The following is a 57,439-nucleotide window of genomic DNA, read 5'->3' as shown; positions in this document are numbered from 1 at the left end:
AAAAAAAAGGAAAGACAAAGCCCTGTGGAACTGGAGGAAGCTGATTTAACTATGTCTTTTGGTCGGGAAGGGCTGGTCTTGGATGTTTGCAGGAGTCAGCATGTGCCAAGGACCATACCAAGTTACTCAGGGCTCCAGAGCAGCACCATTCAGAGATGCTCGAGGCTGCGGGAAGCTCAGCCTCTCCCCCTGAACTGTTACAGCATCAGCACAGGGGGAGAGAGCCTCTTCTCCATGCAATTTCACATTAAAATGTAACAGCAGATCTTTTATCCACCCAGATGGGGGAGAAGAAGTGGGGGATTTATGTTATAAACTCATAAATAAAAGCTAACTCCTTAGCACTAGGACAAGCATTTTAAAAGTCATATAGGTTTAAAGGAAAAGTTTAAGAGSCAACAAATAAAATCTGCAAGTTCCTGACTGATGATTTTTAATTTTTTTAAACTTATGTGAAAAAATAACTTTAACCTTTTATTAGGCAAAGCCTAATAAATTTGGGACTAATTTTATTCCTGTACCTTGTGCRGCAGCAGAACACTGGCCAAAGTTAAACATTTCAGCCTGGACTGGGCTCTGTTTTGCAATAAATGGTGGTATGGAAACTTTAACTCTTATCTCTGGCTCGTTTGGTTCCATATAAGGCTGGAGTGGAGATGGCGTCCCTGGAATCAAATAGTCAAGTTCTTTCCCTTTCAGAAGGGGGATTTATGATGTTTGCTCTTGCGTTTGTGCTGTTTGAAAGACCAGCCACATAAAGAAATAGCTGGAATGCTTCAGGAAAGTGTTGAGCCCTTGGACTGAGGCARTAACTCCTTTTAGAAATGGTGCTTGGCTTGGTGCTGGCAGAGACTGAGCACACAGTGGGATGCAGAGTGAAATTTCCCAGTCTCATGCCCAAAAGCAAGCCGGGCGTTGTGTTACCCCTCCAGATCTATCAAGCTGGAGCTGGCAGGCAGGGAGTTCCCAAATAATAAATGAGTCTGGCAAAAGAGAGCTGCAGCTCCTCGCTGGGTGTCAGTGGGAACTGAACAAGGGACAGTGGAAAGGGGAACTGCTCGAAAGCAGTGAAAACCAGGTTATTTTTATTTTATTTTAACCTTCTAATTTTTTTTTTAATTTTCACCCAGTGTGAGGGTCAGCTGCTAAAAGATAAAATGCGTATGATGGAGGACCATTATGGGGGCAGAAGCATCCAAACCAAAGGCCTTTCCAGGTGATTTTGGCTGTCAGGCAGAGCTCAGCTGGGATGCCCCAGCCCTGGAAGGGTTCCAGGCCAGGTTGGAGGGGGCTTGGAACAACCTGGGATAGTGGAAAGTGTCCCTGCCCATGGGAAAAGGTGCCTTCAATGTCTCTTACAATGCAGAGTTTTCTGTGAGGTAATGACGGAGTGCAGGGAAACATTTTTAATTGACTGGGGAAAAAAAAGAAACCCAAAGAACAAACCACAGGAAAGCTCCATGCACCCCCCAGAACAGTATGAAAAGCAGCCAAGTCAGAGAATTCCAGCTAAATAATGTAACAACACTGGTAAAACGTGTGTGACCTGTGTTATGTGCCTATCACAGCTCAGTTGAGAACATGTTTAACTTGGGAGTTATATTGATTTCTTTTTTTGTGCTGTTAGCATTTCTTCTTTTTTTTTTCTTAGTCTTAACATGGTTTTAATATTGAAGTGACTTTTACCAAGTGCTCCAATAATTAAATGAGGCTGTAAGAGCTCTTCAATTCCCATCTGACTGCCTTTGTGGCTGTAATAACCAAGCTGGAAGATGTTCCTTTCCAAAAAGGGGCTTTATTGCTGACACATTGTACGGGGAGCAGCCGGCCAGGATGCTCAGGGCATTTTGGGGTGGGGTTATTTTTTCCCCCTCTTTCACTCACAATCCTTTCCAGTCCTTCCTTTAGCAATTCCCTCTCTGTGCTGGTGACTCCCAGCAAAGCAATCCCCATCCATCATGGGAACCCGGGCTGTGGCTCCTGTGACATTCTGGGTGGGTGACATCCCTGGGGAGAGGGTGAGATCTGTAGGGACAGATGACTTTCCACCCCCAGACACCAAACAAACCCTCTGATAATTAGCAAAAGCCTGGATCACATCACACTGGTAATTTCTAGAGGCAGCTGGGACTAAGTTTAGCAAGCTTTCCTCCCTGGTGCATTAATAACTAGACGTGATTAATGCTATGAGTCAGGAAGAGGGTTTTGAGGAATTCTCTTTCTACCCACAACAAAAAATAAAAAGCTCTGTGTGCTACATCCTTTCCAGGATGCAAAGGTGGCTTTGACGTCCTCGCACGCCCGGAATAAGGGTCCCAGCTTAAAAAAATCCTGTGAAACTGGCAGGGAGTGGTGACATTTTGCATTTCTTCTCTGATGTGCCTCAGTAGGGTTATTTCTACACTGACTTAAGAAACCTCTGTGGATTTCCCCCGTGTGATTCAGGCAAGCACAGGGTGGCTGGTTCTGAGTCCCCAACACGGTGACACCCAAGAGCACCCTGGCTCCATCCTTGAGCACCATCTGCTGGCTTTTCCTCCAGGGACTCCTCGGGCATCCATCAAACCCAAAGTCATCTTTTTCCCCCAAACTAAAAGCTGCTCCTGCAAGACAGGGATGCCTCTTGCTGTGAAATTTGGGAGTACCACCAAAATAAAGGGTTGCTCTGTTACTTTCCCATCACCAGCTGAGCATCTGCACAGCGGATCGGGGTGCAGGATCCCACCCCTCACGTCCTTATTTTAAAGAACAAACTCTTTTTCCTGCTTGCAAATCAAGGAAAAGAGCAGCTCTGCTGGGACAAGGGCAGGGCTGCAGATTGCATGTTAATTTTGCTTGCAATAGATGGTTTTCATTAGTACCAAAGGATTTGCTATTGCTTTTATCCAAATGCCTCCCCAGCAGCACAGTTAAGAAGTGGTCCAGGAAATAATTTCCTGAAGTTTTCTTGGTTCTGTTTTTCTCCTACACTTTCTGTTTGTCTGTCTGCCTCTGTGTGAATATTTCTTGATATTTTCTTGATTTTTGTCACATTCAATACCATCCTTGACTTTGAAACAGCCAGATGCAAGAGCATCTTAGATGGGCAGGTCAGAGGGGGAATTAAGAACAGATAAGAGCCCTTGGCTCTGCCCTTCCCATTCTGCAGCACTGGCCAAGAATTTAAAACATCTCTGTGAAATCTCCCTCCCATCCCTGGAAGTGTTCAAGGCTGGGTTAGATGGATCTTGGAGCAACCTGGTCCCGTGGAAGGTGTCCCTGCTCATGGCAGGTAGCTGGAACAGGATAAACTTTAAAGTCCCTCCCACTCAAATCATTCTGTTATTTTATGCTTCTATGATTTTTTCCCCCTCTCTTAAAAAATCTCAGCAACAAAAACAAGCCCGCACCAGGCTGTGTGCGTTATCTGAGTGTATATACACACTCTTAATCCATGGCCTGTAAAAGAGATCATAATTCAAAAGGTAAAACTTGGAGCTCTAACCAACCACATCCTGCAAAAGGCCCTTCTGCTTGAAGGGATTTTCAGCTTCTGTGACTACAGGGAASAAACTACTCTCAAATATGTAAATAATGCGGATATTTTCCCCTCTAACACAATGCACAGCCTGTAGGTCAGTAAACTGCCATGTGAATTGTAATGTTCAGCTTCTAGGAAACATAACTCAGCTCTTTTCCAGAAGTTAAGATAACTCAGGGAGCATGAGATGTGTTTTTGCCAACACAGACCTTGCCAGCCATTGCTTTGGGTTGCTCCATTTTTTTTTTCCTTTTGAGCCTTCCAGCTGATGCCTCATGCAAGGGGACAAAAAAATCTTTCCAAGTCTTGGCCTCCATGTCCTGTGGCCACTTGTGCTGCAAAAAAAAAAAAAAAAAAGCTGTTTGAAATGGACTGGATTTCAATAGTTCAACGAAACTTCCAGCTTTTGTGATGGAAAAGCTTGTTACTAATTACAGGAGAGAGGTGAGGTGGCTTGAAAAGAACTGGARTCAGAAGAATGGAGAAGTCAGAAATACTCACTGCTTACATGGACAGGATGATGTAACGGCAGAGGAGTTGAAGAGGAATTATAGGGAATTATTCGTCTTCAAAGAGGAACTGTAAGGAATTATTCATACCCATGAATAAGTGTTGTGTTAGTTGGGAAGATACAGAGGGGAAAAATAGACCTGGGGGTTTACTGCAGGCAGCTCCTTGGAAACCTGTGGTCATCGTGCACCAGTGCAGAAGAGAAAGAATTGTGTGTTATGGCAAAAGGGAGAGGAGAGCCCTGGAAACACAGAGCTCTGCCACACATCCCAAACCCCAGGGGGATTTTTTTTTAGGGTTCCCTTCTAAAGAGATAAGAAAACATTTTTTTTTACCTTGCCAGCGTGGGTTTTTACACGACAGAGTATTCCATGACTTTTCTTGCTTGTGAGCAGGGTGAGAAGGAAGTTGGGGAGCAGCAATGCTGGAGTCTGAAACGACCTGTGGGGATTGTGGCCCACACCCCAACCATGCCAGGGTTGTTGCTTCTCCCCTGGGGCACCAGATCCTGAATCAGTCCTGGCCATGATTTCCTGATGGGGGTTCTGTCCAAAGTGCTGCTGCTTTTTAATCCTTGGGGATAAATTGAACAGGCTTAATTCACCTGTGAAAACTGGGCCACTCTCCTGACTTGAGCTTTGAATTAAGGGGAGGAAAAATCCCTACATTGTKCTCAAGGTGAGCAGAGGGATTTGAGGAGGGTTGAGTCCACTCTGTCTCATTTCATAGAATAAAGGGTCTGGGTTGGAAGGGACCTCAAAGCTCAGCCAGTTCCACCCCCTGCCATGGGCAGGGACACCTTCCACCATCCCAGGTTGCTCCAAGCCCCATCCAACCTGGCCTTGGACACTTCCAGGGATGSGACAGCCACAGCTTCTYTGGGCACCCTGTGCCAGGGCCATCACTCACAGGGAAGAATTTCTTCCCATTTCCCATCTAACCCTCACCTCTCTCAGTGGAAATCCTGAGATATCCTCTCACCCTGACATTCCACGTGTCCCTCTCCAGCTCTCTTGGAGCTCCTTTAGGCACTGGAAGGTGCTCTAAGGTCTCCTTGAAGCTGTGGGAGTCCCCCTGGGTGGGCACAGGGATCCAGGCTGCATCATCTTCTCTCTCCTTTATAAACTTCCCGTCGGTTGATGGGGGAGCTTATATAAACATCATCTCCATGTTGTGGCTGTTTTGTTTGGAGTTAACGTCCAAAAAATCCCAGGAAACAGCACGTATGTGGTCGGTATGTATTTATTCCTGAGGGGCTTGTCCACAATTTACACCGAGCATATGGAACAACTTGTGCTTGAGATGTTTGCCTTGAGATGTTTGATACATCTGGAGATGCTGAGTTTCTAAAAAGGAGATTAAACTTTGGAAGCTAAAAAGAGTTTTTCCCGAGTCTGTCTAGAAACTCACTTGAAGCTGGTCTAGGTAATTTTAGGAGCAATGGGTTTCGCTGCATGAGAGCTCTGTTGGAGAATTTCTCTTAAAGCAAACATTAGCTCCTCACAACTGCCAGGTTATTCCCACGCAGTCAAATACAAAATAGTAAGAAAGTGAAAGACCTTAATTCAGTACTGAAGTTATTTTCAAATGTGAAAAACAAACCAAATTAATCTGATAAAGGTGCACGAGTGYCCAGATGTAAGCTCCTGCTTAAAATCAGGGTAAAAAAATAATTAGCAAATTATTTTCCTGGRGAAAATAATGTTTTGCTGAAGTTTGTTTGGCAAGTAAGTTTGTTGGTTTTTTGGTTTTTAGGTTTTTTGTTTGTTTTTTTTGTTTGTTTGTTTTGGTTTATTTTGCTAAGGAAGCCAGCCTGGTTTTACAGAGCTGAGTCTTTTGGTCCTGTAGCTCAGTTTTGGGGAGAAAATTTTGGTTGCAGAGATTCAGGAGGCCGTTATTGGGAAGTATCTCCGACTAATGGAAACCTCTAATGAACTTTTCCCCACATTCAGGCATCCCTTTGGGCAACCAGCACTGGCAGCTCTCACAGTGCCAGGATCCTGCTGCAGCCCCTGGGCTGGGGATGTCCCTGGATGTGAAAGATCAACCTGTGCTGGGACAGGAAGAGGTGGGGACAGCTTTGCATGGTTACAGTTGCTGTTTATCACCCTTTCCAACCACTCATGGCAGAATGAGTGGAAAAACAGCCTTCACAGCTCCATATAAAACCTGGAGCCAGTGGCCTTGCCAGCCTTACAAAGCATCCTCTGTCAAACGTCTCACTCATTCATTCTGCAGTGGGGACACGTGAAAATCACATCATTTCCCCAGGGCGGAACAGCAGCGCGCTTGACTCTAAAAAATCCCAGTGTGGCAGCAAGTTACCTGTCGCCTACAAGCAATCTGGAACAGGGATGGTCTGTATGGGACTGAGCACTTCTAGAAAGGAGTAAAGCTCAGGCAGAACGAGCCTGGGTGCCAGCAAAGCCTGGTGGAGATTTCTGGCTCCCTGAAGTCCGTAAATAACGTGGCCAGGCACACTGTCCCCTTGCTGGCACATTATGCCGAGGGAGGAGGTGCATGGAGAGGATGAGTTCACCGTGGATGATGGCCTGTCCTAATCCCTTGCTCCCAAACTGACCAGACACTCTGCACTGTCACGCCAAGGGTGTCCCTTTCCTCTGAACCTGCCCTGCAAAGCTCAGACACTGGAGTTTTTGGAGTATAGAGCTTGATCAGCTTTTGCAGGGAGTGTTTTACCCTCCTGTGAGCAAGCCCAGCTGAAGCCTGCCTAGTCCAACACCTTCAAATACATGTCACTGCCACATGCTGTCCCTTTGGCATGGCTGCTGCCCAGCTGTGTGCCAGGACAAGGCTCTTTATCCAAGATAACTGATGCTTCAGCTCACAGCCCAGATTTACCTCCATAAATGCAAGAAGACAGGAAGCAGTGTGCCCATGAGCTGCTCTTCCTYTCTAGGGATGGGTAACAAACCTTGGATTGTCTTGCCTAACTCTGTGTAGTTTTTCCTGTTTTGTCTAACACTCCAAGAAGCAAGGAAAGGGATGCTACGTGGCCCACAAGCACCATCCATAAACACCAGCATTTATTTCACACTTAATCTGCATTAGACTTYCTCTGCCTTCAGAGCAATCTAATTCTTCAGAAATGTGGGGTTTAGTCATCTGGCACAGCGGCTCTGATTTCTCAATCCATCAGAYGTATTGTCCTTGAATTAGAAGGACTTTCATCCAGCCTTGGACACTGGTGACATGCATTTTTGCRTTGTGAGGGTCTTGTGCCAGCAGCATCTTGCACAGAAGATGACTCTTCTCTTGTCACCTGCCATCAGCACAGCAGCAGCTTTGGCAGGGAGGTAGTGGTAGACACCATGGATGGATCTTCCCTGCTTTTGTTTTGTTTCCAAGGAAAAGGCAGAGATACCAGCAACAAGGAGAGGTGTTTGGTGAGCTACTAATTTGGTCAGGAAAGTGAAATGCTGGGTGGTTGTCAGCTGTCCCAAAATCACTCCTAAGTGAGTCAGATATGGATGTAGAAGCTAAACAAGTTCACTGCCCTCAAACACAAGGCTCCAGGGATGCATTACCCTACCTGAGATGGAAACCCAGAAACACAGGAAGAAAGGGCCTCTTACAGCAACACATCCTTGCCTGTGGCTCCAAGAGGTGCTCTGCCTATCCCAAACCTTCCTTGCTGTTCTGATTCCAGGCAAGGTTATCACCAGCCAGAAAATACTCCTGCAATTTATTGGGTGAACACAGTCCTTTTTTGATTCTTAGAAGCTTTATCCACCTTAATGCATCTTGGAAAAGCCTGTATCCTGCAGAGGTACAACCCAGGCTGCAGCACTGAGGCCCTGGGCAATCCCTCAGCTTTTCCAAATTGCCATTTCCCCCTGGATTTGGGCGCACACAGCAGAAGGTGAGCTCTGGCACAGCATTTAAATGATGCCCAGACCAAGAAGGGGACCTTGCTGTGTGSCAGCTCATGGTCCAGTCTTTGTGTYATGGTGAACCAAGGTGCCACAACAGCCTTRCAGAGCATTTCTCTTCACCTCCCACTTAACAGGCATGAAAATACCAGCCGGTGCCCCCAGTTGTAGGGAGAGATTTGGGGCAGAGAGCAACCCACTGTGGAGCTGACGCTGAAGGATTTTTGTGGATGCAAAGCCTGAGCTCAGTAATTTGACCTCGCACTGTGCGCACAGCGGAGAGGCTCTGGTGCAGCAGGAACGTGCAGTGACGTCCAGGGTACGGCATGCACGTTGCACGTGCTGACAGCAGCATGTTCTCACTCATTTCTGCCTGGATCTACATCCTTCTGCTCCCGACATCCTCCTCTCCGTGCCACAGAGGAGTGCAGGCCTCCTCAGAAAACATCTGGTCACAGAGTTCTGCCAGCTCCCTGCTCTGCAAGTCCCTGGATCAAATTAGATGCTCGTGGGCTGAATGAAAAGCCGTTGTACGAGAACAAATTCCCCACTGAGACTCGAATCTTGGAGCAGGCAGCAGGGATGTCAGCAGGTTTGATCTGCCTGACGCATCAACAGTGGGAGTGCAGGAATGGGATACCTGGCAGGGGAGTGGCTTTCCATATGGGATCATCCCAGCAGCTGGATAAATCCCTCATGGAAGGCAACAAGCTCAGGGCTGTTCAGGCACCATCACTATGTCCAGCATCTCCCAAGGCCTGCTGACTCTTGGGATGTTTTGGAGGTTTTGGGGTGCATTCCTTGGATTTAAATTGACCTGTGAAGCTAAAGGGATATGAGATGCTGTATGGAGGAGTGCCTCGAAGGGCAGTGGTTTCCTCCATTTGTGTTTCAGTGGAGCCCAGGAGCAGATCTGTGGCAAAAGGGGATCAAATCTTCTTTGGGGTTTTACAACAGGAGCTATTTTTACACAAATGACCTGTAACTCCTCATAGAAAAGTCAGTTTGGTATTCAGTTAGGATGAGGAATACCAGAGAGAGAGAGAAAGGGGAGGAGATTTGGGTTTTTTCCTCTGTTAGAGGCCAACCCTGGCTAGGCTCCACCAGTCATGGGATAGCAGTTGTGATTTTCCTTCTATATCAAGAGAAGGAACAGGAAAGAGAAAAAGGCAATTTTAAGCTTTTCACAGAGAGGCTGTGAGGGGCTATAAGTGCTCTGAGGTCTAAGGGGACTGTTGGGGCTATAGGGGCTGTGTAGGTTATTGAGATTGTGCAGGCTGTGGGGATTTTGGGGCTATGAGATCCATGGTGAMGATTTTAGGGCTTTTGAGTCCTGTTAGAACTACGGGGCCTGTGAAGGATAAGATAGCCATGAAGACAGCCAGGGCAATTACAGGTAGGAGTGATTGAACTAAGTGATTGACAGGGGGATCAGACTATCAGATTGATTGAATAAATGGGAATAAGTGATTGAGATACAGAGTCAGCCCCTCAGAGTGATGAGGGGCAGGGCAGCCTTGGGTGCGGCCAGTGAGGGTGACAAGGGAGCAGGGCAACTGCAGCATTTAAACTGCGGGGAAAGATGAGGGGAAAAGAGTGGGAAACTTGAGGGAAAAAGGGAGACAAAAAAGGGCAGGGAATATGATGGGGAAGGGGCAGGAAAAGGCAGGTAAAGGAAAGATGAGGGCGAAAGGGGTGAAAAATGAGAGGTGGAAAACAGCAGAGAATGTGAGAGAAGGAAGGGCAGGGAAAGGGGAGTAATAATGGCAGAAAAGGTGAGGGGGAAGGGGAAAAAAAAGTGGGGAGAATGAAAGAAAAAAGGGCAGGAAAATACGAGGATAAAAGGGCCAGAAACGGGAAAGAAAAAAGCCCAGCACGGTGAGGACGAACGGGCCCGAAGCCCAGCTGCCGTGCAGCACCCTCCAGGGAAGCTTGGTGTCGCTCCAGGCCTTGGGAACGCAGCAAACCGGGGCGGCTGGAAGGGAGAAAGATCGGGAAGGAGTCGTGGCGGACCCTGTGCGCTCTCTGTGCATTCCCAGGAGGGCCCAGATGRGGTGGGACACGTTCTCAGGAGGGCTGGAGCTGGGACAACATCAGCCCAGGGGCCACCGCGGCCGCTCCGCTCCCCCCGCCCGCGCCATCGCCGCGCCTTCGCCTTCCTTGCGCTTTGGAGAGGGATTCTTTCCCTTTATTTATTTTCTGCGCCAAAAAGAAATAAGTAGAAGAAACAGCTCAGCGCCCCCACAAGAGAACATCCCGATCAAACAAAACCACCCTGGAGACAGCCAAGTCCGGGGCGTTGGGAAGGGGAAGGGATGAGCGGTGTGGGACACCCGGCCGGCCCCACCGCACGGCCGTGAGGGGGAGATCTCCCACAGAGAGATTTAAAATCACTTCTCCCTCCACAGATCCCTTCAATGGGAGTCCATGGGGTTTTAATATAACATACTGCATTATTATTGGAAGGGAACTTCAAAAGCTCTTCTCATGCCACCCCSTGCCACAAGCAAGGACACCTTCCAYTCTCCCAGGKTGMTCCAAGCCCCGTCCMGCCTGGCCTTGGATGGGATGGGGCAGCCACAGCTTCTCTGGGCAATCAATTCAATATTATAAAACACTTTCCCCGCTCTCTATACCAACCTTTATCCTTCGATTTAAACCATCACCCTTTGTGCTGAGGGGTGGGGTAGCCCCAGGTGTGGCCTGTGAGGGTGATAAGTGGGACCGTGTGTGGGGGCACAGAAAGATCTTTTTCCATTCTCCTTTCGATTTCATCTTCTCCATCCCTCACCAGTGCATTCCAGTGTCCCTAGTGTCTCCCTAGTACATCACAATGACCCCAGGAGAAAAAAAAAAAAAAAAAAAAAAAAAAAAGTTGGGGGGAAAATTGGTTTAAATGGAAGGGAAAATCTCCTTTTCCATCTTTGTCTGTGTTTAAACTGAGGGAAAAACCCCTTCATCTGTGATTTTAAGGTTATCAATTGAAGAAAAACCCACTTTTCCTGTGTTCTTAGGGGTATTAATTAATTGACCAGAAATCCAAATTTTCCAGTTTAASTGGAAGGAAAATACCTTTGTGAATCATTTGATGTGTTTAAATTGAAGGCACCCCCCCCACCACCACCACCTCCCCTTTTCATCATCTTCAATTTTAAATTGAGAGGGAATCTCTATTGTCCCTCAATTTTTAGGGTTTAAATTGAGGGATATAACCCCCCTTTTACCCCATTTTTTTGGGTATGGCATCTGCGGGGTTGTGAGGGCTGTGGGGGTCTAAGGATTGTAGGGTCTCTGTAGGCTACAGGGTCTGTAAGGACTAGCAGTTATATGAGGGATGTTACAGCTTTAGGGTTTGCTAAGGGTTATGGGGTCTGTGAGGGGTTATGGGGTTTGTTAGGGATGTWAGGGCTGTAGGGGCTTTGAGGGTTTTGTCAGATTTGGGGGCTTCAAGGGGCAGTCAGTGCTCTGAGGCCTATGGGATTTTGAGGAATTTTGAGGGTGTGTGATGGCTGTGGGGCCTGTGAGGGTTGAGAGGGCTCCCTAATGTTCACACTGGTTAGAAAAAATGTCCTTACAGCTTCCACCCCATAAATGATACTCCACAAACCTTGTTTTCAAGTTCTCAGTGATAGTTTCCTAATTGCTACAGATGCCAGAGCATCGTTATCCATGATAATTAAAGTTGAATGGTTATTTTCTCTAAGTGAGGCTGTTGGGGTCATTCCAAATGAGATGTGGTCATGCCATAACATAATTTAATTGCTGTATTAATAGATGAAACCCATGGCAATCCCTCGTGAGTCACATACAGAAATAGCAGTGGCATTGTGCGCTCCTTCCCTGTCCTGTTTGTTCTTCTCCAGTGTGATGAGGGTGATAAGATGTCTTTATAAAGCTGCCAGGAAACTGAAAGGAGAAGGAATGCCATCCCAGAGAGGTCTCATGACTCGGAGATGATTGCAGGAGGATGAGGGGAGAGGCAGAGGCACCCAGGAAATTCCTGGGGTCAGCAGCGATGTGTGTTGTTTGAGCTCCTGTTTTTGTTTAGCTCCTGTGAATAAAGGTCCTGTGACCTCTCTGGCTGTGTCTTGGAAATGGCCTGGAGCTGCTGGTGGATGCTCCTGGTCTGACTCCATCTGGCTTTCGGAAACTCCTYTACCTTGGTCAGGTGCTTGGGACGACCCTGTGTGCATGGCAGCCAGAATGCCCAACAGTGTTGGTGGAGAAGCAAAGCTGGGGCTGATGCCACTGTAGATCAGCCCACCTCCCCAAATATCGTTTCAGCACCTTGTGCAGGCACATCTTCCCTCTGCAGCTGTTCGGAAAAATGRGTACTGGATAAATTATTGGGGTTTTGCCCCTTGGTTTGGCCGAACAGGGACCTCTTCACCAGGAAGAAAATGAGGATAGGGGAACGAGAGTGTTGGGTGGTTTCACTGAGATGGTGTTTGCTGTCTTTAGAAACAACTGAATACTGTCTTCACCCATCAGTTTTGTTGAACTCTGATTATGGATTTATTTCCAGTTATCAGTTAAAACATTGTGAAATAAATGGCTGGAGAAGATCCAGGCCACATGTCTTATATATCAGCTCACAGTTGTCTTACAAATGATTACCAAGAATGGCAAAGATAACAGCTCATGCGACTGCTACTTTTAAAAGAGGGACCCTGCAGCTAGAAGTGCATGTTTCTCCTAAAGATACCCCAGAAATCCATTCTTTTATCATCTGGTAATAATGAAAATCAGAAATGGAGCCTGGGATCCACCTCACCTATTTCCCAGGAGAGGTTTAGCTTGTGGCACTTCCCTCTCCCATTTTGCCACCAAGGTGCCCATATCCCCAATTCAACTGGGCATGAGGTCCATTTGAGCCTCCAGATAAGAGCAAACACATAAAATTTCCTTTACATCCCTGCTCCTGATTTCCACCCCAGACACGTTTGGTCACTGCAGGGGCAGATGGATTTAGGCACATGCATAACATTATCTGGCCCTATAGCCTGGAATCATAAAGGGTGAAAAAGTCTTCTAAGACTGAGCCCAACCAGTAATTCAACACTGCCAGCTCCACCACTAAACAATATCCCCAGGTGCCATATCCACACATTTTTTAAGACTTCCATGTGACAGTGTTTGTCTGAGTTGTTCTGGGTGTGGGGTTTTCTTCTCTTTTGCTTAGGTCTGTAAGGTTTGGGAGCCTTTATTTGTGGTTGTATGATGAGGGAGGGAGCTGTGGGCAGGCAGGTTTAATTGTCTCCTCAAGGCAGACGATTGCTGGAAGCCTGGTGGTTGCTGGCTCTGAACTGCTACAAAATCCAACAAACACCATTGAAAGAGGAGGAAAAAAAAAGAAAATAATTCTGTCTTTGCTGTTACACACAACAGTGAGCTGAGGGAGGAGAGCTTCCCTAAAGAGACTCAGCTCCCAGGCAGAACTTTGCCAATGGAATACTTTGAATTTATTCCTGCATCCATGACATTTCCCATGAGGTGGTTTTCTGGCTAAGCCAGCACTTCTTAGGGGATAGTGGCACTGCAGAACACTTGCATTTTTCACATTTTCATTGCATAGCAGGCCGCATCTTCCTGATTTAACACAACCTCTTTATCCTTTTGGAGGAGAAAGTATTGGGATCTGGGGCGGTTAGAGCTCCTGGCGTGATTGGCACCGGGAGGCCCTGGGACAGGGTCTGGTTGTGATGTTAATTAGGAACTATTGACCGCTCCCTGTTTGGATGCAGTGGGGCGCAAGGGCTCTCAAACACGCTTACATAAGGACCTGCCCAACTGATGTCTGGCTCCTGCCAATAAACTGATTGCTTTTGTCGGGACAGTATCTCTGCTGGAAGAGGAGCTGGAAATCAATTTCTGGCTTCCACAGAAGATCATGCATTCCTGATATCCAGGCTCAAACGCTCCATGTGTAGTCATCACCTTTTCTGCACAAAATCCATCCAAATTTGGATTCAAAATGCTTTTCTGGSTCTGTTCATAGAGTTTAATCTAATCTTTGTTTCAAGCGAGTTACCAGGGTGGATAATTCCCTGTGCCTCTGGGTGAGCAGCAGGGATCTTAGTCTCACCAGGCAGAACAGTTTCCCTCTTTGGTCTTGCCATCTTGCTCCCTGTTTACATTCCTGTCAGGGAGGAAAAAAAATGTGAGTACATCAATATTTGCTCTGATGAAGATGCAAAATGGGTTTAATATCCCTAGACACAGAAGGGAGTGTTTTACTGAGCAAGAAAACAGCCTTGGTAGTCAGATATATATTGCAATTTATATCTCTTTGGCTATGTGGTGTGCTTAGAGCTTTTCTTAAAATCCTGTCCAACCGTCTCTTCTTGCTCACGGCAAACGAGGGGAGTGCTGCGTCCTAATTAAGGTGTTTGCCACAAACAAAGCTCTCAGCTGCCCAAATTGCTGTGAGAGCGATGCAGGACTCTAGTCTCTGGTGTGGGGGGGAAGCCAGATGCACTTAAGCTTTCCTTACAAACTGTTAGGTGGTGGCAAAATCTGTGTAATGAGATCAGACACAGAAGAGCGAGCTGGGGAGCAGAGCATCCTGGAGGGGCAGGAGGCACGGCGATGGAGCCGGTCTTCCCGGGTGTGCAGGCACAGCTCCTCCCGGGGATGCTCAGCTCCCTCCCAAAGCCCGTGGCCTGCCTTCCCCGGGGAGGCGTTTGAAGGCTCCCTTTCATTCGCACACCCAGCATCAAGCAGGCAGAGAGTAAACATCTCCCGTAGCCCCAGCCAGGCGGGCGAGGTCTGGAGCGGCTACAGCTGCGGGCCGGACCCCGGGGGAAGGCAGGGCCACCCTCCCGGCTGGCGMGGAGCCCCCGCAGCCGATAGGCACCGTGCCAGCCCTGCTCGGCGGCCGGCTCCGCGGGCAGGCTCGCCCGGCAGAGCGGCTGCGGTGCTGCCAAGAGGCGGCTGGCCTGCCCGCAGCTCTGCCCCTGCCCGGTTATATGGGCAGCCGCGGAGGTGGGGCTGAGCTCTTCCCTCTCCGTCAGCAGCATCCCAGCAGGGTGCGGGACAGCGAGCGCTCGGGGTAGCGAGTAACGGGATCGGCTTCAGCCCTCACCGAGATGGGCAGGAAGCTGGACCTCTCCAAGCTCACCGACGAAGAGGCCAAGCATGTTTGGGAAGTCGTTCAACGGGACTTTGATCTGCGGAAAAAAGAGGAGGAACGGCTGGAGTGAGTATCAGGAACTCCGGTCTCTGAGTTGGGGGGCAAGCGAGCCAGACCTGCCGGTCYCCGTGGGCTGTAGGGATAAAACAATCTGCTGAGGCTGTGGGCGAGGAGGAACGGCAGGAGATCGGGTTGTGAAAGTCAAACACKGTTAATAGATTACGTTATCAGCGGCAAGGTGACGCATTCGGGCAGCAAAGGTGCAAACTGGCGTCGTGCCATCGGCAGCGATGCGGATCGGTGACACTGCAGCACTTTATGGGGACAAATACCAGGAAATGCTTGTGTGAAGCTTGAGGCTGATGGGGCTCTCAAGGGGAGATGGGRTCTGGCTCCCTGGATTTTGTTTCATGTGATGGGTCTCGTGTGTTTCGAGCGGGAGTTCCTCAGCGGGTCCTGGGAGCCCACAGATCCCTGAAGAATGCTGAAAAAGTAACTGAGAGRAGTAGTAAACATACTGCTAGTAGTAAACCTATTTTAGTAGACTTAAATATGCAATACAGGTGACTGTGCTGTCCTGGGAAGGTTTTAGGGGCCCACAGATTGGGAAAAGATTGAAAATCATTGGAGCAGCAAATTCTGTGAACTTCTAAGTCCTTATAAACAGGGCATTGGACAAAAGTGCTGTTTAAAAAAAAAAAAGTTATGTCAGATGAGATTAAATTTTGAGCATGAGAAATTGCAGGAGTTTAGGTCTTGCTGATTAACTACATCAGACGCTGAAATTAGTAATGTCTTGATGTATTTCAAGAAGCTGCAGTGACCCTCTTCAGGATCTGGCCAAGTTCCTATTATTCCACAGGGGTGGTCCATGCTCCCAGGCTGGGTTTGGGCAGTGCTGCACTCCCTCTGAGCTCTCAGACCCTCGTAGCTCAGAATTTTGTGAACCAGGGCTGGTGCTGATACCACRACTATGCCTGGGGACCAGGAGCTCATTAGTTCTGTCAGATCCAAAAGGAAAGGTGAGGAGTGATGGGCATCTTTCTTGGTTTGGGAACTCTGCATCCCCCAAAACTTACCTTCATGGGAACTTCTCTACACTATTAACTACACACTATTAACTACTATAGTACACACTATTAACTACTATAGTACACACTATTAACTACAAGAAACTCTCGGTCCTATATTTTTCACCCCCCTGATTACTTTTTTTGCTTAAGAAAAACCAGCCTGCGTGGGAGGCAGAGATAATTCAGTATCATCATCTACTGCYTTCCTCTGCTGGTAGCTCTGAAGAGCAGGAAAGAGATCAGACAGGGATATTTAAAAAAATTATCACCCTGCAAAGGGTGAATGTCTCCCTTGTGATGCATCTGAGCTCAGCCTGGAGGGAGGAGGTGGGGACCTACATTGCTGTGCCCTGCAGCAAAGAACTGGGCGAGGTGAATTCCTTCTCTACTTGACCTTGGCGCCAGACTGGCTTGTCCMTGTCCTTTCTGATGCCCAGGAAGCTTCCAGATTGAGTGCCATGCTATGGGAGATGTAGGATGTAGGGGAAGGTCTCAGGATGCTTCTACCCAGCTGGTGTCTCTCCCCCTAAGTATCATTTCCCCTGATTTTTAATTTTGATTTTCTTGTTTAATCCTGTCCTGCAGAGGGCTGGCATTAACCGTGCTAAGCTACAGAAATTTCTGTAATTTCTGAATGATTTCTGCTGCAGACCAGACTACCAGTCCTGGAAAGTCCACCACATTCCTGCATGCTGGACATGGAACTACACAAGCATTTTCTGTCTCTAACAAGCTGGGACATGATGTGACATTATGGGAGACCCTGCAGCCATTCACCCTGTGCTCTGACCAGCCCCATTTACTTTTCTATTCACTGGGCTTGTCTCAACCTGCCAGCCTTGAAGAAATGCCCCGACCTCCCCCCCTCCTCAGCTTGGTCTTTTTCTTCCCTTTCTGCTGCTGCTTTGTATTTTGTTTTTGACAGAAGCTATTCAYCAACAAGGGACAAAGGCTTCAGCTGGACACAAACTGCACGTTTGGCATGTGAGAGCAATCCTTTGCCCAAAAAATTAAATAATAGCCATTTTGCGGGGTCTCTCCCTGATTCTTTACTGAAACATCCATGCCCACAACCCTGTTTTTGGGGAATGGTTCCCTGCATCTCTCCTGGAGCTCAATAGGTCCAACCCTGCTACAGTTGGCATCCCAGCACCACGAATTTATTCATTCTGCCATGAGCAGAGCAGGGAAGGGGCTGGCTGGTGCTCCTGCCAGCGAGAGGAGACAAGAGGCATGCGGTTCCTGCGAGTTTTAAACTGGTTTGGCTGAGACTCGTCCTTCCTTTGGCAGGTCGGGTGGGTGAGGGAGGAGGAAAGGTGAAGGGATCCAACCGGTCTCTGGGAACCAGAAAAAGCAGTTCCCGTAAAAAAGATTGGATCCTGCTGGCAACAGCCTTAGCACGGGAGTGGAAAAGGAATACTGAGTCCAACCCAAGGKTTTTCTATTTGAGGGTTTCTAGAAGCCACTTAAATTTACTGCTGGGACATTCGCACCAGTTTGCCCAAAGCACTGCTARGATGGCTGATTATACAAAGCAGGTGTCCAGTTTTCTGTCTTTATTCTGGTTTTTACACAACCCAGATGAAAAAGCAAGCTGCTGTCACTCTGGTGTGAACACAAACAGGATTGACACCAAAAAATGTGTCTTGTGGTGTGCTGGCAGCCAGCTGGCCAGAAAATTCTTCCTCAGAAAAAAAACAACCCAAGAGCTGAGCCCTAATGTGCAAACTGATTAGGTTAAACAGAGATTAGCTTGATTGACGTGCCTGTCCGTCCCATTGCCAGTCACACCACTGCCCCCAGGGCCAGCCAGGCTCCTGCTGTAGTCACCTCAGCTCCTGTTGTGGTCACACTGGTGTCTGTCCGGCACTGGAGCATCACCAGAGCCTTGTGGCCCACTCTGTGATCCTGCAGCAGCCTCCAGACYTGATTGCATGAGGGTTTTAACCCAAGCTGGCTTCTACTTTATAAAACACAGCTTCCTAACCCTCTCTGGAGAGAAAACACCTTTCCAGAACCTTCCCTACAAGTCAAACATTTTCCTCTCAGCCATGGCCCCAAAGGCAAACATTCCTGAAGTGGTGCGTGGCACAGGGAGCAAACAGAGAGCTTTTGGGCAGTGCAGGGGCACCCAGTAGCTTGGCAGGCATCTCAGCTGTCCCCAGCTGGTGCTGGGAGCTCAGCCTCATGCAGACACTGTTTTCCATGGGGACCTGCTCTAGCAGCCAGGTCTGGATAGTGAAGGAATCTTGCAGGGAGGCACTGCCAGGAGAAGGTGTTCTTGGAAAGCGCTCCCCTTGCACGGGATTGTCACAAGCATCTCCTCCTGCTGCGTCCTCTGAACAGCCAGAACCTTGTTGCACATCACTTAACAAAACTCTCTGATGAATTTCTAGYACTGRAGGACTATATTAAAACCACTTTTAATCCTTTTTAATCCGAGATTTCTTCTTTTTTTTTTTTTTTTAWTTAAGAATTCCCAAAAGATTTTAATTCCCTGCAGGACTCCAGGCTTGAAGATTGTGTCAGATTGGGATACAGCCAGAGGGTTCAAGAAGAGCCACTCTCCTGAGATTCCTGGCATTTATGATCAACACCCTGTGAAACAAACAGGGCAGGTTTTGGCACAATCAAATTTTTTTTTAATGATCCTTGTGGGTCCTGTCCAACTTAGAATATTCTGGGATTCTAATATTACATTAAATCTAATATTAAACTCCAGTTACCCGCCCTGAATCTGGAGCCCACTTTGTTGTTAGCTTATTTAACTCGTGATATGTTATTTATTAGATTTGCCCTACAGCTGTTTCCACAAGCTGCAGACTYGGAATGTTCCCTGGAAAATCGTTCCTGCAATGATTGTGGCGTGATGGGCTTTGCCACGTGAGGGTTTGCAGTGAGATGATAACAAACTCAAGTTCCTGCTTTTTGGGGTGTCGTCTGCAGGGAGCTGAAATGCAAGATCGACCAGGAGAGCAGCAAGAGAGAGTTCCTGACAAATCAGTCCCACCTCAATGACACTCACTGTGTCCACTGCCTGCAGCCCTTCAAGTTCCTGCTGAACAGCAAGCGGCAGTGCCTGGACTGCCACTTCTACACCTGCAAGAACTGCAGCCGCTACAACAAGAAGGAGCAGGGCTGGGTCTGCGATCCCTGCCGCCTCTCCAGGTACTGCTCCTCAGGGAATTGTCGGATGGTTTGGGTTGGAAGGGACCTGAAAGCCCAGCTCATTCTATCCCCCTACCCTTGCACTAGACAAAGTTGCTCCGAGCCCTGTCCAGCCTGCCTCGGACAATTCCAAGGATGGGGCAGCCACAGCTTCTCTGGGCACCCTGTGCCAGAGGCTCACTCATGGGGAGAAGTTCTCCCCAATATCCCATCTACCCCTGCCCTCTGGAAGCCATTCCCTCATTCTGTCATTCCAGGCCCTTGTCCCAAGTCCCTCTCCAGCTTTCTTGGAGCCTCTTCAGGTGCTGGAAGGGGCTCTGAGGTCTTCCTGGAGCCTTCTCTTCCTCCAGGTGAACACCCCCAGCTGGGCTCTAGAGCAGAGGGGCTCTAGATCCCCTCAGGGCATCTCCATGGCCTCCTCTGGTCTGTTTCCATCAGCTTCACATCCTTCTGTTGGGGACCTCAGAGTTGGAGCAGCTCTGCAGAAGGGGTCTCACCTGAGTGGGGCAGAGTGGCAGAAACCCCCCCTCCCCTGCTGCCCATGCTGTGGAATCAGCCCAGCACATGACAGGGTTTCTGGGTGCCGGTGAACATTTCTGATCTTGTCAACACTCTCACCGACCAGCACCCGCAAGTCCTCCTGCTTCCCAGCGTTGTTCCCAATCCATTCTCCTTCCAGTCTGTCATTTTGCTTGAGATTTGTCCAACTCAGGGGTGGGATCTTGCACTTRGCCTTGTTGAACCACATGAGGTTCTCAGAGCTCCGCCTCTCAAGGCTGTCAGGGTCCCTCTGGGTGTCACTCCTTCCCTCCAGCATGTGACAGCACCACACAGCTTGGTGTCACCAACAAACTCAATCCCACTGTCCATGTCAGTAACATATATGTTAAAGAATTCCAGTCCCCATATCAGCCCCTGGGARCACCACTCCTCGCTGGTCTGCTCTGGGGGAGGCTGAGGGACAAGGTGAGCCTCGAGGGTGAGGCACCCTTTTAGATGAAAATACGCTGTGTTTTTGTTAAGATCCATTTTTTTGAGTGAGGGTCTGCTCACCATGAGCATGGCTGAACTGGCTGACCTGGGTGTTCCTCCTCTGTTCGGGCAGGATCGTGAAGATCGGCTCCCTGGAGTGGTACTACGAGCATGTGCGGTCTCGCTTCAAGAGGTTTGGAAGTGCCAAAGTGCTGCAGTCCCTCTATGGCAGGCTGCAGCCGGGCCAGGGGCTCAACTCTGCGTTTCTAGGTGAGGAATGGCCACTGGTGCAYGTGTGGCATCTGTGCTGCACCACCTTGGGATGCACCAAGTCGATGCTGCCCCGAGTGCCATGGGATACCAAGATYGTTCAAAATATCTCAGGGAGGAAGCAGAGGTTCAGAGTTATTCATTTATGCACTGACAAATGTTCTTGGTGGTTTTTCTGCTGTTAAGTCCCAAGTTTTTATCACAGACTTGAGAATTTAGTATCATTAGAGTCAGAGAAAACCTCTAGATCATCCAATCCAACCCAGTACTACCAAGACCACCATTAAACCRTGTTCCTGGATGCCACATCTGCATTTTTTTTGAACACTTCCAAGAATGATGATTCCACCACTTCCCTGGGCAACCTGTTCCASTATATGACCATCCTTTCAATGAAATAAAATTCCTAATACCTCATGCTTATTTTAAWAAGTCCCATGTCCTGCAGTTTGTAAGAGTTGCAGCTCTTGTTTTTCTTTTTTTTTTTGTCCTTTTCATCACAGAGCTTGTGGAATTAACCCTAGTTTAACCTGCAGGATAAAGCCAGCCCTAATTTTTTTCCCCATGACCTAATGATTTTTTACAACCAATCTGATGATCCCCTGGCCCTGACAAAATTGTACCAAAATTAGTGAGCTACATGTCACTAAAACTGTTCTCTTCAGAGCTTCACGGACGTTCCATATTTCTGGTATTGGTGCAAGAGTGCATAAATATCTGATGATGTTAATACAGCATTATTTACTAAGTAACTCCCAGTTGTCATTCACAGAGTTTCTGTTCCTTGGCCTATTTCCTTTGGAGCCCAATGTGGARTTTATTCCCATCTTGAGGAGCCACAGGGAGGTTTGCACACATACCATTGACATGACCTGATTCAGCTGCTCCAGTCACTCTTTTAGCCAGGCTGTTCATGGCAGAAATAGCAGAAAAAAAAATTAATGGACTGAGAGACAATCCATGCATTGTTTGGACCGAAGATGCATCAGAGCACACAAAAAGCCAACCAAGCATGAGGGTAACAGCGCCTTGGGCTGCTTTAAATTGAGATTCTGATGCTTTGTTCAAAAGGAAATGATTTTGTTGTTTATTACTTCATTAACACCAGTGAATTGGCTTGACCCTGGAGCAAGCAAGAATCTCCTCCTGGGATGTATCCCTGTCCATCTGCAGTTGGCTGTGCCTTCCCCTGCRGCCCCCAGGCATGTTGCATCAGCCTGGGGAAGTGGTAGCAAGCAGCTCTTTGACTTTTAAAAGTCAAGTCCTGTCTCCCAACTGTCTGTTTTGTTCTCTTTAAAGAGCCTTTTTAACCATTGTTTATTGTGATGGGATAGAAAACGAGAACTCCAGTTAGCCATGGCTCTGAGGCTTGCCCTTTGCTCAAGGAAAAAAATGTTATTATTTATTTTTCCCACCATTTGTCTCTTTGTTTAGGTCTTCATGACAGAGTTTACAGCCTGCCAGACATTAACAGTAAGTAAAAACGAGGATTGCAGCAGGGGACTAGCAGCTCAAGCAAGGTTTCCAATGTCTTTTTTTCTTCAYACCCTGGGCACTTCTGGAGAGATTGGAGTGGTCAGACTAGGGAAAACATTCCTACACCACAGTGGAGGTGGACTGTAGTGCTCAACTCTTGCACTGYGGTACTTCTGGGGTCTCCAGGGGTAGGTTTGGGCACATCATGCTTTTTGGTTACATGCCAAGCTTGGAATTTGCAAGCACTCACTGTCTCAAAGCACTGGGTCACTGATAAATGGAGGAGCTGGCTGGTGGGAATCAGGAATAGCCCCTGAGCCTTCAAGCACTGGAGTCACTCAGGTGGGTCTCAGGGTGCTCTGTATGCTGAAGAAGCTCCTTTACTTCCACATCTGTGGTGGTGCRCATCTGGAAAGGGAAGCAGTGAGAGGCCAGCCAAGCCTTTGCAAGATCAAGTACTAAAAGTGGGCATCAGCAGAAAAGAATTCAGGCAGTTATTTCTAATCTGGACCTGTTGACCCCRTATAAGTGCAGGTACACTGGTGTGCCCACCAGGGTGGGGACTTCCCTGCTGTCTGTGTCCCCTCCAGGAGAGTGCCAGCTGCTGACCAGCTGTGACGCCGGGGATGACAGCGATGAGGAAGACAATGTCCTTCGTGGAGCTGAAGCAGAGCGCTACAGCAGAGTGAGTGTGTGGCTCTGGAGCTCCCACTGCCTCACCCTGTGTCCCTGGCCTGCCTTGGGTGGTGGTGGTGGCAGTGGTGATGGCTTTCTGTGCCATTTTCAAAACTGGGCCTTTCTCTCTGTTTTTGTTCTCCGACAAAAGCTCCTTTCCTTTCAGTTTGTGTAAAAACAACTGTGGTCAGTAACATCATAAATACTCGTGCTCTGGAAAAAAGACCCACTCCTAACACTGTGGATGTCACCAATTCATATAAAATCCCAGCTCCTACCTGTATAATGAGAGCTCACCTGTTTTGGTTTTTTTTACTGATGACCTCCCAGATAWTTAGAATGATCTGCCTGCAGCATCCTTCCTCTGAGGATGGGGAGCTGCTTCAGGAGTCAAAAGCATCCTCTGGATCTCTCTCTGAGCTGTAACCTGGCTCAGCATTCCCACAGTGCCTTTATAAACGAGGAGAGATTCTCATTYTCTGCTTGTGGCAGCAGTCCTGAGCCAGAGGCTGTGGAAATCTTCCTTACCTTCAGCATCAGCACATGCTGCTCTGAGTCCCTTCAAACAAGACAGAGTCAGGCCCACATTCTCTCTGCAAAAAGCAGAGCAAACTCAGGCAAACTAAGGAGACAAAGGCCTCCCTCCCCCTTTCCTGAAGGTCAACTGTGTCTTACACTGGGTTTTCCTTTCTTGAACTTTCTATGCTAAAGATGTGCAAGACAAAGCGSCTGCTGTCTGTGCACCCCTTTGATTTTGAACTGGACTCGGATTACTCTGCTCAGTCTCGCCGCCAGTCCCTGCAGCTCTCTCCAGCAGCCAGCAGCCCAGATGCTTTCCAGGTACTGGGACATTCCTGGGGGGTTACTTTCCTTTCTTCTTGCTGCCACTGCTCCTTCAGCTTTAAAACCTCCTTCAGCTGGTGTTGGGAGGCAATGGTGCCAATCCTTGCTCCCCATTGCTGCTTGTGATCTCTTCTTCCAACTGAAGTCCTTTGCCTCAGGCCAAGTGAGGAGCAGGGCATCTGATCCAGGGGAGGATGAGTGGTAAGATGAGACAGCAAAAGATTCTCTGGCCATGTTCCTGCAGTATTGCTTGCTCTCTGCAGACAATCTTTTCCTTGTGCTGTCCCAAGGCTATGGGACACACCCTGGTTTCCAGCAAGTTCGGTGCTYAAGGGATTAAATGAAATCAGATTCTTCTGATTCAGCCAGTCTGTTTGGGGCTGGTTTTCCYATGTGGCAGCACTGGGTGCAGTTGGCCATCAGCTCCATGAGGCACACAGCCTTTGTGAGGGTGAGGTGGATCCCACAGAGCCTGGTGAGTGAGAGCCAGTCAGAGGRATGAGCACCAGGAGAGCAAAAACTGCAGGAACGCTGGTTAGTTTTAAATAGGAGAATAARTGTGCCTTGATGTCCAGAGCTTCTGGCCAGCAGCAGCACTCAGACAGCTCCAGACAGTGCAGGRAGCCATCCCTTGTGATCCCACTCAGGGCCAGCAGTCGACCAACCCCACCTTCCAGCTCTGGGGAGGAACACAGAWGGGGTGATCCTGGATGTGGCAAAAGGTCTTCCAGTCTGAGGGGCTTCGGGTCAAGCTTTTTTGGGCTGCTCGTTTGCCTTCCCTGGTGAAATTGCACTCTAAAAAACATTCAACAGCTCCTTCCTTCTAATGATGCTTTGATACTTCAAACGGTATTAATGGATAAAAGTAGAATGTGCTGAGATCTGTAATAAAAACCATAAATCTGCACAATTCCACATAAAATAATTAGAATTTGAGGGGAATAATTAGATTCTTCTTTTTGCAGCAGAATTAAGTGTGAGAGCTGGCCTCTGTCGAATTGGATTTACCGATTGCAGACTATTTGAGGGGGTGGTGGTTTGAATAAATAGAAGGGGATGATGTTTTAAAAGATCAGAGGGTTTTGCAGCCTGAGGGAACTGAAGGAAGGCTGGAGGAACTCTGTKCTTGTAAAATCTACCAGTGCCCCCTGGCAGTCAAGGGCAGTATTGCTCAAGGTTCAGCAGACAGGCAAAGCCTTCAAATGGGATTATTAGGAATTTTTATATTTTATATAAATATAATTGGCATTATAAAAAGTCAATCCATGCATATATTGAYGAATAAAGAGAGGAGCTCTTAGTAATGTCAGGAGAGACAAGGAGTTGTAGAATCTTAGAACAATTTAGGTTGGAGGGGCAGTAAAGATATCTGATCCCAGCTCCCTGCCATGGGCAGGGACACTTYCCACTRTCCCAGGTTGTTCCAAGTCCCATCCAACCTGGCYTTGGACACTTCCAGGGATGGGGCAGTCACAGCTCCCCAAGCACCTTGTTCTTACTATGGGCCCTCAAGCTGGAGGCAGCACTGCAGGTGGGCTCTCACAAGTGGAATCTTCAAGGGCAGCTGCTCAGCAGCATCCTCAACTCTCAGTCCTTCCCAGATTTCCCCAACTCAGCTGAGGATGGCTCCCAGGAGTCCAGGATCACGGATGCAGACCTGGTGTTCCACCATGTCCTGCAGGAGCCGGGCATGAGCGCTCCGGAGCAGCACTTCAGCACAGAGGTTCGGCTCACGGTCAACGCACGGAGAAGGAGCCTGGAAAGAAACCCAAAGCCTGGTAGGTATCCCTGTCCAGGTTCCTCTTGTATCCTCTTGGGACAAATGGTTGCAACAGTTGGACCAAAATGAAAATGTCTTTGTTTTTTTTTGTTTTTCTGAACAACCTTAAAGCCCCGGGGAGGCTTGAGGGTCAACACTATTTATCTACCTGCAAAAGTGATTTTTCTTATGAAAGAATCTGGTGATGTTATTTAGTTGTAAAGGGCTGGTCTTGCTCCCACCAAAGCCAAAAGGGGTTTTTCTTAAGGTGTCCACCCTTTCATACTTACTGGTGTTTTCCAGGGTGGAAACTAGATCCAATTAAATTGACACTATTAGAAACAACAGGATGTGTTTCCTGCCGCAGGCAGGGCCAGAGGAGTTCAACTCCTTGGTAGAGATTGTGGGTGCAGAAAGCTTTGAGTTTTTAGTGAGCTTGGAGGCAAGACCTGGAGGTTGCTAAGTGGCATCCTTGCATCTGGGCAGGGTGCATGGGTAGGCTAAGTGATCCATGGTTTTGTGAGTCTATAAATACCTCCTAAGAGGCAAAATTTACCTTGTATAACCTTTGTTTTYCCTGCAGAGATGGCAGAGCCAGGAGGGCTGGATACTGGCTTGTGCATATGCAAATGTGGAGTATGTCCTTCTGTGGCTCCAATGGCCTGGCTGTATTTTCAGGCCATTTAGGAATGCTGGGTAGGCCTTAAMATGGCTGGTTAAATTCCCACTCCAAGTCCTGCCAGAGCAACACAGCAGCAAGATCCCCTGTCATGTTAATTCCATTTTCTCTCATTGTTTTGGTTTCATTTGAAATTCTCCTTTACACAGGAGACTTTCCACTCTTTATAAATGCTCTCTCCTAGGCTTGTACCTCTCTAGCCTGAGGCCAGACATCTTCCAGCACCTGGGCAGTTCACAAAGGGCAGTGTCCAAACCTGGCTCCTACAAAACTGGGAAGGCAGTTGTGGTTTTTGGTGAGGGGCCTGGCTGTTCAGGGCATGAGATCAAGGATGGTGCTCCCTGTGTGGGATCCTGCTGTGCTTGATGCTGCGTGGACACAGCRTGTGGACACTCAGCCTGGTCAGTGCAGCCATCCTTAAACTCAGTCTGGCTTGTAGAGGCACCTCCTGCCAAAAGGTGGAAAGTGTGATCTGRGGAAATGCCTCATTATTAGCTTCTCTTAAGGATGGGGTTGATGTCCAGGAATGAGCTCAAAGGTGTGAATGGCTTGTGCCTTTCTGTCCCCAAAGGCATCCCCTGGAACGAGCCACCCCGGGCGCGGTACTCGGCAGATATGGACACCTCGGATGAGGACATGAAAGGAGCTCAGTTCCCTGCCTACCCACCCCAGCACATGAAACGCCGGAACAGAGCCTCCTCCCAGGAGAACATCAGCCATTCTTCCAACCAGGTATCAAACAGCCTTTGGTGAGGCCAGGCCTGTGGCCAAGGCCCTCTTATCGCCTCTGRGGTGCAGGGTGGCTCAGAGAAGAGAAGCAGCAATGGTAAACAGGGGTGGGCTTTTCCAGTCACAGCAAAAAGAAAATCAGGCATTGGTTGGTGCTTCCCTCTGCCCAAGCTGCCATGGCAGTGACAAACCTGCCTTCATTGYTGTTCGTTTTCCAACTTGTCCTCATTAATCTGAGCTACCTGTGTGTTCTTGTGTGCCCAGAAAGGCTTTCTTTAATTGAATGTGCCAGTGCTTAATAATCAGCTGGAGGTCTGGAGATGGATATTTAATAAGCACACCAAGGTCCTTCTCCTCCTTTGCACTGTGTTCCTGCCTCAGTAGGACTGGGTCAGGATGACCTGCCACATACCTCTCCTGACTCATGATAATGGGGGGAACAGGCTAAAAAAGGGTGTCAAACAGGGTCTAAGCTTGTATTTTAATTGTCAAGCAAGCACCTGCTGTTCCTGGTGCCACCTTTGCCTGTGGTGGGTGGGGATGGTGGTAAAACATTCCTCAGATCTCATGAGCAGCAAAATGCAGGGTGGTTGACACAGGTACAGGGTGCAGAATCAGCTGCCAGTCTCACAGCTGGTGTTTTGCATGTCCTGGACTCCTTTTTGGGTCATCAGTGTGAGATATTTGAGCACAGCCATCACTTGGCACCACACCTTGTGTGCTTGGGGAGGGAAAGYTTCTCTCTGCCATTTACTTCTGTGGGCACAAGTTTTAATTAGTGAATACCATTCCTTCTTCAGCCAGCAATAAATGGGAGAATTTAAAACCCTGGGCTGGGTGTCCTTAACGAGGCCATGCTACATTAGGCATGAAATGTGCACCGTGCTTTGCARAGGGGAAATGGGGCCAAATTCCTACCAACGCCTCCCATGCCTTCCTCCAGGAGCTGGGCAAGCCCTCACATCAGGCTGTGGTTTGCTCCCTAACAGCAGCAGGAAGGCTGGTGTGGAGCATTGTCACCCTAATGGTTAGAAGGCATCTTCTCACTCCCAATTTACCCCCATCTGCTCTTACCTCATTAGCTTAATTGTCTCCCCATCCTCCCTGCCCTTTGTGCTGCTGATGTGTTTACAGCCAGCAACCATCCTCCCACCCAGCCTGCTCCTCACCCGGCAGGGAGACACCCAGCTCTGTGCTGGGGCAGGGTGCAGAATCGTGTCTGTTGGTCCTGAATTGAATCCCAAAGTCTAGCTTCAAATKCAGTGTTGTCCTGGCAGACACCTTGTTGTCATCTGAAGGTTTGAGAGGTGGAGATTTCAGCTCTTTGACCACACAGATGAAAACTTGTCTCCTCCTAAAACTTCTAGGGGCAACTTGGTCAAAATATGGTTGATTTAGAAACCACATTGGCTTTAGTTCTGGAGAGGATACAGTGTTCAGTCCCAAACACTAGAAGCTTTGTAAAGCAGATACTGCTCCCTTKTTTTGTGACTCCAGGAACTGAAGGTTCTAGAACAAAACTTAAAAAAACTGTTTTAAAAAAGCACTTAAACCTGATGAGACACRAAAAGAAGGCCTGAATTGGTGCCTGTGCAGGCCTTGGCCTTTAGATTTTCAGAAGCCATGCAGGAACAGGACCAAGCCACAAGAAATAGCTCCAATTCACCAAGTTTCTCCCCAGATGCCATCCTGCTGTACCTYAAGGGAGCTCAGTGGTTCTGGATTCTTAAAGCTTTGATGCTGCCTGGCTTCTCTTCTTTACACACATAAATCTTCTGTTAGAGGCCTTGGGTTTTAGAGAGAGGGATGCTCACCTCAGGGGCTGTGCTTTAAGTTTATTCCCATTGAATATTTTAATGCAGAGCACAGTAAGCCAGCCTTTGTCACACTGAGAGAGTGCAGGATGAGCCAGTCCCTGATGGGGACATGCCCTTATGGAGTGTCCACCCTGCATCAAAGCCAGCCTTGATGGGGAATGAAGCTCTTCAGCTCCTATCCTGGTAGAGATATCCATCAATACCAACAGCAGCCTGTGCTTTAGGGTCTGATTTCTCCCAATCTCTTTTTAGGGAGGTAGGGCAGYGGTGACTCCTTTGTCACCATCTCTGAGGCTGATGGGCCATCAGAGGCTTCTTATTGTCACTGAGAGCAATGCAAGACTCAGGCCTTGAACAGGACTGAAAAAACACTTAGCCATGGGCTGAAGTGCTTCCTGCCCTTGGGTTTAATGCTGCTTGGAGATGCTGTCAGTTCGGGGTGGTAATGACAGTGCCCTGCTCTCCACAGTGCCAGGTTTTTATATTCATCTCCCCTTAATCAGATGCAATCATCCCTAGCTGCTGTGAGGGTCTAATTAATAAAGCGTTAGCAAACACAAAAACTAAGTGAGAGGATGGAAATGTTGTAAAAACAAAGCCCACCCCTCACATCTCTTTGTTACTACCTTTGCTTAACACATTTGCTGCTTGTTCCCCTTTGAATGAGCAGCAGCCACTCAGAACAACAGTGATGCACTGGTAGCATCATAAAATGGGCAGTATTCCTCATCATTTGTGGTTTATTTATTTGGATCAAAGGAGAGAGACTTGTGGTTTTTTTCAAAGAAAAGAAAAACTTCAATTTCTAAAGGGGAAGAAAAAAGCTTCCTTTAATGTTTTCAGTGATCATAGATCATAGAGATGCTTTGGTTTAAATGGATCTGAAAAMTATCTCATTCCACCCTCTGCCATGGGCAGGGWCACCTTSCACTATCCCAGGCTGCTCCATCCAGCCTGGCCTGGGACACTYCCAGGGATGGAGCAACCACCACTTCTCTGGGTAACCTGTGCCAGGGCCTYGCCACGCTCACAGGGAAGAATTTCWTCCTAATGTCTAATCCAAATCCACCCTCACCACAAAGGTTTGGCTTGGTTCTTGAGCACTTCTCTTTGATTATCAGGATTTAGTCTGTCTTTCTTTTCTGTGCCCTTCTCTCCGTGCCTCATTTTTRGTCAGGAGAGTGGAAGAGAAGAGAAAGGCAAGCATCTGGGTAAATCAATGAACAGAGAAGTCAGAAAATTTCAAAGTGATAGGGAAGATTTTCAGGTTTGGTTTTTCTACCTGGATTTTTTCATGGGAAATTCTTGCTCTATTCCTTTTCTTTTCCACCACTGTGCTGGCAGTAGTGTGATGGGGTATTTACAACTTAAAAAATAGGAAGTGAAAACTGATGTTGGCTTGAATTTGAGGCWGCATGGGAATGATGGCGAGACTGATGGCTTTATTACAGGCTGATTCCTTTATTGGTGATGGGGTTTTACATCCACTGCATCAGACCTACAGATGCTTTGGTGGGAATTGTGATGTGCTGGGGGCTCGGTGTGRCTTGGAGTTTTCCAGATTTGAGGTTGCTCTGCGCCTCCTGGAGCTTACTCACATTTTAAAGACATTACTTAAAAGATACTATTTTTTAATGTCTTTTACCTCTGCCCATGGGTGGCAGCGCCATGCTGCTTGCTTTCCTTTGCTGGTTGCACTGTTTCCTCGCTGTCCTGGCAGTGGTGGCTGGTCTGTTCTCTACTCCTTCTCCCTCTCTCCCTCTCTCTCTCCCCTTTCCTGTAGATCCATGAGCTCAACACTCGCATGTCTGCAATCGAACGCATGCTGAACCGCTTGGAGGAAAAAATCCTGACACGCTCTGACGAGGTAACCTGGCAGGAATTCTGCAGGGATGGAGTGTGGGCTGTGCTGGGCCTTTCCCCTGGAGAGGCTTCTCTGGAGCAGCCAGCATGGAAGGGATAGACAAAGTCACCGGAATATTTAAGTCAGGAGAGCCCTAAGTTCACTCAGTGCAACAATTCACCTACCACTGGCAAGGCCATCACTAAACCATGTCCCTAAGTCCCACAATGACCTGAGCTGTTTGAGTTTAATCCTCTGTTTTGGCCTTGCAGGCTGTTCTCTGCTTCCAGGTGGTGGAGTGCCTTAGAGAACATTACATGGCAGGACAGAAACAGCAGCAAATTTAACCCACTTAGACCCTGTGCAAGCCAGTGCTTTCTTGGCCACTTCTGCACAAGGAAAATTGGGGTTTGGCCTGATAGTTTACTGAAGTGCAAATTGCAGGAGTTTTGTTAATGAGAGTCTGTTTCTGCAGAGCTGCAACAGCTCATTTGAAATCATGAGACACTTTCAATTAGTATCTGTGAGGAAGGCACCTGGTTATTGTGACTGAGATCTGAGTCAAGGAGCATTTCTGTATCTCTTCCAAGCTGCCTTCGTCTTACCATGCCATCAAACTTGGAAGAAAACAGCTAAATTAAGTTAAAGCTGAGCAACAATGTAGAATCTGTGAATACTCAGACTGCTTAACATTGATTTTTGGGTTTCTGATTTTAGACCATGCACTCCTTTCCTCCATGTGAACCCATCGCCACTCTGGCAGCTCAGTAGAATGGATGGTGGTAATTACAGGGAAGGGCCCCAGGCATGGATGAAACAATGCAATTTCTCCTTTTTTTTTTCCAAAATTCACAGTGAGGGACAGTCACAATTGTAATCACTCAGTGTTTCCATCAGTAAACCTGACAGAGGGATCAGGAGAGGTGCACAGTGTCAGGTTCCCACCCTTTATCCCCACATCCAGGGCAAATCAGAGCACAGGCAGTGGGGGACAGGCTGAGGTTAGCCATGAAGCAAAGCTTTCCAGCAGAAAGGATAGCAGAGCCCTGGAATAGGTTGCCTGGGGAAATGATTTGCTGCTGCAGATGCTGCTGTTGGAAGCTGTTAAAAACAGCTCAGACAAAACCCCACCAGGTATGACGCAGGTAATTGTATTCCCACCTTAATGCCAGGGTCAGCGAGTTCAGGAACTTCAGGACATCTCTTCCAGCGCCTGGGAGTTTAATGGGATTCTTCTCCAGCTGCCATGAATSGCACCTAACAACGGGGCTGGGTGGCAGTGTGCCATCTATCCCACAGGGAAATTTGCTGTGTGGTTTCTCACCACAAATGAGATTGCCCAAAAATTTCAGGATTACCTCAGGGAGTGGCAATTCCCATGGCTGCTTCCCTCTCCCTGGTGGACCTCATCTTTGGGTTACTGTGATCCCTGCCCTCGGAGGCACCAGCCACACCATGGTTCCTAATGAAAATGTGGTGATTTTTGGCCCCAGATTCCCCAGGCACACCTTTKTAAGGGTGAGGGAAAGGCAGTTTTCCACAGGGAAAAACAAGCAAGTTCTGTGTGGGAGAAATGGGAATGGAGGTTCTGTAGGTCAAGGTTTTGTGTTCCTCAGTGAGGAGCTGAGTGCAGCTCTATGGACTCTGCTGTTCCATGGGGGGATTTGACTGCTGGGGCTCAAAGTCCCCTTGCAAAGTCCCTCTGTGGTCACACTCCTTGAGCTCCTCTGCCTGGTGAGTGTGCCTGGATCCAGGCATGCCCCTCTGGCCACCACAGGAACCTCTCACACAATTCCCTTCTTCTGCTCCTTCAGTCTCCGGCCCCAGAGTGCCACCCTGATCCCGATGTCGAGGAGGAGGAGTTGAAGAGGAAGCTGGARGAGTTGGCCAGCAACATCAGTGACAAAGAAATCACTTCTGAAGAGGAGGAGCGTGAAGAAAAGAAGGGAGCAAAAAAACCAGATATGAGTTCCTCCAGCGAGGACATGGCCAGAGATGTTCGAAAGGTAACCTGTGTCCTCCCACCCACACCATTCCAGGCTGYATCCATCATTCCTTCTGCTCTCTGTGGTTTGTGGTTTCACAGCACAAAAGTTTGACTCTTCTTCTGTCCCCCACCTCCACCTTGAAGCCTCCCAGGGCTGTGTCTGTGTCTGACACTCACATYTTCTTAGATGAGTTGTCCCAGAATCTGGGAGTTGCTATGGGGAAGGGTCCTGGGGTGGGAGAAGAGCTTGATGATGATTTAGTACTGGCACCCTTTGTCAGACAGTTGCTACAGCCTGGAATGTTTTTTCCACACCTGTCAGTGTTCCTGAGTCCCTAAATCCGTGATCCCTCTGCTGGATCAGCATCTCTCGTGGTTGCAATGCTGTGTTGGCTCCTGTCCCCGCTGTCCATGGGGACATGGGTCGGGGAGAGAAAGATGTATCACAGCACCTCTGCAGCATGTCTCCAGTTGTGCAGAGCCTCCAAGATGATCCATGAGCACRAAGGGAGAGGTCAGCATTCCCTGTGGGGTCTCWKAKGGYWGGGTGGTTCATCCSCTCCCTCCTGCTTGGCTCTGRTGTGCATTTGCTCCGATGCATCCGYCACTGGCGACTGCAGCAAAGGACGCAAGCGGGCACCACACTGCCCCTCTCCTGTCCTGCAAAGCTCCTTTCACCTGAGGTTTTGGTGACTTTCATGGTGCCAYGAGGCCTCCTTTTGATGTGCATTTGTTCCTCAGCCTCACAACACAAAACCTGGTSGGTTTGGGAACCATTTGCTATRCTCYCATTGCCAYAGGATCAGAGGCATGCTGTGTCCTYASCCCCAGCATCCTTTGCTGCCTCCTTTTTAGAAATTCTTTTAGATGATTGCTGCAGCCAGACTTAACAACTTCCCATGGATTCAACAATCTGCATCACCTTAATAACTATTTCTGATTAAGTGCAGATAAGTGATAACTCACCAAGCCAAGGTGACTTTAATTCCCATGTGAGCTGCTGATTTGCAGCAGAGACTCAAACCCTGAACAGGTTTGTGTGGTATCAGTGTAAGATTCTTGTTTATTATGAAGTGAAGCCTGGATCCTCCAGATTTGCTACTTTCTTTGCCCCMAAACCCAGCTATGAAGCAGGGAGGAGTGTTGAGTCAGAAATGCCTTCAATAGCTGGACCAGCCTTGGTTAAAAGTTACTATAGTGGATGATGTTTAAGAGCAACTTCCCTTACAACAGATCCAGGTTTGGATTTTGCATGATTCTGAGGGATTTTCAATGAGTCTCCTCCATTCAGGAGGAAATCTGCCAACTGGGGGAGCACTGTGATGGAAGCAYACGATCCTAATGGAAAATGTGAAAAAACTCCACTGTACCATGCAGGCACCATAAAATGATAAAAATATCATCTGGACTGAGCTAGCTGGTTCTCTTCAGGACAGCTTGCCTGGAAATGCACTGCAGTTTAAACACAACCAGCACATATGTCATCCCCATCTCCTTGGTTTCCAGGGAATTATCAGTGGGGAGAGACATGATGAGTTTCTTCAGCCCATTTTTACATRTGTTTAGCACCTCATCAAGCCAAGGGCAGCACTTAGGGGCATTATTGCCCTCAGTGTTCCTTGGGGTGGGAAGAGAGGAYATTAGCCCCAAGTTCTGGCAGTGTGGCAATACAATCATTTTATGGGGTTTGGTTGTTTCTACTCTTTTGCTGCAAACTCAAGGAGTTGTTTGCATCCCCGCTGAGGTGTAAAGCAATATGCTGCAATTAGATCTTAACTGCTGAGTAACCGAGCGGCCTTCAGGTGGCCAGGTGCTTCCAGCGAGTGGAACATCCCTCTGCAACCTCTTTTCCAAAGCCTTTTGAGATGACTTCTTTTGTCACAGCCACTCTGCAGAAAGCACGGGCTGAGATCAAAGCTTTGCTGTAGCCGTTCATCCGCCTGCTGGAGAGCCCTTCAGGAGCAGCGTCAGCCCGTTAATTACAGCTGCTCCATCTTCCCAAAGCTCCTGGAGGTCTGGTGCCTCTCTCACCTCTGGCTCGTGTTGTTTCATACACCACATTAAAATAACATCCCTGTTTCTCTCCCCCTCCCACCCTCCGCTTTGGCTCTCGCAGAGGTCGTCGGCTCAGGCTCTGAGTGAGATCACGGCCAAAGTGCTGAGAGCCATAAACGCCACGGAGGAAGCGGTGTGGGAGTCGTTGCACGGAGAGAGCCAGGGCTGTGCCCCCGCTGCGGGGCAGCTTCCGGGCCTGGCAGATGGSAAAGAGGTGGCCGAAGCGTACCAGGAGCTTGAGGAAAATGTAAGGCTCCCCAGAGCTTGTGGGCAATTTTTGGATGATGGGAATACAAAGGAAACCTCCCCCMAAAAATTTCTTGTTAGTGGGTAGGTCAGCACAGAAAGGATGGTCAGCAGAGGGATTAAAATCTGTTTTTATGTGATGGTGCAACAGCAGAAGCAGATGCTCTGTCTCATGGCTTCCCTTTTCTTGGTTCCTGGTTCCCCTGGGTGGTGAGTGTGGTCCCTGCCCTGCTGCAGCATCGCTTGATGCAGTCCCTGCCCCAACAGAACTTGTGTCCCCCTTCCTTCAGTTCCTCCCCAGCGCTGTGTTCCATGGAGGGTTTACAAACATGACCTCCCTGTTCACTGAGGCTGCTTGTGCCTGGGGCTGCTGGGCTCATTCAGGCGACAAGTTCACAGCTAGAGCAGCACCCCCTGCAAGGCTGGTGTGACCCTGGAGCACTGGCAGCTTTTTCAGCCAATTTTTCACTCCCTGTGGGAAATGGGCTGCATCCACAGTGCCCTGTACCCAGGCTCCAAAGGAACTGTTCAAAGAAGAGTTGCATCTCCACCTGGGCAGTCGGGTTTTGCCATAGGAAATGCCCTGCAATGGGGAACAGGGGTTTAGGACACACYCTGGGGCTCATCTCTCACCAGGGAAGGTTTATAAATAAAAGCAGGGAGCTGTCACACCTGGATGCTTTCTGGCCGAAGCAGCATCCCAGGGGAGCAGGGTTGGATGCATGAAGGTTTTGAGGTTCCCCCTCTCCCAGGAGAGAGGAGAGGTCTGGGAAGGATGTGAACTTTGGGCTTAGTGCTGCTGCTGCCATCAGCTCGGGACGGGTGGGTAGACAATGGCCCTGGGAGATGTGTGTCATCCTGCCATTCCCTGGGGATCCTGGCTGAGTCACAGCTGGCTTGGGCACTCTGTTCTCCTCTCCAAGGCATGCCACCCACCTTGGAGGGCACTGGGAGAGTCTGATGGGCCAACAACAAATCCCTGTGACTCACAGGCTGGGTGGTTCACAGCCTTAGGATTTGCTCTGGGATGGGTGGGACCTCTGGGCCATGTGGTGCTGGGATTTGGGTGGCTGGGCTGTAGTTCAGTGCATGCACAGGGTTCCTGCCAGGCAGTTCTGCACAATGCCCAGATCAGAGAAAGCTGAGGGGGCTGGAGGAGCAGGAATTGCAGTAGCAACACTGAGATTTTGGCATCAGTCAGCAGAACAGTGACCACATCTGACCACCTGATGTGATTGCAAATCGATGTATTAATGTTTCCTGAACTGCCTTGCTTGGACCTGTGTCCTTGTAGTAACCTGGGAAGTGACAAGTGGCCGTAAAACCAGTGGTGTTATTCGGATAGATCCTTTTACCTTTCTTCTCAAGGCTGCAAAGGGAGGATGGTGCAGGCTGACCCTGCTCCCAGGCAATCCAGCAGCACAGACACCCTCAAAACAGATTGAGCAGATTTGGGAAGTCAGTTTGTCTCCTTCCCAGCTCTGCCCTCCCAGGACACGGCAGCCTGAGCTGGTTTGCAGGTACCTGCTCGCCCTCCGAGCACACCACACAGAAATGCAGGTCTCTGAGCTTTGGTCCTTCCTGTGTTCCCACTGTGCCTCTTGCCACTTCACACTGCTGGTAATTGCTCTCAAAAAGCCAGGGAAGGGAGAAGATGAGATGAAAAGCCATGTCAGAGCTGACTAGTACTGTCTGTGCTGCAAGGCAAGAGGGCARTCAGAAGAGTGGCAGGAGCTGCTGYGTCTGGGGCTGTGGTCACAGCAGGAGAAGAGAACTCCAGGGAGGTTAATCCTGCAATGAGATTTTTCCTTTTCCTGTCTTTCAGGTGTACCTGACTGCTGGAAAGGCCTACCAGCTTGAGAATACCCTGAAGGAGCTCGAGGAAGGGGCTCAGCACAGCGGCACCACTGACTCGGAGCTGTCTGAGCTGGAGGAYAAAGTGGCCTCGGCAGCCGCTCAGGTGCAGCAGGCAGAGAGTGAGGTGAGGGTTTAGCTCTGAGACAGGCTTTGCCCRGCCAGTGATGGCAAACAAAGCCACTGATGGATCCTCCAACCACCATCTGTGTGTGTTTTCTCCTCCTTCCCAAGATATCRGACATCGAATCCCGAATCGCGGCTCTGTCTGCCGCAGGGCTGACGGTGAAGTCTGTGGAGAAAGCCAAGAAGAAGTCGAGTGTGCAGGTGAGYGTGGAGGGCGTGAGGTGCCAGCCCCGAGGGGTACAGGCTTCCCTGGGCTGTTGCTGCTGCCCCTGGGTGCTGGGAAGGGCTGCCTGGCTCGCTGGGCTGTGCCCAGCTCTCCCTGCACTGCCTGGTGCTGCAGAATGAAGAGTCTGCCTGCCCCTGCACCCCCAGAGACACCTCTGCCCTTCTCTGCCCACAGGCTGCCTTCCTCCATCCTCCTGGTCCTGCCAGCTGCAGCCCTGGGGAGCCTCTTGGTGACATTAAAGTGAGTTTGTGCTCAGTCAGTGCTGGCTGTGCTGGAGACACAGCTGGAGCTGCAGGGGCTGCCTCTGCCATCCCATCCCTGGCCTGCTGCAGCCTGCTCCCTTTCTCTTGCAGGCAATGCCCGGGCTGCAGAGGTTCAGGAGGAAGTTCAACAGTCCCCTGGAAATCACCAGTAAGGAGCAGTGGGAGATGGGGCCCTGTGGGCAGCTGGGCTGGGTTTTGGGGTAGACTGATCCGCTCTGTCCCCACATCCAGCTGTGTGTCCACGGTGGAGTCCCCTTCCCTGTGCTCCCAGTGTGGGTAACTGGGAAAGGAGGCAGGAATCGGGAGGGCTGGGGACAGTGGTGGGACAGCAGGGGTCAGGCTGAGGTGGCTGAGCTCTCCAAGAACCAGGACTTCTTTGCAGCCACMCCAGAGTCCAGGGAGACACCTGCATTCCTTTGTTGGCTGTTATGTCTCAAAGCCTCACCTGAGCCCATCCTCCTTTCTGACAGAAATTTCTTCCTTCCTTCACCTTCCTGGTGTGCCCCACTCCTGGAAGTGTTCCAGGTTGGACAGGACTTGGAGCAGCCTGGTGTAGGGGAAGGTGACCTGGTCCATGGCAGGAGGGTCTTCCAGCTTCCTTTCAACCCAAACCATTCCATGACTCCATGAATCTCAACCCTGACTCTGCTGGGGGGCAGGAGGCCCTCCAGGGCCCCGCTGGATCAAACAGCAGCTTGGGAGAGCTTCAGAGTCGATGGTGACCTGAAACTTGGCACAGCAGCTTGTGTGGTTGGGGGACAATCACCGGAAATGTTTCATCCTGGCCAATATCAGCGAGTCCCATTAGGAAATTACTTTTCTGTTTCTCTCTTATCTCTCCTCACAAGCTTAAAGGCAGAAAGAGTGGCGCATGGCTCTCCTTCCAGATAATGGAAGATGAGGGAAGGAAGGGGGGAAAGATCATTTAATGCAGAGGTAGAACAGCGTTTCTCCCATTCAACATGGACAATTAGCAGAGCTGATCCCCAGGCTGGGACTGGGAGGTGGAAAGGGCCCTTATCCTCATGCAGAGGAGGAATCAGCTKCTCTCCTTCCTGCGAAGGGCAGGCAGATAAAGGCAGCCATGGGACACGTCAGCCCTGCGAGGAGATGGAGGGATGTGCAATGGACGTCACCAGGCAAACCTAATCCCTTGTGCCTGGGCTGGGCCAGGGGGTGATTTGGTCTCCTGGCTGCCCTGCTGGAGGTCAACRACTCAGAAAGTTGGGCCTGGAAAGGTGCAGCTGGTGGGAGTTGGTGGCAGAGGAGAGCAGATGGCTTAACAGGTCAGGAGAGCATGGCAGGCTGTGTCGGCGAGCTCCTTCCAGGCTGGGTTTTTGCTGTCCCACGGAGCTTCCCAGAGCAGATTCCCTGGCAGGCAGGGCTGGCCCAGCTCACRCAGTGCTCTGCACACCTGAGCAGCAGTGACTCCCATCCCGTTATCCAAGCGCTTCCCGTCACCCTCTGGAGAGGGAAGCGCCACGATGCATCCACACCCACAGCCATTTACCACAGCGGGGTTGGTAAATCCCAACGCCTCTGCGGGTCACTGGCACCTCTGTTGGTAAATCCCAATGTCTCTGTGGGTCACTGGCACCTCTATTGGTAAATCCCAATGTCTCTGTGGGTCACTGGCACCTCTGTTGGTAAATCCCAATGCCTGGGCGGGTCACTGGCACCTCTGTGAGGAGGGTGAGGACCTGCTGCCCATCTCTCTTCCCTCAACACAGGTTTTGACGACTCCTTTGACCGCAACTCAGTGTACCGCGGCTCCCTGACGCAGAGGAACCCCAATGGCAAGAACAGGAGGGTGGAGAGGCTCTTTGCGGTACGGGAGGGCTGCGGGTCGGGCTCCCAGGGGGTCCTGTCCCTCCCCAAGCTCTCCCCATGCTGCTGGAGCCCACAGCTCTCAGCATTGGTGTCACCATGCTGACTGGGGAGGRCAGGGAYRCCTGGGCATCTCTTCTGGAGCRCTGGGATGTYACAAGSCCCAGAAAAGATGAGCAGCCTTGAATTCTGTGGGGTGGGGCAGCAAGAGGGGACAAGGAGCACACTGGGGTGGCTCGGGGTGGCRTGGGCATGGCAGCGAGCTGAGGTCCCTCCCTGTGCCTTGCAGAAGCCGGTGATGACCCACCTGTCCTGAGAGAGGGGACGTTCCTGCGGCTGCATTTCAGTGACCACACGAGACCTCGGCACAAAGCCTCTCACCGCCTCCCCTGCCACAGCTTCTCCTTCTCCTGAGCCCCTCTCTCCCTGAAAGCCTGGACAGAAAGGAAGCCAGAGACCATGGGCTGGAGGCCCTGCTGGGAGCTGCCAGRGAGAGGAGCGAGGCACTGGGGTGCAGACAGGTGGCCAGGGGCTCTCATGGGAGGATGCTGGAATGAAGCCTTGGATTTGGGAAGCTCTTTGGGACTGGGTCAGCCAAGGGGGCCAGAGAGGTGTGGAGCAGGAGTGACCTCGGAGGGAGCTGGATGTCACCGTGTCATTCAGCACAGGGACAGGGTAGGGACACAGCCCTGGCTTGGCAAGAGCTGTCAGTGCCTGTCCCTGCTCTGTCCCAGGCTACTGCTGAGCAGGGGCAGGAGCTGACAGTGACTGTGGAATGCCCTTGGGCTACTCCAGGTAGCAGAAGGACCCAGACATCCCAGTGCTGCCCCTATTCCCTTGGAGCCATGTCCCTTGGAGTTTTGCTCCCGTTCCCTGAGCAGCAGAGCAGGATGAGAGCAGTGCTGGCCCCCTCCCAGTGAGCGCTTGGTCTCTGCCCAAGCCATGCAAAACTCACTGAGGCTTCTGCCACCGTGCCCAAAGCAGCTGTGGCCATCTGGGGGTGGGAGCAAGGTGAGGCTTGAGGGAGGCAGTGGCAGGAAAAGCAGAGAAAAGGYTGAGGGTGCTGCTGGGGATTGGTTTGCTCTTTCAGCTCTCAAAGATGTCTCTGCTCCATGTGAGGCTGCACCAGCGAGACACAGAGCTCCAGCGGGCAGAGTGTGGGGGCTCCTTTGTTCCACAGAGGGGTCAGCCCCTGCCAAGGTGCACTTTGTGRATGAGCACATCCCCTGTCCCTGGTGACAGCATTGCAGAGCCTTTTAGGGCCATCTCGTCCTTTGGAGGGGCTGTGATAACCTTCAAGGGCTGCAGTGGCCCTGGGCCCCTGGTGTCCCCCAGGAAATACTGTTTTCCTCCAATAATCAATTCTCCACATCCAYTGAGGCCAGTGGATCAGTGCCAGCCCCACATCCATGACCTGACCAGAGCATCAGGATGGGAAGAGGGTTTATTTTCTCTTGCAGGACACTTTGAAGGAGGTTTTCTGCTCGGTCCCTGTCCTGTACAGCCCCCACTTTCCTCCCTCCCTCCCTCCCCAGTGGGCAAAGCGGGGAGGATCGCTCGCAGCTGGAGCAGGGATGTCAGACCAATGCTGACGGTTTCCCCTCCATGGCCACCCAGGCTGGATTATTTTAGGCAATTCCTGAGCATCTGAGCTAAAACCACTTTAATTAGGAGCAGTAGGGAAAATTCTCATGCAAGTAACACATTTGYTTGGCTTTGGTAGCAGTAGAGACTGAGAACTGCCTAGGAATTGGTCCTGTGGTCATCCCAGAGAGTACTGTAAGTCCATGGTCCAGGCTTCCCAGCTGGAAACAAAACCAATTTCTCAATTTAAAATTAAATCCTGGCCTGAAGCTCAACAGGGTAAGTGCAAACCTCTGCTGTTGCAGAAACTCTCCCAGACACTGTGGCTTCACTGGATCCATCCCCCCAGTGCTGGGCTGGCAGCTCCATCAAGATCACCCAGGGGGTTTGCACTCGCCCTTCTGGTGTCGGGGTTCACTCTTCACCCCAGCCCCATCTGTGGCCTGTCTGGCCTCAGCCGTGGCTGCAGTCCCTCCACGCCTGGCCCTCTGAAGGAATCCTCCCGGGGGGCTYGGCACTGCAGACCGAGGCGTCGCTCCACAGCCACCCACGTTGTTCTTTGCTGGTTTCCTGACCCGTTTGCCCGTGTAGAGATTATAACAAAAGTGCGCTAAATCACACAATAAAGCAAATTTTGTGTCCAGAGCCACCCACCCATTTCCCAGTGTCTGTTTTTTCAGCTCACTTGAGTGAAGGCTCCTTTCTCTTCACATGGAATCACAGATGGGTTTGGGTTTGAAGGGACTTTAAAACTCATCTCTTCCCACCCCYAGCCATGGGCAGGGATGCCTTCCACTCTCCCAGGTTGCTCCAAGCCACATCCAACCTCGCCTTGGACACTTCCAGGGATCCAGATGCAGTCACAGCTTCTCTGGGCACCCTGKGCCAGGGCTTCACCACCCTCACAGGGAAGAATTCCTTCCTAATATCCCATCTAACCCTGCCCTCTGGCAGTGGGAAGCCATTCCCCCTTGTCCTGTCACTCCATCCCTTGTCCCCAGTCCCTCTCCAGCTCTCCTGGAGCCCCTTTAGGCACTAAAAGGGGGGCTCTCTCTGGATCCTTCTCCAAGTGAGCAGCCCCARCTCTCCCTGACTCCAGCCTTCGGAGCATCTCCACGGCCTCCTCCGGACTCKCTCCAACAGCTCCACATCCATCCATCCTTTCACCAACCTGTGCACTCCTGGCTTTAAAACTGACCAGGTGGAGCAGACAGGAGCTGCATCAGCAGCACTGAAGCCACATGGGGCCAGACGGTGCAGACCAGGATGGCCACATGACCAGTCAGACACTGGCCACAGAGGCACAGGGTGATGACTCTGAGTCAGTGGTGCCCACTGGTGAAGCCAGGTGGGCAGAGGGGATGCACAGGGTGGCACTAAGGAGGGGCTGATCGTGAAAGAAATGTGCTGCTCCGACTTGCCCTCCCCCTTCCCTCTGGTTACAGCGTCTTCACAATCCTGCCAACACAAAAATGTGCCTGCTTTGGGATACCCCTAATCCCAGTTTTGTCTGTGCTTGGACACCAACTGGCCCTCATGTAGGGGTCCCGAGCTGGCTCCTTCAGTGTCACATCCAGCAGAATAAACATCAGAAATCTTTCAAATCCCTTTAAAATGGGAGTGGGGGATCGGRGGTGTGGGGATTTGAAGCCCTCACGCCCAGAGAACAAACCTGTTTCAGGCAGCCCGCGAGCCCCAGCACTTTGCCTTCCTCTCGTCTGTGTAATAAATGTTCYGCTTTCCCTGAAGCAGGTGTTTGTGGGGAATGGAGGGGAAGGGGAGGTGGTAGCAGTGTAAATCCTGCGGTGGAGTTCCACTGTTCACCCCAGCGCTCGGGGCAGCAGCACACACCAAGCCCGGCAGAGGGACGGAGCAGGAGACTTCCCCTCGTCCGAAATAACCCCGCGTCGAGGACAGAGATTAGCATATTCCCAAACCATCTCCCTCAACCAGCGGAAGATAAAGCGCTGGTCCGTTCTGAGTCACGAAAATCCCTGTGCTGATTTGATGAGAGTGGAYGGCGGGGAGGGGAGATGCCCCGGCACGGTCCCCGCCGGGGCTCGCCTCTGACATCAGCGCGAAACCGGCCATAAAAGCAGCGAGCGGAGGGGACTCCGGCTCACACAGCCGCCACCTGGCTCAGCGGGACGGCAGCCGGMCACCTGGGCTCGCCTCGCCTCGGTAAGTGCAGCCCCGCCGCCCGGAGCCGCGCTTTGCTCTCCCTCGCGTGATGCTTTTGCTGCCGGGTAATTCCCGAGCGCTGCCTTCCCTCCGTGAGTCTGTCCAGCCGGCTGGGGGGGTTCCAAAAGTTGGTGGCCGCAGCAAACCTGAGCTCCCGGGAGCGCGGTGTCCCCTGCTCAGCGCGCTGCAAACTTTTCCTGTGCAAAAGTCGCTGGAAACGGAGCTGCCGCCGCTCCCCTGCCGGGTCCTGCCTCGCCCGGCTCTACCGTGCTCAGGAGGCTGCAAAAATCCAGCCCAGCACTCAGCCCTGCTCACCCCCTCGGTGCCATGAAGGGCATGACAGGGTGTTCCCAGATTATCATTTCAGCAGCTGCGTGCAGGAGTGGGTGCCAAGGGTGTTGAGGTGGCTGTGGTCCGTCCGTCCGTCCATCCATCCATCCATCCATCCATCCATCCATCCATCCATCCATCCATCCATCCATCCATCCATCCATCCATCCCCCAGCGTTCAGCAGCAAAACCCATTCCTGGCTCTGCAGCCCCTGCTTGGTGCAGCCAGCCCCGCATTTTGGTGGGGACCCCATTCCCTGGGCTGTTGGGTCCCACAGGTGCCCCGGGGGCCCCAGAGAAAATCAGGCACGAGGCCGGGACCAAAACTTGCGTTATTGACCATGAGATTTGTGCAGCTCATATTCGGGGTGGTATTTTCCCCAGAGGCATCAGCCCCAGCAAATGTCCTGTCCCCAGCCGCCCCAGGGATGCTGTGATGGGGACACACATTAACACCCAAATCCCTTCCCTCCTACAGCCACAGCGGAGCYCAGCAGGGGTCAGGAGTCTTCGGAGCCAACTCACCGCGGCCAGAAAGCGCTGGGGATGAAGCTGGGGGTCGCCTGCCTCCTGTGGCTGCTGCTCGTGTGCCTGACCCTGCCCGCCACCCACGGCCGCCTTCTCGAGCGCTCCATGGAAATCAGGAGTAAGGAGAACACGAGTAAGGGACTCTCCCCAGCCAACCCCCTGCCTGCAGCCCCTGCTGCACCCCCAGACTCAGCTGCGTTTGGGGGGTGAGGAGGTGCTGGCACTGTGCAGGAGCACAGCTCCACTTCCAAACAGCTTCTGCAGCAGCTTTTATCCTCCTCATCCCCCTGCCCTGCATCCCTGGTGTCCGCCATCCCCCCGCTCGTGGGCGGAACGCCCCGTCCCCTTCCACGTCCTGCAAACCCCTGACGGATCCTCGGCTTTTCCCTCGCAGACCCGGACATCGACCCCTCGTGGTACACGGGCCGCGGGATCCGGCCGGTGGGGCGGTTCGGGAGGCGACAAGCCCGGGGCGGAGGCACCCAGCCGGGCGGGGCCGGRCGGCAGCGGGGCTGCGGAGCCCCCCACCCGCACCCCCACCCTCCCCGGCAGGAGCTGAACCCCTAAACCAGAGCTGACAATAAAAACCGTTCTTCTCTCCGTGTCCCAGCCTCTCTGTTCCAAAATGTGACAATGGGGTGGGCGATCCCCAAAATTTGGGGGGGTGTAACCCCAAATTTGCATGGTTGCCATGGTTTTCTGCCTGCACTGGTTGTGTGTGCATGACAGGCCTTCCCTCAGGTGATTATCCCCTCACATCCCAAAAACACCCTAAAAATAAGCCCAGAGGGCCCCCTTCCCCAGGTGTATCCCCTRGGGTCCCCACAGTGAGCCAGCACCCAGGGGTGACCCCAACACCTTCACTTCCATAAGCTGGAAGCCACCCCATTTCCATGGAGCTGGGATCAGAAACTCTCGGGGAGAATATGACGCTCAGTCCACCACTCTGCCACACCACAGAAACTCAGAGGTCACTGCCCTGCAGACAGGGTGAGTGGTGCTGCTTTTGGGGAGAACTCAGGTGATTTTTCTCTTCTCTTCCAGCCAAGGTGAATTCCCACAGTWGACTCATAAGGGGGTAAAAAGGGGAGGCCCTGCAAGGCACAGAGCACTSCAACACCACACGTCTGCTTTGGCCCCATTCTGGCCTGGTGATTGCTCCCAAGGATSGGCTGTGACCCCTGTAATGGGGTGGTTAGGGTGAGGGGGGCACTGGCTCTGATCCCTCCAGGCTTCCTGTGGTTCCCTGCAGGCTGAAATCCAGGACAGGGCAAAAACCAGCTCACCTACAGGGCAATATTCTCTTTATTTGCAGCCTGGGTGTAAAACCACCGGGATCTTTGATCTGGGAAATTAAACCCTCCCTTTTCAAATGGAAAGGGAACTGGAGGAGGTGACAGCTGGGAGTGGGGGGATGTCACCAGTCAGGGTTGGTGGCAGTGCTCCCRGCAGGTTGTGCTCTTCTCTGGAAACAGAAGATTGGTGGAAGAAACCCCTGATGCCTCATCTCGTGGCTGAAGATGGTGCTGAAGGGTTGAAGAGGCCCCGTGCACCCAGGACGGGCTCTGAACTCRCCCTGAGAGGGAGGGGAGGTCAGGCTGAGCTGTCCCTGCAGTTCTGAGTCCCCGCAGCTTTGTCACTGTCCCTTTGAGTGTCCTCAGGTGCGGCAGCACCGCGTCCTCGCCCCGCTCGCCCCCAGGTCCACGCTCTCCCGTGTGGGAATGGGTTCGATGCCTTCTCTTTTTCCCTCCTCAAGAGCTCATGCACTAGGGGGAAACACAAGGCAGGGAAGAGTTCTTTTGTCCTGCTGGTGGYTGGGATGCAAAGGCCACCCCGTGTCCCACTCCAGGGCACCATCCCACAGCTCCCTGAACTCAGCTGGGGACACCACCATGCCTAGACTGGATACCAAAGCAAAATAAAATTGAGGCTCTGGGACAAGGCTTGAAAGCCCTCTCTGGCACTGGAATATCCTGGGATGGATCTGTCCCTCCTTCTGCCTTAAGGGGGGGCTCAGGCTGGACTGGCTGGAGGAACATTTCAGTGACAAGAGTAGGAGCAGTGATGGGGTAGAACTTTGCAGGGGTTTGGGGCCATGGTTGCCCTGCCTCTGCTCTCACCTAGAGCCATCCCATAACTCACCCACGGCCATGAAGACATCATTCACTTGATAGCTGGATTTTGCAGATGTCTCCATGAACAGAAGGCCTTTTGCTCGTGCAAACTCTTCCCCCTCCTGAGTGGAGACAAGCAGAGTTATTCCCCTGCCCCCTCTGGGTTGCTTGCTTGGTTACACGGTGACATTTCACAGTGGGTCAATAATTGTACAGGGACTTTGGAGGTGTCTGGGARCCTTTTAACCTCTTGGCTTTCCTTAGGAATTTTCCTTGGATTTATCCCAGTGCTTTCTGCGAGGGGTGATGGGGAAACCCCAGGCACTCACCTCAGTGGTGACCTCTCGCTCAGCACCAAGGTCTGTCTTGTTCCCCACCAGAGCAATGACGATTTCATCAGGAAGGAATCTMTTCTCCAGCTCCTCTAGCCACACCTTTGCTCTGCTGAATGTTTGCTGGAGAGATGGAGACAAAACCACCCAGTTTTGCCAAAATCTGCTGTGATTTTGACAAAAGCAAAACCCAGTGATCTGGTTTTGATTCAACTCCTTTGTCACAGGGCCGGGTGGCACCAAACCAAGGAGGGCGAGAGTGGTGTGGCAGGGTGGTTCTGATTGCCCTTCCCAGGGAAACAGCCCTCAAACACATTTAGGGATAAATCCCCCTTGTACAGGATGCATGGCAGCAAAAATCACACCTGGCAAGTCCCAAAAGGGATGTTCCCCTCCTCAGAAGGTGCTCATGTACCACATTCTGCCCATCCAAGGTCAAACACCATMATCTGGGCATCTCTGTCCCACAGCGCTGCTGCAGCATGGCAGGGCAGGATCCCAGCAGGGATGGGCTCAGCACCCCGTGCCTCACCTTGTTAGCAATGTCATAAACGAGGAGGGCGGTGTGGGCATCCCGGTAGTACAGGTGGCACACACTCTGGTACTTCTCCTGGCCTGCCGTGTCCCAGATCTCAAGCTTGACGGTGGCCTCGTCCAGGTTGAGGGTCTGTGTGAAGAAGGAGCCTGCAGGCAGGATGCAGGGGGTGTGTTCACTCGAAGCAGGAGCAGAGAGCTCAGATCCACCCCCCTGAGGCCAAACCCATCCCAGAGGGGCTGTTAATGATGTTCTAATGCACAGAATCTGTGTGGGSTGGGGACTTCTTGTGATCACTGGCCACTGGACATGGCCCTTCCTGGAGGCAGATTTGGGTGGATGATGCCAGGTTTGATGTTGGGTAACTCTGAGCTTTGGAGAACAGCCCCCAGGCAGAGCCACCTCCACCTCACTGGTAGGTGGGAGCTGTGGGTGGGAATATCCATGGAAAAGGTTCCCACTGGAGGGGAGCCTCCCTCCCTGCTCCTGGGGGGCAGATGGCTGCTTGGGGACAAGGCAGAGGGACAAGAGCAGACACTCCACTGTGCTCTGCTCCAGCAGCTGGCTCTCCAAGCACAGGTGGGACCACAGCCTCTGCTGTGCCTTCTCAAGGCAAAACCCAGGTGCATTGTCTAAAATGAACATTCCCAAAGTCCAGGCACAGGGGGGATCACARCTAGGAGATCTTGAAGGTCCCTTCCAGTGCAAACCATTCTGTAAGACCCTCCTGGGGTGTCTGAAAGCAGCACAGAAGGCAAAGGGCAGATGTGCTGCACGCTTTGAATCCCAGGTTTCAGTCCTTTGCTGCTCACCTGCCCCTGAAAAGCCAAACTCGCGTGATGCAGATGTGGCTTTGCTTGCAGCCTGGCACTGAGCAGAGGGGCTGCAGGGATGTGGATGGGGAGATGCTGGCTCTTGGGCAAGTCTGTATCACATTCCAAAGTGGGTCTGTGCTACTGCAAGATGTGCCAAGCAGTTCTCCTGCACCCCACCCCGCTGCAGGGAACTGCGTCAGGCCTGGCCTCTYGTCCAGAGCCATCAAAGCCACTCACTCACATCCCACGGTTGGCAGCAGCTCCCTGAAGTCATTTTTCACGTATCTGTAGGCCAGGCTYGACTTCCCCACGGACATGCTGCCCAGCAGGACCATCTTGTACATGTAGGAGGGACGAGARCCCTCCGGGGAGGTGCCCGGGGTCACCGTCTGTGCCATGTCCTGCAAGGAAACCAACTCTGTTCAAGGTACATCTGCGASTGATCCCAGGCAGCAACAGGGCAGRTGGGGCTTAACTCCAAAACAGGCTGGAATAAAATCATTAATATCATTAATTGCAAATTTAATGCATCAAAGCATCTGCCACTGTCAGTTGTGACCAGAAGGTGGAGATGTTTCGGAAAAAACTTGATACCAGAAGCCTCCTTGGATTTCGGCAAGGAGATTGATTGGTGCAACTCCTTTCAGGGAACAAGCTGGAGGAATTTCCTGGCAGAGGGAAATCCCTCCAGGCTGTGCCTTGGTCTCCGGCACAGCTCCTTTCCCAAAGCCCTGGTGAAGAGTTCAGGCTGCTGCCCCACATTTATCCTGGTTAGAAGCTGTATCAGGAGGGGCTCAGGGGAGAGAGGAGTCCTGAGGAGGAACAGCAGCACCCAAAGCAGATGGGAAATGCTCCTGCACCCTGGGTAAAGAGCCCCAGATAAACCAAGCCCCTGGCGTGTCAGCCCTGTGTCACCAGAGCGTGACTGCATCGCCCAGCACAGGGATGGCAGGGAAACACAGACCCACAAGCAATGGTTGCCTCAAACCTGAGTGGAAGASAGCTGCTGCAGAGCCTTGGCTGCACCCTGGAAGAGGCTGGTCCGTGGGAGCCCCCCTGGGTGGCATGTGTGTCCCCTCCTCCCAGCCTTGAGGGCGAGGAAGTGCCGCTGCCCCGCTGTCGCTGGGAACTGCCAGTGCAGAGCAGCAAATAACACTGTGCCTTGCTTTGCCCTGGTTCCTCCTTGCACAGCTCCTCCTCCAAAAACACTCGGCTCRTGTGGATGATTATAAAGGAGACAGGGAAGTTCATGGGGCGCCAGGGTGAGCCCTTCTGGAATGGGGGGCTTCCCTCCATTCAGGCAGAGAGCAGGAACCTGCAAGACTGATTATGAAGATTTGGTGCAATTTCTACCTGGGGTCGGGAATTTGGCTGAGGAGCTTGGGCTCTCTGCACTCGCTTCCCTGACAAAAGCCCCTTGTTCCTGCGAGCTGCTCATCCCACGTGCCTCCATTATTTTGCCCGTCCTCCCTCTGCACTCTGGCAGGCTCCAGACCTCTAATTCTTCATTAAGGCTGTCATTAAGAGCGCTTCTTGGCTGAACCCACGTCTGTTTCTTTACATCCAAGTAGCTTTTTCTGCTGGGKGAGATGGGCTTTAATCCCCTTAACAAACACAGGTAACATCATGTCCCTCAGCAGGATCACAGTTTGTGCMCCAACAGCTAGTTATATTTTTGAAGCAGAAAAAAGATAAACTCTGTGGCACAGCATAAATACGCTCCTTATGGTATTGATTACATACATTTGCCTCTCTGTAGGCTGGAAATGAGACTGCCATTCATTCTAGGCAGCTACTGTCAGTAAGAAACCATAAAACTCTCAAAGGAAGCAAGAAGCTGCTTGAAATCCACCCAAGACTGTGTATATTAAACACAGTTTCTCATCATTTCCCTCAGCTGCTCTCCGTTAAACTTTGGAAAAGTTGGGGTGATGCTGGAACAAAACTCACCTGGAATTTACTGCAACAAGTTTTGCCAAAGCTCATTTGAAACGATTTTTTCCCTATGGTAAGAGGCAGAGGGTGGGACGCCCTTCCCACTTGAGGAGGATGGCAAAGAAGAAAAACGAATGGCTTTATTCTGATTCAATGGAAAACAGGATTTAAGGAGAAATGGTTGTCCTCTTTTTTTTTTTTTTTTTTTTTTGGGAAAGGAGAGTACAGAGTAAAACCCTGCACTTGCTGGATAAGGGACTCTGGGAAAAGCATCCAGACATCTCCTGCCATCAATCTGGGGAGCAGCATGGGGAACAGCTGGGGTGGTGCAGGTCCTCTCCTTGTGCCAAGAGGCCACACTGAGGGGCAGGGAAAGCTGAACCTGCTCAGATCCAGGATAGTCAGAGAAAATAAACCAGTTTATCTTCAATCAGCTATAAAAATCTTGCTTGAGGATTTGGTCTCCAGATACAACTCCAGCTGAATATTTTGTTGCAGTTGTGGGTAGCAGCAGATTTTAGGGGCAGGCTTGCTTGATCCTACACTTATCTCGAAGGTGAGTACCCAAACAGCCCCGACACCAATTGTTTCCCACTTCCTAACAGAGGATTAAACATCTCTGCACCCAGGAAATTGTGTTCAGCATTTTTAAGCTTGGCTGGAGGGATCCTGATGTATTTATCRTCAGGGGATAAGCCTTTTATTTCCAAAGGAGAGCAGTAGATAAAGGAAAGTAATGCATACCTTTGGGGATGGAGTCACTGAGAAGTCTCAYTTAAGATCCTATTTAACTTTGGGGAACTTAATGTTGTTTAAGTGTAATGATGTCTAGCTGATATCTAAGCTTTTCTAGGTCCTAAAACCATTAAACCCATTTGCTGAATTTCTGCAGGGGTGCAGCAGCAAACCAGAACAACAATTAATGAGCACCTCAGAAAAATTCCAGGACTTCAACACTTAAATCTGCCTTATTTAATCCTGCAGTTTTTGAACACGATATTTTAGGTTCTTTCAGATTTAKATAATTAATTTTCCTCCACACACAAGATAGTTGTCACATTYCTACCTCCCCAATTAARTTCTAACATTCACCTCAAATCTCTCCTCTACTTTTGTGAGCTTCCTCCTACCAGCTTAAGCTCTGGCTTAAGGAAGAGTGGGGCCACTCATAAAGTTCACTCAAGCCAGGGTTACCTGGGGATACAAAAATCCCAACTGCAAAGACTAAATGTGCAAATATTCGATTTACACAGTGATCATTTCTCAGAACAACAGCGAAGGGGAAGGGAATAAGGGTCATTAACCACGAAGGGAAGTAAGGCAGCAATAAACAGGACTGCCCTGGGCTGTGGGAGAGACCGAGGCACTGCTGAAACCTTCCTAACAGCTCTGGGAAGATGGGGGTACAGGAGAGGGCTTCCTAAAAATCCTCTTCTCTTGKTCAGGGAGTCACTGAGGACTGTGCCACCCTTCGAGCCTGGGGTGTAGGGATGAGACTCTTCCCGGAGCTTGCCTGGGAAAAGCAGTTGGAGAAGGCGGGTGGGGGCTGGGGGCCTGCCTGGAGGAATTCCTGAGCGGAGGATGCCTTTACCTTCCCGCAGCCTTGCTCTCCTCCCAGGGCTCCAGTCCGTGTGTCAGGGCTGACGGGATGACGGCCCCATCCGTGTGTTGGAGCCTCTCCGTGCCGGGAGCGGCTCAAAGCGAAAGCACCGGCGCCGGGAGCGGTGTCAAAGGTGAGAGGCAGCCCGAGATCAGTGAACCTTAGACCTGACACCAGAGCTGAGGTCTAGCAGCCAGGCAGGACGGCACGAGGCWGTTGTCACCGCAAGGGGACACGGTGGCGTGTTCCCAGCACTCCTGCACCCTCCCTCCGTCCCTCCCTCCCCACTGCCCACACCGGGGTTTGGCAATGGATGGACGGATGGATGGGCGGACAGACAGAGGGATGAGTGGGTGGGTGGGGCTTTCCCCATGTCTTGGCCTCCAAGACAGCCCAGCTACCAAGGAAATGGGAGTGAAAGCACCTCGGATCCCCCAAGGTTTGAAGACCAGGGAGGGCTGGGTGTGGCCGGAGTCACGGCATATCCAGGATGGGTCCTTCTCCAGATTTTTATAACGCGGCAATTTCTGCTGGCGAACAATCCTTCTCCAGATTTTTATAACACGGCAATTTCTGCTGGCGAACATTAGACCTGGATTTGGTCTTATGCCAGCACAAGCTCGGATACCTCAGGCTTGGGATTGCGAAGRGGATTTGTTTTGTGGGAGAAGACAYGCCTGCTTCTCTTGCAAAATGCTTCAGCTGCACGACAGCTGCTCCTGAGCTTGGGAGGCACAAAGTGAGCAAAAMCGGAGTATTTTACTGTCTGATAATTAAGGTAATAGCTGGTTACCCCAGGCAGTTGGGGCTTAGTGTTTTGAAGAAGGCTGCTCTTGTTAAAGCTTTAATATCCTGAGAGAGAAATCACCGCGTGTTATATTGCATTGGGATAACGGGTCTGGAGTGAGAATGAGAAGGTCTGATAATTAAACAGCTGAATGAAGATAATTCTGTGTTCCTGTCACTCGTCATAGTTACTTTCCTTCAAGTAAGATAGCTGGAAGTGAAACAAGCTTAACAAAATCTAGTCCTAATGGTTATAGGGAGCGGGRTGAAAAGCAGAAGTCCTACAAGGAAGCTTAAAAACAATATCATCCTAGTTTTGAAATGAAAAATGTGTCTTGTGACTTCCAAGGGCTAAGCACTGCAGTTCAATTGCTTCTCATTTCAACGATGAAAAGCCATGTACAGTTTATTMTCCCAGGTCCTTCCCATCAGCTCTGCAGAGGCTAGAGCAGGATTTGGGGATCCTTTGAAGACAATTCCTAAAAATGTATACAACTTTGTCAGCCCTGAAGCACTTTAATTTGCTCCCAGTGCTTCCCTATAACTTGTTTCCCAAATGAGCTGACTTAAAGCCTTTCTTTTTCCAGGGCTTTGGATCAGTCAGTTCTTCAGTGTGAGTCTCTGTGACCCTCTGCACAGATGCACTGGCACAGCAAGGGGTTAGGAAGGTGTTTCAGGATTTTGGAAGAGCTGGGACTGAGGATACTTTAGGCTGGGGCTGCTGCAGCAGGAATCCTTCCCCACGGCGATGAATTTACCCTCTGGTTTGGACCTACAGGCTCTGGTAGAATTATGCACCTAAATTTTAGCAGAAAATAAAGGCTGGGAGGCTTTGAAGCCTTATGAAAGGACCCCTTTGTCACTGATAAGAGAAACTTCTTTCCCAGTTTGTGCTGCTCTGTTATTTTCATACCAGCTTCCTCGTGACATCTCAGAGGTCTTTGTGAAGGGTTTTTATAAAAGCAGATGGTGGGGATGAGGTGCCCAGATAAAGTGCCATGGCCTGGCTAATGTAAATGCCCGGGAGATCTCCAGAGCCCAGGGAACGTGTCCCTGGTGARGGCTGGGAGTTATTTTTTCTTCCCTGGAAGGCTCTTGTGCAGCTCCTGGTGAGCCAGACCCCACTAGAGGGCACAGCTCCTCTATCATTGAAGACAGCGAGGATGCTGCTGCTCCCAAGTCTCATTTCTCATTTCTCATTTCTGACACCAGCCCGTGAGAGACGGACTGAGGTTTCAKGCCAGAAGTGTGTCCGAACAGCCAAGTTTCTCTTGTTCTCTTCTCCTTTGTTCTCCAAACAACTGGAATGTGAAAATCTCAATTTGTATCCAAAGCACTCTCATTTCTTATTTTTTTGAGAAGAAATGTCTGAAACCACAGCAAGCAAAATGAATTTAAAATAATTGATCCATGCAGAGGTCACAACAAGTGATGTTCTCAAAGCTGATTGMTATAYCTGTGCTGTTTAATGTGTAATCCTTTCCGTGAGCGCTGTTTTTCATAGAAAACGTGGCCAAGGAGTCAAACCACAGAATGGAAATGCTTGAAGTGTCTTGATCTTTGCTGTTCCTCCTTTTCTGTGTTAAATCACAGAATGGAAATGCTTGAAGTATCCTGACCTTTGCCGTTCTTCTTCCTTTTCTGTGTGTTCAGAAATGGTGACCCAGGGTAGCCCACTAGAGATCATACAGGCAAGGTCTGTCACCACTGCCATGGAGCATTAAAATATCATTTTGTCAATTTTGAGAGGAGGAAGGGTTGTCCCTTGTAATGAAAAAAAAAAAAAAAAAAAGGACTGGGGGATCTCACTGTCACAATAAGAAAAAGTTAAGAGATATTTTAAGGATTGGTGTAGTTATAATGGTGAACAGATCATTTACACTGTGAGCCTGCCCTGAACTGCTTCAGGCCTCTAAAATGCTCGTCTTCCTGTATTAATTATTAACGTTGCTAAAACACTCCAGAGATTGGCTTGGAAACATTAAACAAGCTTAATATTAATAGCTCCCAGATGATAAGTGATGGTGAACATTAGCATGAGGAGGGAAAATAACTACTGACTACAATAAACATTTGAAGTCTTGTGGCGTTAAATTACAAAAAGAATACAAGTGTGAACCACAAGAAAGGCTTTTGTACAGCACCACTGCTTGCAGACAGGTGAGGTTGTTTACACCTCTGAAATTACACTTGACAGGACACAATAAATAGCCTTGAGGAATGTGCTGAGGTTCTTGCCATATGTCTAATAAGTAAAGTGCAGCTTGTGTGGAAGGTAAATGTGTGTGGCTTCCTCAAGTGAAAATGTCTGCACTGAACACTGTGCTTATGTGTAACTTCACGTTCTCTTCTCAGCAGACCTTGGCCAGGAAGATTTTCCTCCATGAGTCCAGCCCACCTTGTCAGGAGAGCTGCCATGCAGAGACCTTTGGCTTTAGGCTGGATACCTGACTTCAAAGGAAAAGCCGTCTCCTGAGGACTGTGGAAGCCAAGGAAACATGTGCAACAAGAGACATTGTTATCTAACAAGGTGCAGGTTTGGCAGCATTTTACATGATTTAAAGCATTTAAACACACTCGTCCACATGCAGGTCTGGTGTCTACCCTGAGCTCCATGAGCTGCTTTTTTGCCAGTGGGGATATCACATTTGGGATGGACCTTGACCTGTGAGAAAAACTTGGTGGCAACTGGCCAGCTGGCTTCAGCTTTTAGTGTGGGACTGGCAGAGTGATCACCCACATTCCCTTAGGAAACCAGGCTAAAAATGGCTGTAGGTGGGACCTTTCCAAGCAGAGGGCTATAGAGGAGCTCCCTGACAGCCTCATAATCTCCTCCAGAAGCATTTCATCTCTCTGTGTTTGCCTGTATTGAATGCAACTGAGGCAGCTGTATTGAATGCAACTGAGGCAGCTGTATTGAATGCGACTGAAAATGGTTTGCCTGTGCTTGGAAAGAGAAATAGTTAAGCAATGCTGTCAAGCACAGACTTGAAAAGCTCACATGGGTGTGAATATAAGCTTCATTTCCCTGAAGTCTCCACCCAGCTTTGGGGATGCCTAGCCCAGAAAACTTGACAGGGCATTTTATGACAGGTTTTGCCTCTCCATGGCAGCCAGGCCTGTGGCCACAGCACAGTCTGGCTTTTTTCAGGTCACGTCTGGATGTTTGGCTGGTTTTCAGTTGGTTTTTAGTCTCAGGCACTGGGTGTTACAGGCATGGTCTGTACAGGCACAAGAATAGAAATTATTTCATCAGTTTGAGCCTGAGTAACCTCGTTTAAGGCCAGATACTGCTGGAAGAGTTGTAAAGCAGTCAGCTTGGGCAGAGGTGAAATGAGTCATCTGTTGCCAATAAACTTAGAAGGAACAGAGATGCCTCGAGGGGGGGAACCATTATCTGCTGTTACCTCAAGCAACTCCTTTTATAATTGAAAAATGTATTAAAAATTATTTTGGGAATTTCTAATTAGTTGCGTTGAACCACTAATGCACTCCGGATGTTTCGGAAACTTAACCTAGTAACTTCCCCAAAAGAGGCCACACAGAAAAGTGTCTTTCCTGCCTTTCCCATCTGCCACCACAAGGTCAGGGAAGATGAAAACCTCTGTAGAAATTGAAGTTGAGCAACAAAAGCGGTGCCTGTCAGCCCCTGGGGAGGTGCCTCCTTCTCACAGTGCCCAGACATCAATGGTGTAAGGCTGGGAACGCTGCAATATGTGGAGTAGCTGTCCTTAGGGAAAGGCACAGAGGGGAAAGGCAGAAGGCAAGAGGRAGGAAAAGCAGAGGCTCGGTGGCAGAGGCCATTGTACTCCTGCCTCTGCCATCTGTGTCCACCATGGTCCTTGACGGATCATTCAGATGGTTATGGAATTTGGTGGTTTCTAAATGCAAGCACATATATTGCTTTCTGTCAGTTTGGGGTATTCAGTGTTTTATCTACCTATTGGTTTATTTATTTACTGCTTTTGCAGCACCTGAAACAAAAGGGCTCTGCAGCAACTCATTGCGTTCAGAGGGGGAAATTATCCTAATTGTTGCTACAATGGGAGGGAAAGCTAAACTCTGGAGACTTTGACAAGGCTGGCCTGACTGTTTTGGCTCTTTGTTGCTGGAGAAGAGAGGAACTGATTCTTCCACATTCCTACAGGGAAGGATCAGAGGGGTTTCAGTGCCCCTGAATCAACACTCTGGAAAAGTCCAGAGGAAAACAGCAGAGCACAGTACCTGCTGCAGGGCTGGGATGGATGAATTGGCCTGGGATGGATGAACTGGGCTGGGATGCCCAGCAAGGCAGAGGGCAGGGAGACCACGCTGGGCARCTGAGTCAGTCCCACATGACATTCATCAGCCACTCTGCACGGAAAACCAGGAATGCTACGGATGCCAGAAAAAATGTGTTATGATTTAAAATCAGATGCACCAGCTCTAACATGCTGTAAGATCTGAAATGTTTTGTCTTCATTTCCTCTAATGTTTTGTTACCAGTATCGTCTTCCGTTTCCCAGTTTAAGCAAAGTTCTTTATTTCAGGAAACTATAATGACCTGCCTTCCTGCCCTGCTAGTGATTATCCCAGCTGGAATGTGAAATCCTTTAGCACCAGCATGGCTTTAGGTAAGCCAGGAATTGTTAGCTGCCACGGCTAGTTCACTGCTGTTCTGTGTGGGTGGGCRACTGCAGAGGTGACAGGAGGTGGARTAGGGATGCTCGGCTTTGGATCATAAAGCAGAACCAGGAGACATCTCACAGGTGCTCTTCTGTCTGATGTCAAGTGGTTGGAACCGTTCCCTGAGAGGAATCCTGGCAATTTTTCATTTTGCTGTAGAATAGGTGCATGGAAAATACCTCTTTCCTGACAAGCATGAAAGATGGTTTGAAGCAGAGCACGGCTTTCTGTGCTCAAGAAGAGGGATGGTTTGCCCCTGAYTTGTGCCTTGGATGAATCTGGATGGATTTCCACAGGGACAATAAATGGCACCTCCTTCCCCTCTTCCACTCCAGCTGAGGGAGTTTTAACTGTGATGTGGTTTCCCAAAAGCTCTTCCAAAAGCATGTTCATATGGCATTTTACGGAACTCTATGACTAATTAGTGCAAGCACTTGGTCTTTTACAAACAATTGGTTGTTTTTAAACCATGTGTTGTGGCTATGTTTTACTCCAGTCCAAAACAACTGGCGTTTCTGAAAATCTGGAGGGCCTGATTGGAAAATGTAGCTCAGCTTAACGCTGCAACATTTGGGATGGGAGTGGATGAGGCCACACAGCATGGAGCAGGGAAAACACAGGGAGACTTGTAGCGAGGCCATGTGATTCCTCACTCCCGTGTCGCTGGGCTGTCAGTGGGGTGAGGACACTGGCACCACAGCAGCAGGAATGCTTTGATATATTAACCCCAAGYGATGCAGGGTTAGTTCCTCAGCTGCTCCAGCTGATGTAATGCATTGTCTGCACCAAAGCCAACCCAATTTTGTCTGGCTGGAGGATTTATTACTTCAGACTATTTTTTTGGACACACGTAGAGGCTATATTCCCAAATTAAATATGTACATTGATCTCTCGCCTGCATTCCGCCTGGAGTGCAGGCAGAGGGGATGCAGGCATCCCACAGTCTGGAATGGGTTTTATCCYCATAGCACTTGAGGAAGGGAACAGGGAGCATTTTTGACTAGGTGGAAGAGACTAGGATGTCTTTTCTTCTGAAAATAGCATGGGGCTCTCTTAAAAAGTAGCTTTTTTTACACATCAAGAGGGGAAGC

The 57,439-nt window shown here is 50.2% G+C and overlaps 3 protein-coding genes across 10 annotated transcripts; 2 read left to right on the top strand and 1 right to left on the bottom strand.

Moving 5' to 3' along the window:
- The first annotated feature begins 14,880 nt into the window (after positions 1 to 14,880).
- MLPH (melanophilin) lies at positions 14,881 to 41,201 on the top strand. Of its 7 annotated transcripts, XM_057389889.1 has the most exons (17): positions 14,881 to 15,121; positions 19,075 to 19,296; positions 20,402 to 20,538; positions 21,973 to 22,011; positions 22,605 to 22,699; positions 23,401 to 23,529; positions 25,124 to 25,310; positions 26,542 to 26,702; positions 30,300 to 30,383; positions 32,174 to 32,365; positions 34,463 to 34,648; positions 36,473 to 36,628; positions 36,736 to 36,828; positions 37,028 to 37,093; positions 37,207 to 37,264; positions 38,847 to 38,944; positions 39,233 to 41,201. In XM_057389889.1, exons 1-17 carry the CDS (start codon positions 15,012 to 15,014, stop codon positions 39,257 to 39,259), a joined length of 2,040 nt encoding a protein of 679 aa, XP_057245872.1. In that variant the 5' UTR covers positions 14,881 to 15,011; the 3' UTR covers positions 39,260 to 41,201. The 7 variants fall into 7 exon arrangements, with proteins under 7 accessions (XP_057245872.1, XP_057245874.1, XP_057245873.1 ...); XM_057389891.1 differs by lacking the exon at positions 23,401 to 23,529; XM_057389890.1 differs by lacking the exon at positions 30,300 to 30,383.
- Positions 41,202 to 42,413: 1,212 nt separating this feature from the next.
- On the top strand, positions 42,414 to 44,161 carry PRLH (prolactin releasing hormone). 2 transcript variants are annotated; one of them, XM_057389815.1, is made up of 3 exons: positions 42,414 to 42,708; positions 43,517 to 43,684; positions 43,961 to 44,161. In XM_057389815.1, exons 2-3 carry the CDS (start codon positions 43,585 to 43,587, stop codon positions 44,131 to 44,133), a joined length of 273 nt encoding a protein of 90 aa, XP_057245798.1. In that variant the 5' UTR covers positions 42,414 to 42,708; positions 43,517 to 43,584; the 3' UTR covers positions 44,134 to 44,161. The 2 variants fall into 2 exon arrangements, with proteins under 2 accessions (XP_057245798.1, XP_057245797.1); XM_057389814.1 differs by having other exon boundaries at positions 42,449 to 42,708; positions 43,517 to 43,699.
- A 913-nt stretch (positions 44,162 to 45,074) lies between these two features.
- RAB17 (RAB17, member RAS oncogene family) lies at positions 45,075 to 51,161 on the bottom strand. Its single transcript, XM_057389813.1, is given in 7 exon segments — positions 45,075 to 45,282; positions 45,285 to 45,332; positions 45,709 to 45,802; positions 46,010 to 46,135; positions 46,545 to 46,696; positions 47,604 to 47,763; positions 50,889 to 51,161. Coding segments are annotated over 6 exon segments (636 nt in total). The 5' UTR covers positions 47,761 to 47,763; positions 50,889 to 51,161; the 3' UTR covers positions 45,075 to 45,223.
- Between the last annotated feature and the right edge of the window lie 6,278 nt (positions 51,162 to 57,439).

This window comes from Malurus melanocephalus, unplaced genomic scaffold, assembly GCF_030028575.1.
Source record: "Malurus melanocephalus ecotype Western Australia unplaced genomic scaffold, MMel_1.1 scaffold_20, whole genome shotgun sequence".
In the NCBI taxonomy this organism is placed as follows: domain Eukaryota; kingdom Metazoa; phylum Chordata; class Aves; order Passeriformes; family Maluridae; genus Malurus; species Malurus melanocephalus.
This window is presented reverse-complemented; position numbering and strand designations above follow the sequence as displayed.